Here is a 71928-nt window from a genome sequence, read left to right as displayed (position 1 = left end):
TAAAAAAGAGCAATGTTAGAAAGAAAAGAAAGACTTCGAACAGTTTAGTTCATTGTGCTTCTTTTTACCACAATCTATTCTAGAAAATATGCACTTATTGTATCTGTAAACCCTGAAGAGACATTATATTAAGGTTATTTTCAAAAATATTTTCTACATCAATATTATATCCCAGCATGCTGCAGAATGTTTTATACCTTCTATTCTTAGGATTTGTTCAAAAGTCTATCAAATTTATGTAAGAGTGTAATTGCTGTCTACACACATTCAAAATTAGTTAACCTTTTCTATTATCAATTGCATTGTAGCAAAGTTTATTTTCCATATGCTCTTGTCTTTTCTTTCATCTGGCACAAATATTCTGGAAAAAAATAATTTTGGTAGTGAATACATAAAAGGTATATGAAGTGGAGTCATAATTTTAGACCATCTTCACTATTTAATTGTGCATTTCAATCAACATTGCTGAGTTTCTACCTAAATTGTAAATCCTGAGCAGAAAAGACTGAATATTAAATGGTACATACTTAGTACTTAGTACTTAGTAACAACACAAATGTTTTAATTTGATTCTAAAATTATTTATCAATCACTCAATATGCACATAACTCTTTAAATAGTTATGATACTGGTGTGAACTAGGAATATCACAACTGATGAGGAGACATGGAATTGACCACCACAGACACCCAAAAGGAGAAAATATTTTTAAAGACATGTTAAAAAACAGAGAACATAGGAGCAATAAGACAGTAAGATGAACAAATGATTCTACATAAAAGCCTGATGGATGATAAACACAGCACTGACTCAGAAAAACAAAAACAAAAACAAAAAAACATCAATCACTAATGCCCTGTCTTAGTTAGGGTTTCTATTGCCATGATGACACACCATGAGCAAAAATAAGTTGGGGAGGAAAGGGTTTATCTGGCTCACACTTCCAGATTTCTCTTCATTATCAAAGGTAGTCGGGACAGGAATTCAAACAGGACAGGAATCTGATGCAGAGGTCATGGAGGAGTGCTGCTTGTTGGCTTGCTCCTCCTGGCTTTCTCAGTCTGCTTTCTTATAGAAGCCCAAGGATTGTACCACCTACAATGGGCTGCTACCACCATCAATTGCTAATTAAGAAAATGCCTTTCAGCTGGATGTTATGGAGGCATCATCCCCATTGAGATTCTCTTCTTTCAGATAACTCTAGTTTTCATGTCAAGTTGACATAAAAATAGCCAGCATATATCCATACACCCACGACTTAATTGTCTAAATCATCCCCCTCCTATCAGGGCAATTGTCACCTTCTTGAATCTTGTTAAGACTAGGGAAAGTGCCTGAATGATATGATGGTACTATATTGCTTTTCCTTCCAAACCTTTAGTTTCTAACATTAGTGATCCAGTCTTGATTCTCAAATTGGGGTGGTACAGGAAATCTAGTCATTACTCATTAAAATATGTTAAGAAACTATTCATGTTTACAAGAAAAGAAAAAAACTCTTACTGGAAGAGTTATAGAGATCTTCATGAGGAAATCAAAATATATAATAAAATAGAAAAAAATAGAAGGCATAGGATCTATAGTAGAAAGAGAATAGTAAATGGACAAAGACATTACTAAGAATATGTTTGCTCTATATACTATTTTGATTAATACTGAGGTTTAATTTCATGCTTAGGAAATGTTAGCATCTTTGTAAAATTAAGGTCATAAGTGAAGGTCAGTTCAGCTGATTAAAAAAAAAAAGTCTGCACTACTTTTGAATGTTAACATAAGATATTGGAAGAGAGAAATCAGACCAAAGTAAATGTTTTAGGGTCTCAGACATGGAATGAAAACTTCTTTGTGCCTAGTGTTAGGTAAATGGTTGAGCTGCATAGTGATGGATACTGATATAGTGAAGTCAAGTAAGGATCTTTGATATTTTGCCATTGGACAGATGATCAAAATGATTGTTAGGAGTATAAATAATGCAGAAAATAATGAAATATAAGGAGACATATGATTCGAGTCTTAACTCATGAAGTAAAAAATAAATCACAGAGTAAATAAATTGTTATTTTTAATACACAGATATAAAAGACAAAATTTGGCATATTTCCTTTGCAACTGTATTAGTTACTTTCCCATTGCTGATATAAAAAATGATGATCAAGACAATTTATATAAGGAAGAATTTATTTGGATTATGGTTACAGAAGGACAAGAGTTCATCTAGGCCAAGAGACATGGCAGCAAGTGACAGACATGGCCACAGCAACAAGAAGCTAGGGCATATATTCAACTGCAAGCATGAAGCAGAGAGAGTGAACTGAAAGTAGCATATGGTATATACTGTCTAAGCCTCACCCTAATGGCATACTTCCTTCAATAAAACTGTACCTGCTTATCCCCCCAAACACCACCAACTGGAGATCAAGTATTCAAATGCCTGAGCCTTTGAGAGACATTTCTCATTAAAACCACCACAGCCAGCCAATCACAAATCTAGTGTTTTCTATTCTCAACATAGCAAACATTGTGATTGTCTCAAACCATAATTCATATTTCTAAACTACTATGTTGAATATTCTCTACCTCTCCCTGAATACACAGCATAGAACTCTGTGTAAGAAGATCTGGCTTCTGTTATCAGTCTGACATCCCTAACAACTCCTCTGCTTCCTAGTCTACCTGCAAGAGCCCTCATGATGTTTACAAGGGTACAGATGTGTACCATCTATCTCTTTCTTTTAACAGAGATCTTTCCCTTAGTTTCCTGTGCCTTCACGCTGTCTCATTCTCTATGATGGAGTGAGTCCTGAGTTGATTACCCTATGTAAAATTTTATGCCACTACTGACCAACACTGTCTCTAGAACCCCCATTTTAATAATCAATTTTGACATTCGTTACTTTTCAGTACTTTAAATTTTACTATGTTGTGGATTGTTCTCATACTCCCAGTAGAGTGGGAGATGTCATATCACACATAACTCTTGCCTGTTAAGTTCATTGCTGTGTCACAAGGGCAAAAAATAGAACTTATTAGATGAAAGAAGCACTCCATAAATATCTTTACATTAGCAAATTAACCTTGAATATATTGGGGAAAGTGGTTGTGGTGGTTATGGTAACAGTTAAATTGATGAGAGGCAGAGGGTGAGCATTCATGTGGATGATTGTCTTGATGAGTTAATTGAAGTACCACTCCTTGTGGGTGGCAGGATTTCTCAGATGTATAAGAAAAGAAAGTGAACCAAACACAATCTCTCATTATTACCTGCTGTCAGACTGTGAACACAACCTCTCTGAACTCCTTATTGACTTGACTTCCTTGCAATGACATAAGCCAAAATGAATCCTTAATTCCTAACCAGAGTAATTTACAATAGCAACTGAAGGTAACTATATTAGTTGGTAAATCAGAGACGATGTCTTTCCAGAACATAAAAAATAGAAAAGGTGACTTTAGTACTGATATAATTAGAAAAGAACAAGACATTGAAGATGAGATGATATCCTTGGTTAAAATTAAAAATTAGACTGCCAATAATGACATATGGGACACATAGATTTTAGAAAAAGAAACAGGATTAGTTGAGCTAATGGAGTTGAAATGCATTAGGTATTTGTGCATGAAGAGTAAACAAGACAAAATTTGTTTGTGAGGAATTTGAGAAATCCACCCAAGACATTAAGCTGTGCCAAAAAGAGAAATCCTTGGGGCTGGTGAAATGACTCGGCAGGTAATGGTGCTTGACACCAAGCCTAATTACCTGATTTTGATTCCCAGAATCTGCATGGTGGTGGGAGAGAATCAACCCCCACAAGTGTCCTCTGACCTCCACTTGTGCACTGTGGCAGAGGCATGCATGCGCATGTGTGAACACACACACACACACACACACACACACACACACACATTCAATTGAAAGCCTGACATAAGTAATTATGTTTTTCTCAAAGATTTGATGTTATATCATAAAGGACTATGAATTTCATCAGATGACTATGTTTATATTGGCAGTTTTCATACCAGCCTTCTACTGTGCATCTACTTTCCCTGGCACCACCACAACCTTCTTCAAGTCTCATGGCACTCCTGCATGAATAAAAGAGACAACTTATTTTACTTTGCAATTTGATTAACTTGATTCTCATTATGACAAGCTAGCTCCTCATTTTGTTTGTTGCTGTACAAAATGCTGATTAGGTCCACTCTCAAATGAGTGCTCTGTATTAAATATGTTGCTTGTATTATTGAACAATTTCAAAATCCAATTAAAAAGAAAACAAACAATTAAGAAGAAAACACGTTTTTGCCACATGCCAGTCTCATTATTAGGGCAACACATTTACCCCTAATTAAGATGGTGTTTGGAGAGCTAGGTAAACTAACAGTTACTATTTCTTACCTGAGCTTACAATTCTCAATATCACCTAAGAATACCTACATGCCAAAGTTTCCCTGTTCCTATCTTGCCTTATCTTATTAGCAACATATTTATAGCATCATAAGCATAAGTTGTCTGAGACACAAAAGATGATCTATATTTTCATCCTGTTCACAAATCTATATGATCAATTATTTAAAATAAGTATAAATTTTCTCATGTTTAAAAAAAAATCATTCTCAAACGAATGAACTAGGCACAATGCAGTGAAGGATATCTTCCTAGGTACTGGATATTAATTTAATGTCTATCCATGACAAGTGCAGGCTGAGCCATATCATCCTTCAAACACTATACTATTCTACCCAGCATTCATGCTGGATAAACACACAAACCTGCACATGTTCACCAGAACTCACTTAAAGAGTACTGCTTTCACCCTCAAAAAGGCTGTGTTGATTACAACATTGGTTAATTGAAGCTTACTATTTTCACAACTTCAAATAGGGAGGAGTATGGATTTAAAAAATGTGCCGCCAAATTAGAAGCATGTTGAATATTGAAATCACATGTTGAAGCCATATCACTATCCCTTTCAAGGTCACAAAGGACCATATACTTTAATATTTTCTGAAATAAGTCTTTAGGAATGAGTCATTACTCACCTAACTGTTTTCACTCCTGACTGATTTTCACTGTGATATACATTTCTTTTATTCTCTTGATGACTGAAATGGTGTTTTACTTTTATTAAACTCCATTAATCCTTTTAAGGAAAGAAACTATATCATAGTTTAAGAATTATGTATTAAACACAAAAATAATAATATAATCTTAGGATAAAATTATGGGAAGTGACATAAAGTTTTCATCTGACACTCACACATATACTCTTTCCAGTCCCTCCGAGTCACTCTGATGTCTTCCTAAGTATTTTCCTTTTAGTATATCTAGCAAACTACTCTAAAACATGTGAAATATTTAGCTTCTGTAGAAGTCTCTTAAATTTTTCATTCACTTGTCTGCATGTGGACAATGGTGTTAAAAGTAAAGATTGAGTGCTTTCTGGCCCACTTCCCTAACCCATGCACACTAGTACCTTCATGTTTCATTCAGCAAACATGTTCACTAATACTAATTACTGGAGAGCCAAGCAGTTTTGGTAGAATGCCCTTATCCAAACTGTGTTCACTTCAATGAGAAAGATCAGAAAAATTGCAGATTACTGTACTGATCTTTCACAAAGGTTGTCATAAAAATCAAAGTAGATAGTGCAGTATCCCTTGGTACATGCTTGAACTCAGCTTGCAAGGAGAAAACAGTTCTGCATACTGTTCTTTTTGTTTATTAGGAGCCACAGCAGAGGAAGACCATGTCTCCAAGACTGAGCAGCAAGAAGGTTTCAGGAAGTTCACACACTACTAGAGTAACAGACACAGCTATTATCCTAACATAAAGACCTCTTCTCTTCAGTCTAATATAGTTGAGTTCCTGTGCTTCACAGGTACAGGTACTGCTCACATGGAGTTATTCACCCTCTTTTCTTATGGTTTCATGTTCACCTTTCATCATTTTCCATCATGAGCTCTGAATTGTTTTATGTCACAACGACACAGCACATTTTTCAGAGTCTCTCTTTTCATTTTTCAGCTTCTTCCCATCCTCCTAAAGTGTTTTCTACTTAGTTTTGCCAAATTGCTAAAAGTTCTGTCCTGCATCCTCTTCCCAACTCTCAAATTTTGTTTTGGGAGTCATATTTACTAATAGGCATTTTAAGACAAATTGTGAAATTTAAATCTACATTCCTTCAGACAAGGCAGATCTTTCCTTCTCAGTCCTAATTTCACGTCTGCCATTCCAAGTGAATATCCCTGAGGCATCAAAATGGATAATCATTTTCTAAACTCCACATTAATCCCTGTGATTTTCCTATGAAAAGGCTTTAATCTCTTTGTACATCTTCATCTTTACTTCACCCATGTTAGTTCAGACTACCTTTACTCGGGCTTGAAATACTGAAATAACATCTTTAATCATCTACCCATTAGTCATCCTTTAAAACCAGTAAGTTATTTTTGTGATTTTATTTTTATTTTTAAAATTGTGTGTGTGTTCGTGTGTGTGTGTGTGTGTGTGTGTGTGTGTGTGTGTGTGTGTAGGTGCCCATGCAGGACAGAAATGGAAGTTGAATGTTATAAAACAGGAATTAGAAACAGTTATGAAGTTATGAGCAACTGGATGTGGGTGCTAGGAATTGAACTTGGGTCCTCTACAAGAGCAGTACATGCTCTTAACTACTTTACCGTTTCCCATGGCCCTGTAAACTTTAGTTTAATAGAACTCAAGGAATTCCCTTCCTTGTAAACATTTATTACTTTCCAATACGTTTCCAGTGAAATTCTAATTGAATAATAGAATCTGTATAAGCACAAGAGACTTATCATGCCTAATCTTTAGAAAAAGTTCTCCTTTTCCTTAGTCATGACAAAAGGCATCAAGCTCTCTGATCACTTTTAGGCTTTCGTTTACCTGGAGCACACTCAGCCATACTCTACTTCTGCTGTGGGTGTCTCACTTCTACCCTTCTTTCAGAGCACATGGCAAGGTGATAAGAAGTATCACCAATAATGTACTTTTTGATTCTTATATTTTAGAATTCATGTTAAATCTTTATATAGATAAGAACTATCTCCCAAATAAACCACAATTTCCAGTGTATTTAAAGACCAATTGCATTCACTTTAAGGATGATTCACATTCTATTTTCAAAATTCATTCTTTAGTTTTAATGTTAAACATAACATGATACTATAACATGGCCCCCCAGTCACCAGTATTATTTTATTCTGCAAGATATTTTAACAATATTGATAAAGAGTGAAGGCTTTATACTCTTTATTTAGAACATTGAAGATAATAAAGTAGACTCCTAGTAATATTTGTTGTATGGATAACCAAATTAAAAAGTTACTCATCAAAAATAATATTTAGGCTGTTGGAAGATAACCCAGGTGTTCAAGCACTGGCTTTGAAGCCTGGCAACCTAATTCTTATTCCCAGGCCCCACATGGTAGAAGAAACAAACCAATTCCTCATGTTGTGTTGTCCTTTGCTCTGCATGCACCCATGCACAAGCCTTCACATAGACACACACATACAGATTTTAATAAAGAAATGTAATTAGAAATAAAATTTTGACCACAGTATACAATAATATTTTATATTAATTGTACTTTCTTGTGTTTTTCAAGCATTTTTTCTTTTCCTGTAAAGTTTTACACTTTTGAAACAATTTGTATTTTGAGTTTATTGTGTGTCATTTTCAAAAGCATATGAACTGAATTTGCAACTTACATGGACTAAACTTTAGCCATTGAGGAAAGACAAAAGAAAAGTGTAGCAATATGCTCTACTATGCCAGAAATTTTTCATGTGTAAGCTGGTGGCAATAACACAGCTTCCACTGAAATCCTAGATTCCAACACAGATGCTGTTAACAAAATCTATACTAAAAAAATGATGACATCAATAAAAACTCAATCATCTCTTTCAGTTTTTGTAAGATACCTGTGATATTCACAGGGCACCTCCCTTCCTCTATTTTTATGAAGTAACGTCTTTTGTTTTTATGTTTTAAATTCACTTACATGGTCATATTTGGTAAGAAGCGGGGTTGTTTATAATGATAATGTATATGGTATGCCTTATTTAAGTTTATATTCCTGTGGAAAAGCTACATGATCAAATACAAGTTGGGAAGAGAATGTTTATTTGGATTACATGTTCAGGTAAAAGTCTGTTGGTAAGGAAAGTCAGGGTAGGAACTCAATCAAGGCAGGAACCTGGAGGCAGAAGCTGTTGCAAGGACTATGGAGAAATACCACTTACTGGCTTTCTTCCCATGGCTTGGTCAGCATGCTTTATTATAGCACCTAGGACCACTAGCCCAGGGGTGGCACTCCACACAGTGAGTTGGCCCTCTCTCAAATAAAGCATAAATCCAAAAATGCACCACAAGAATGTCTACAGGCCAAGTTTGTAGAAGAATTTTGTCCTCAATTGCAGTTCCCTTTTTCTGAATGACTCTAGATTGTGTCAAGTTGACATAAAACTACACAGCACAGTTAACACCTTAGCAATTTAACACTCAAACACATTGCTGTTAGACCACAACTTTTCCTATCTTATTGTCTTCAAGATGTCATATTAATATCAATATAGCAATGTAAAATACACTTTATATTTAAAAAAAAAACAGCCTTTAAAAGTTTCAGTCTCTCATTATCTTCAATAAATGGCACTGGCCAAACTGGGAGGTTACATGTTGAATAATGCAAATGTATCTGTACTTATCATCCTGCACAAAACTAAACTCCAAATGGATCAAGTACCTCAACATAATGCCAGATACACTGAATCTCATAGAATAGAAAGAAAGGGATAATGTTGAGCTCTGTGGTACAGGAAACACCACTCTGAATAGAACAGAGACACTGAGGACAACAATTGATATGAGACCTCATGAAACTGAAAAGATTCTGTATGGTGAAGGACTATTATTCATAAAAGCAGCAGCCTATACACATTGGGAAAATTATTTTATCAACTGTGAATTCAATAGAGGGGAAATATCTAAAATACATGAGGAATTAATAAAATCTCAATATCAAGAAAACTAAAAACCTGATTAAGACTAGGGTGCAAATCTAAATAGAGAATTCTCATAAGATGAAATTTAAATGGCTATGAAACACTTAAAAATGTTCAGCATCCTTAATTATCAAAGAAATGCAAATTAAGACTATTTTGAGATTTCCTCATATACCATTTAAAATGGCTATGATCAATAAAACAAATTACAGCTCATCCTGATGAGGATGTGGAGTAAGGGCAACATTCACCCATTGCTGTTGGGAGTGACAACTTACAGCCACTATGAAAAATCATTATAGCAGTTCCTTAGGAAGCTAGGAATAGAACTACCTCAAGATTCAACTATATCACCCATGGGCATACACTCAAAGACTCTATAATCTACTGCAGAGACGCTTGCCCAACCATGTTCATTGCTGCTCTATTTATAATTGAAAGAAATTTAGAGCAGCCTAGATGTTTATAAATGGATGAATGGATGAAGAAAATGAAATAGATTTGCACAATAGAATATTACTTAGCTATTAAATTATGAAATCAAGAAATTCACAGATGAATGAATGGAGCTGGAAAAAATCATCCTGAGCTAGATAACTCAAATCCCAAATGACAGATATAGTATATGTTTGCTTATATGTGGGTATTAACAACAAGTCTTCAATAAGTAGTCTACAGTCTGTGTATCAATAGAGCTTGGGTATAGAGTAGTGCACCAGGGTGGGGAATCTCCCTAGGACGGAATCAAAGATGGGATAGTTATGGATAGAGGGCGGGGGTCTGAAATAGAATCAAAATTGAACAGGGAGAGAAGAGTGGGTTAAGAAAGGGAGTATGGGGAGGAAACTAAAACTAAGGACCATTTGAACATTCTTATAAAAACCTAACATAGGAGATGGCTCTCTATCTTTCTATCTTTCTTCCTTTCTTTCTTTCTTTCTCTCTCTCAATATATATACATACGTATATATGTATATAATATGTATGCACACACACATATGCATATATAGTATGTTTGTATATATGTTTATATGATATAGCTATATATACACATATACACACATATATAGATATGATATGTATCATATCTATTTCTATAAAATATATATGGAATAACCACATAGCAAGGGAAACAGAACCCAAAATATACATCCCTTGCCACCAAATGAAACCTCTAGTTCTGAGAATGAGTTTTATCTAATAAAGTCCAAAGGAGTACCGTGGAAACCCCCTAAAACCCAGGCTATTGACAGGGCTATTGGTTGCACTACACAAGCTGATGGTAAGGCACTGTTGTTGAAGACATCACCTACATGACTTATTGAATGTGGGTAAGTGAAGCTGATGCCTACCTAGAGCTTTCACCTATTGAGAGTGTTCATGGTACTGGAAGGTACTCTGCACACTACCAGAGATGAAAGGGAAACACAACCCCTGCTGCAATCCTTTTGATCTCAAATGGTGACCTGCCTGAAAGATACATTGGTGTAGTAGGAATCTTAGAGAGTCATATTAATAAAGTCAAACTTGAGGCCAGTTATTGGGGTGAACACTGGAAGATCAGAGAGACAGAACAAGCCACAGCTAACCTCACCTGGCCAACTTCTCAGGTGATCCTATTTCCTCAGACTGAAAGCTTCTATGTCCTCATCCCAATGGCTCTCAGCTGAACTGTGCTGCTAGAAGCCTGAAAGCTTATCCAGCCAAATCCTTAACCAACCAAATACTTAACCAGCCAAATGCTTAATCAGCCAAATGCTTCTAGTTCCTGGTCCTCATGACTTATATACCTTTCTGCCTTCTACCATCACTCCCTGGGATTAAAGGCATGTGTCACCATGCCTGGCTCTTTCCAATGTGGCCTTGAACTCACAGAGATCCCAGATGGATTTCTCCCTCTGGAATGCTAGGATTAAAGGCGTGAGTGCCACCATTTTCTAGCCTCTGTATCTAGTGGCTGTCTGTTCTCTGACCCCAGATAAATTTATTAGGGTACACAATATTTTGGGGAACACAATACCACCACACATTGGTGCAATAGTGGCACAAGGTCTGTGAGAGTGACCAACCATCTCATTGAAATTAAGGCCATTGCATGAGATGAAACCTACACCCAACACTACTTAGGTTGCCGCAAACCTGACAAGATAGACCATAAACCTAGGAGAAAACCAAGTACTACTGCTGTGCTAAATGAAAATAGCATTAAAGTGACTTTTAACAACATCTTGCTGTATTCAGAGATGGCTGTCTTGCTCATCCATCTCCAGAGATGCAGGATATGGGAATAAACACAGAGAACCACCACTGGACAGTGCTTGAAGAGCGAGAAATATTTGAACACTCAGTCCTAAATGGGATGTCTCCATCAATTCCTTCCCTCTGGGCTCATGGATCTGTGGGGAAGAAGAGGAATAAAGATTGTACTGCCAATGGAGATGTAAGACACCAAAGAAACAAATCTAGATACAACAGGCCTGGCGCACATATGAGATCACAGAGATTTTGGCAGCTTGCATTATGTTAAAGTGTGTGTAATATTTAACAGGTTAATATTTGTAAATGTAAAACTCAAAGTCATGATTATTTTCTATATTCACAATAGTGGAGACCAGAGTAAAGATCACTGCTATTATACTCAATATTCTATCACTCCAGCTTTTTCTTAGTCCCCTCACTATAGCTTCTCCTGATCTCCACTTTGTCTCCAGTCTCTGACTCTTCTGCAGTCTTGATAAAAGGAGAGGGCTATAATACCCAAATGTCGGCTTTCTCTTTGACTTATTTCCTTTCCAAAAAGTAAACATTTGTCATGTAACTAAATTTTGTACATGATTATTTTTTAAATGTGTATTTAATGCTTAGTGGCTAAAATTGAATTGATTAGTGTATTTTTAAAAAATTATGAGTTTTAAGTGATATTAGTGAAATGTTCAGTTTATCAACCATATATGTCATTGTGTGGTAATAACATGGTCTTACTTCCAGAGAAGACTATTTTGGAAATATCTATATTAGTTACAACCAAGCATGTCTTAACTCAAATGTCAATTTAAAGCAACTGACTATATTAATTCTTTTACTCAATGATCATCCCCCCCTCCATTAAAGCCATTTTAATTTATTTAACTCTACAAATTTTCCAATCCTGTAGGCTGGACTGTAAGTCATGAAATAATTTTTGTCTTCTACCTTTCCAAAAAATAGTAAATACATCAAATACTCAATTGGTGTATAATAAGTAGTTTCTCAACAAGATCCATATACACACTTTTTTCTCCAAAGAAATTTTAGTGTTAGGGTACATGAGAAATCACGCGCAATCTCCTTATCTTGTACTGATGAAGGAATCTATAAGTCTTAGGCACAGGTTTCAGATAGCATTTTTTAATTTTTGAAATACAGTAAAACCAGGCATCTGAAATGCAGCCTGTCATACATCAGTAAATGGAAGCTTTTTTTTTTTTTTTTTTTTTTCTCATCACTTGCATCAGCAGGAGCACACTCTTCTTTATTTACCATGGAACATACAAAAGTAAGGCTCTCACACTATAACCCACACTTCAGTTTAATCAGAAAACATTTATATTGTAAGTAAATGCTAGAGCTCTGACTAAAGGTCAGCCAATGAATATTCAGGGGTGGTGGCTTCATGAGATCACGGAGAAATGACGTCCTATTTAGTGTGCTGACACAAAGAAAGCAAGCTTTTTCTCTCAAAATAAGAGACAATGTGCATTTTAAGTGTTTGGGTATACCAACAATTAATAAGATGATTTTTAACCAAAAAAAATCATCTTATTAATTCTATTAATCACTCTATATAATTCCCATAAACACAATATAAATCCACATAATTTCAACAAATTTGTTTCTAATGTCTTTTAACATGTTTGTCTCTGTTATTTCACATTTTCATCAGAAACAACACAAGGAGGCTTTGCCTTCATATTCATATCAAGACAAGTCAAGCTGTATATTTTTAACAATAAGCATACCAATACATTGATTTAAATATGATAGAGTATGAATTTGTAAGTAGAAAATAGATATGATAATAAAATCATAGTATTTGTTCTTTGTGAGTTTGAATTATTAAAACTTGAATAGTTTTTTTGTGAGGAAATATTCATTCCTAAAAATTGTTGAAGGATACAAGGACATTATGTGTGGAATCACCACATCATTTATCGTATCATGGGAAATTAATAAATACATAATTTAAATAGTTAATAAAATCTTAATTTTGTTTTCTAGGATGTAACATTTCCTAAATCTTTGTATTCATTTATATTAAAATAATTAACAATTAAAATATTAACAAATTTTTGTTATATATTTACGGCTCTTCTTTTCTTTTTCATGAGAAGAGAAGATTTAGAGAAATATTACACCACCTGGGATATTTGTTTCCAAAATATACCAGAATGTTTTAGCCATCCTCCACTGTTCCTTATGACTTACTTTACAAAATGAGTCTACTGTAGTACAATGTATTAGACAAACACTGAGTTATAAACCCAAAGCTCAAAGATATTGTACCTATATGCCTGAAATGTTGTGAGATTCAGATATTAATATTTATCAGCAATGTATCTCTCAGAAAATTGGTATAGATTTATTGTAGCCAGAAATGAACATGGGGTATTTATCATCATCAACCTATTATGCTTCATGAAGTTTGAAAGATCAGGGTGTATAAATTTTAAGAAGTTAGACTGAGTTCATAAACAACTCAGAAGGAAGAGGAACCAGTGCTATCATTTGATCAAGCAATGCTGGTTACAATTTCAGTTTCTACAAAGAAATATTTAGCAACTAAAACCAAAAGTAACCAGGTATAGTTCTTTCAGCACTTGATACTAAGCACCCAATGTTTTGTAATCATCAAGCAACAACAAGAAAAAAGCTTACCAATGCAACATTTTAAAACTAAACCATAGATCATGTCATTTTTAAAATTTGGAAGATGAGTTTAATGATATGGCTTGGATTTGGGAGGAGTTAAATGTGGGTGGGAATGAATACATTCAAAATATACTATATGAATGTTTAGAATTCTCAAAGAATTAATAAAAATATATTACAATACCTTTTGTAATTAATTAGCATTGAAGATCAGAATCAATAAAATATGACATTATTATTTATCCTAAACCATTAAAAGAGTCAATGGGTAGCAAAACTGAAACTGAAACACATGGTAAATTTAAACAAGCTATTTTTGTAAATGCTTACATACCCCACCAACAGCAAAAATATGTGTGGTGCTCTATGCTGGATGTATTCCTTGCTATTTCCAACAAATTATAATCTGTCAACCAAGTAGCAGGTAGCAGTTGGCCATTTTTCTCAGATAGGATTTTGCATTATTCATTCTGCAAGACTCAATTATACCTAGCTCAAAAGTTCAGCTCTTTTAAACTTAAAAAACCAAAGAGTTCTCATGCTCTGTTCTCTCATTAATATATATCAAAACCTGGTTCGTTCGTCCAAGTCATCACTTTTTCTTTTTATTTATTCTTCCCTTATACAATACAGCCTGACCTCAGCCTCCCATTCCTCTACTCCTCCCAGTTTCCCCTCCCCTTCCCCTCTCCCCCAGCTATACTGCTCCTCCATTTCCCTTCAGAAATGAGCAGACCACCAAGAGATATCAACTGAACATGGCATAACAGGAAGCAATAAGGTTAAGCATAAACCCTTCTATCAAGGCTGGAAGAAGCAATCCAGTAAGAGGACTCCTCCAAGCATGACTAATTTCACAGTCATAGTGCTCAATTAGAATGAATCAGATAAGATCACATAGGAAGACTTCAAAGGAATGATTGTTAATATGTTCAAAGAAATCAACAGATGAAAATGATCTGAACATACACAAACATCTAATTGATATAAAACGTTCAAATGGAATATAAATGGGGAATTTTTAAATTTAAGAACTTTTTTGTTCATTTTACATACCAACCACATATCCCCCTCTCACCCCTCCTCACACTCCCCCCTCATCATCCCCTTTGCCCACCTCGGCCCCCTCCTCCAAAAGGGTGAGGGCTCCCATGGGGAGTCAGCAAGGCCTGGCACTTTCATTCCAGGCAGGACCAGGACCAAGGCCCTCCCACTCTATCAAGACTGAGCAAGGTGTCAAAAGGGGAATTTTTTTAAATTAAAGAAAAAAAACCCCTAAAATACTAGAAAAGGAAATTTAAGCAACTCAAATAAAATGCTCTCAACAATGGAGTGTATCAAGTGGCTGAAATAATGGCGGAGTCTTGGAGACATGGCAGAGAAATTAGAACACTCAGTCATCAAAAAGCATAGATATATCTCATTTAAAGTTTAACGTTTCATTGAAAATTTTATATATGATTATAAAATTTACATAATTTCAGCTATCGCTTTTCCCATATCTCTTTTTATGTCTTTCTCCCCATGCCCCTCAGACTTGAGTTTCCCCTTTATTTGGGTGCCTTAGGACTGACCACTTGAGACTGGGTAACCATCAGTGGTCTTGATTCTGTAGAAGACTGCTTCTCCTTCAGCAGCCATTTATTGCCTATAGCTCTTCAACAAGGACTGGGGTGCTGAAAAATTTCCCCAATTTAAGTTAGCATATCAAATGATTTTGCGTTTACACAGCCTGAGATTTCATGGGTATACATTGTCTGTCATATGTAGAAGACATTATCTCATAGAAGATAACCCAGTTCTCTAAATTTTAGTCTTTCTAAACCCTGTTCTTTTGTGAACCATAGGTATAGATCCTATAGTGTTGTTAAAGTAACTGTTGGGGATGGGGTCCCCTTTGTTTATTGTTCTTTATGTTTTGAACAATTTTGGATTTCTGTATGTTTTTCACCTTCTGAGAAAGAAACTTCTTTGGTAAGGGTGCACTTACCTGCCTGTATAAGGACAAGGAGGTAGAATATAGTTAGAAATTATACAAAGGATAGTAGTAAGTTCTCCTGGGGAACCTAGAACTCACAGCCATGGGTAGATGAATTGACTTCTCTCGGGTGAGCATTAAGTAAACTTAAACAGTCGTTTGATATTCCCAAGATGTGAGTGCCGCCATTGCTCCTTTGGAGATATCTAATTACTAATTATTTTTCTCCTTAGGCAGCTTCCATAGCACCATCCAATTATATGAGAAGCAGTCTTCAGGAAAGAGTGTTCCAGGTTAGCTCCAGTTCCATCTCTCCAAATCCTGTGTTAAAAGTGAGTAGTGTCTTCAAAAATATGGTCTTTCCTTGTAGTTTTGTGAGAAAACCAGGGGCAGTGGCAGCACCAGATATTGATTTGAGGGTTTCTTAGAGGGACTAGGAATTGGACAGATACTCTGGTTGGCAGACAGATAGGAAGAGGAGTCATATCTACAGGAGAAGGTGAACATCCAGGAAGACTAGCATTGTTCACCGCTCTGGACCTGAGACAAAAGCCTAACCTCTTAAATCAAAAATCTTTTTTTCCCCCTCATACCAGTGGTATCCCTGCTGAAGGACTCATTCCAAAAGTTCAAGGCAGGATCAGGATTGTCATACAACAGCTTGTATCTGTGAGACCAAAAATCTTGTGCCCTCTACATCTCTTCTTTCTAATTTTTTAACCACCCAAAAAGGGAAAGAAAAAGTGGCAAAAGAGAGGACAGAATAAAATGCATTGCCCACATGGCTGTTCTAATTAATATAGGCATGCACAAGAGAAGCATAAGAATAGTTAATAGAGGACGACCAAGGAAAGGGGGAAGCCATCTTAACCATGATGGCTTTTCAGCTCTGACACAGGGCTTGGAAGAATTAAGCTGAAGTGAACCCAGAAGCCTCTTCTTTGGAGATTTTTATTCATAGAAACCAAAAGTGTTATGGAGGCTGCCTAAAGAGAAAATCAATTAATAGTCCTACGCAGATACAGTGCCTGTGAACCATAGCGATGACCACCATGACAAGATATCTCCAAGGGATGAATAGTGGCACTTCCATCTTTGGGATAACCAAGAACTGTCTAATAGGACTTAAGGCTCATTCATTAGAAGACAATTCATGACTGATACTGTAAGTAAAACCACCCACCCATAGCTTTGAGGATCTGGACACCCCAGGAGAACTTACTACTATCATTTGCCTAAACTAGTATAATTTCTAACTGCATTCTACCTACTTATCCTTATACAAACAGATGAGTATACTTGTCACCCTTACCAAAGAAGTTTCCTTTTTCAGCATAAAGAAATCATGCATAAATCAATAGTTATTCAAAACACAGAGAACTACAAATGATAGGGCTCCCACCCCTAATTGATACTTCAACAATAGTATAGGCCCTATACCTGAAGTTCATGGAACTTTGCAAAAAGGATCATAGAAAGATTGTAAAATCCAGAGTACTGGATGGCTGCTATGAGAGAATGTCTTCTGTATATGTCAGGGAATCTACACCCATGAAATATCAATAATATATTTGCTTAAACATAAACTTCACAGGTACATTACCATTTGATGTGCTATCTTGGTTATGGAAAATGTTGCAGCTCCTCAACCCTAAATGAACAGCTACAGATAATGACTATTGAGAGATGGATCATTATTTCCCAGAATCAAGTGATCTGATAGGTTTTCCAATCTCAAATGAATATCCTAAAATATACACATACAAGCGACATTAAGTGGTCTCAGCAGGCTGTATTGTATGCACGTATGTAGATATATTTAATTTAATAATAAACAAAAGGGGGCATTAATTTGGGAGGATTTCAGGAGATGGGGAAGTCAGTGGAGAAAAGGATATAGAAATGATACAAATACAATACACATGTAGAATATTCTCAAAAAATAATTATACAAAATGTTTTTAAACTGAAACAGAAGAAAAAGGTCAGGGTAATTGGAAATAATGTATTTCAAGCTCTCAAAGACAACTCCATATCCAGTCAAACTATCACAAGTGAATATTAAGAAAACAATATTCTCTGTGGTAAAATGGAGGCTTACAGCACACATTTCCACCAAGCCAGCTCTAAAGAAGCACTTGACAGACTTGCTAAGAATGAAGAAACAGGTAATTATATGATGCAAATCTAAAATGTAATCATGAAAAGCAGGTCAGCCATTAAAATGGAAATAAACAAAAAAGGGACAAAGAATTAAACAAAGAGTTCTTTTTTAAAATGTAAACAGGAGAAAAAAATCTACTAACTAAGTTAACCAAATTACAGGTACGAGCCAAATTATTGGAAACAGAGATAAAACGAGTCACAGAAAGATATCCGTGAAATTAAAAACAATATTTTTGCACCTCTCGATAATTGTTATAATAAAATTGGAGAAACAAGAGAAATTTCTAGAAGTACATGGCCTACGAAAATTAAAACAAAACCAGATATTCACTTTTAGAATCAAACTATATAACCTCTCATCATATGCAAAAAAAATCACCTTCAGTTTTAATAAACACTCTATGACAAGTTCTGAAATATTAAAACCATGAGAAAGAAACAAGGTAAACACTTCTGGATAGAAGCATAGATGAGGATGCTCTGAATAGGACTCTAGCTGTTCAGTGACAACTAACAGTTGAGACTTCCTAAATTAAAAAGCCGTATAGCAAAGGAAACAAACAGTTAATACCACACAAAGACAGAGCTTGCAGAACGGATCAAAATCTTTGCTAGTTAAACATCTGACAGACAATTAACATCTAGAATATAAATAAAAGAAAAAAACTTAAACAAGAGTGTTTTATATCCCCTTCCTTAGTAGGCCCTCCCCGTGGCGCTTTAGAAACTTCCCGATCTTGGTGGCTATTCCAAATGAAACACACACATCAAAAGTTTCAGAGCTGACATTCACAGATGATAGAGAACCAAAGAAGTGGTGGCACTTGCCTGTGTCTGGGATACCTCACTCAGGGTTTTTTTTTTTTTCCCTAACTTTCTTCAATGTACTTACAATGTTCACAATTCAACTTTAAACAAAAATAGGTTGAATAAAATTGCATCATAAATATGTATTGTGTTTTCATTATCTATCCATTAGCTTATGGATATCTAGAATGTATCCAATAGTTATTGGGGTATTATGAATAGAGATGTAATGAACATTTATGAAAAAGTAACTCTTTAGTAGGATATAAATTCCTTAGGGCATATCTCCAGAAATGGGGCACCTGGGTTATATTGGAGACCTAGTTTACGTTTTGAGGAACATCTACACTAGTTTCTAAAGTGCTGCTCCAGCTCACACTCTCATCCTAAGTGAAAAGTGTACCCTTTCCCCACATCCATGACAACACTGTTTTTATAATCTCAGCCATTATAACTAAAGTAAGATGAAATCTTCATAGAGTTTTAATTTGGATTTCCATGATGGCTAGGAATTTTGAACACTTGTAAATATATTTATTAGCTATTTATGTTTTGCATTTGAAAGCACATTGCTATTCAGTCCCTAGGTTATTCTTGAGCTGAGTTGTGTGTCTGATTATTTAGTTTGCATTGAGTTCTTTGTATATACCAGACTTTAAGCCTATTTCAGATATATAGCTATCAAAAAGTTTTTTTACCATTCTGAGGCTGGCTTTTTATTCAGTTGATGGTGTTTTTGCTGACCAGAAACTTTTTTTTTAGAGATTCATGTAATAACATTTTCTTAGATAAGGACTGAGAATTTATATACAATGTGATAAGAGATGAGAGGAATACTTTGCTTTTATCATATATAATATAAGCATTTCTATTTTCAAACTTGAGCTATAGAAAATCAAATAGTAAATACAGCTTTATAGCAGCCCATGATTAGCATTTAGAAATGATACCTTGTTTCAAACAAAAGTTATTTTTCTTTTAAATTAAGTGTATATGTTTGTGTGTGTCTATGTTTGTGTATTTTTATGTGACTGCAGGTTCATAAGAAAGCAAGAGACATTGGATTCCCTGAATTAGGAGTAGAGACACACAACATTCATGCAGGGAACCAAACTCTACTCCTTTGCAAGAGAGAAATACTTACTTTAAACTGCTGAGACACATCTTTAGTGTTACATACCTAACAACGACCATACAGGGAATGAAATATAATTGAACAGTGTTATACTAATCTTACTACCTATAAAGATTTGTTTTATACAGGTTCTCACTACATAGTCCAGGGTGGCCTTGAACTTAATGGGATCCTGCTATCTCTGCCTCTCAAGTTCTGGAATTACAGGCACATACTACCATGAGATCTAAAACTCAATAACAACAACTACCAACGGACTATCTGTCAAACCCCAAATCTACAGAAGTATTTACTCGTTTGTAAATTTAATTTGTGTTCTCTGATGGAAAATCATCTTGTTTGATTTGTTTTTATATCCACACTAGGAATCTGTAACTTTTCTTCTAAAAATTAAAAATTAATCTCTTATAAGCTATATTCTTTGATTTTCTTGTCAGCCTGCTCTAAGGACAGCTACCCGTTCAACATGCTTGCTTGCTGTTCAGCTCATACCAAATGGTTGTCTAACCCAAATATCAGTGCAGGAAACTAAACTGATAATTTTAGGGAAAGTATATTGAACATCCAAGACAACAGGGTGATTGAAAAGATGATCACATATTCTGAGCACCCCAGTCTGGTGTGATGGGAGGTCAGCTGATAACTAGATGTGTAGGATTACCAGGCATCATGGGGCCCAAGAAATTGTTTCTGCCTGCCACTGCCACAAATACAATAGGAATGACATCTTCTTAATATTCTGCTTTAATCCTCAAGGTTTCATCAGGTTCTCTGTGGGCAATTGTTACTCAAGGTTCACATGGGGTCCCAAAATTTCTGCAAACCTCATTGTATTTTTCATAGTGACCAAGACAAGAAGTTGAACTCATCAATACTGTGACCATACAATGACTTATTTCAGAAGCAACTCTCTCTGCAACCCACTCAAAGTTTATCTTTATCATCTGGAGTCCCTCCAGTGTCACTGTTTTGAGGTCATGATAGGACTGTCATTCTGCTGTCTCAGATCTGATAAGTAGAATATCAAGGAATCATTATCAGTAGGTTCAACAACAACAATCTCTTTGTTAGTAGTTACATCAACACCAAATTTAATCTTCATATCAGCCAGTGTACAGTTCTGGAGCAGTCAGGAGTTCTCCGATATTTCAAAAGTACTGGACAACATGACTCATACTCCGAGACCACTGTGGATCATTACTGGCATCTTCCTTAAAGAGTGTCTCTACTTTCAGTGAGTAAAACTTGCATCCTTCCTTTCCAGAAGGATTTCTTTTAAGAACCAGTTGAATTCTTTGGCACACCTGTTCAATTGGCATCATTTCACACTGGGGTGCAATGAAAGCTGGCTCTCCACACTTCCTGGTGAAAACAGTTTTGATACATGCTCCTTGTAACAACTGAAAGATACAGCTGGTAGATTTATTGGAGTTGGCAGATTTGCCTTTCAGGTGGTTCCTTCTACATGCATTTCCTGCGATAATTCTGCCCTGGGACTGCAAGAGGATTCTTCCTGGATAATCTAATGATTCATGTACTTTTTTTGTCTTGCCCTCAGAGTTGTCTACTGATGTTCCACAACTCATCTGTAGTGTTGTCCCGAGTGGGCAGAGAGTGTAAATACAGCAGGAAAGAAAGGCTGCTACTCTTGACTACAGAAGCTGTTGAATTTGAGAGTGCTAATCTGTCAGTTCATCTTATTCTATGTGATGTTAGATTCCTAGTCAGAAAATCCTTACCTGTGGTGAAAGTTCAGGTGACTTTAGTTTTTCTTCTGGAAAATGAGTCTCATGTAAAATGACCTTGATTCACTTGGAGTGGAGTTTTATGTAGAGTGAGAGATAAAGATCTAGTTTCATTGTTCTTCATGTTAGGTATCCAGTCTTGCCAGCACTAATTGTTGAAGATGCTATCTGTTCTCCAATGTGTCTTTTTAGAAAATCTGGCTGCTATAGGATGTGGGCTTCCATGTGAGTCTTTAATTCTATTCCATTGATCAATGTGTCTGTTTCATTTTCAGTACCATGTGTTTTTATTGCTTATTATAATTAGAAATCAGAGATGATTGTAACTCAAGCAATTTATTTAATGTGGGATTGTTTTGACTATCTAGAGTTCTTTGTGCTGTAGTTCTCTTTTGTAAATCCTAATTTTCATTTCTGTGTTTCACTTCTAACTCAAGGAGAAGTTGGGAAATTAGGAAGGGATATTAAATGTGACATGCTTCACTATACAGATGATATAGGTAAAACAAAAGTATAGCAGAAGAATATTAGATGTGGAAAAATGTAAGCAAGGAGGGACATTGTTAGATGGGAGTGGTAGGTCAGGTGATGAGAAATAGGGTTAACATAAAGAATGAATATATAAGAAAGCCATATGGCAACCTACTAATAAATATAATTATGAAAGACAATAGAACAAATGTGATGTAAAAAAATAAATGGGGAGTAGTCATATAGAGGATTATAGTTTGAAGCTAGGTCATGTGGATGATGGGATGGGGGAACAAAATGGGTAAGAAGTGTTTTACTAAAGATTAAGGATGTATGAAAATACACTATGGAAAACCACTAGTTAGTGAACTAATTTCAAGTTTGTTTGTTTTTTTTAAAGGGAATCAAAATACATGTAGACAGCATGGTTGAAAAGAATTGCTTCCAGAAGACACGGTGATTAAAGAAAAACCACAGTGGCATGCATGAGATGCAAGTTTTTACAACAGAGTTCAGGATTCAGAAAATTAAATTTCCCTAAATTTTATTTATAATGTGCTATATTTATGGTGTTTCAAGACATTGTCCTAATTCTAGATAAAACAGCAATATTTTAATTCACTAAAAATTCTGATAAGAACTCTTGTCACCAAGAGAAGGAAATTGATTTGATCGGCTTATTTATTATTCCTCATGGAAATTCTATTTCTTCTAGTTAACACATGAATCACAGGGAAAGAATATGCCATTTACTGGCTATGTCTAAATTTGCAAAGTTATCAGCTGAAGCTAACATTAAGTGATGGGCATCCTTAATTTAATTGTGATCTTTCCTGCCACTTGATAAATGATAAAAGGAGGCAAGAAGCAAAAATCAGTAGCATCAGAGTTTATTATTAGGTTAATGAAATGTCCCTTTTTATTGACAATTTTTAGAGCATCTCTTCCACTTTGTCAAAACCCTAATTCTTATTCTCAGAGAGTTCTACATGAAGAGAGTTTTCTGTAACACACAATAGCTATTCAAGAAGAAAAAGAAATCACGAAACTTTGATCTCCAAATATCCATGGGAACATCTAGTCCAGTACCATTAGTTTGCAGTTGATGAGATTAAACTCAGTTAGAAAGGAAGAGACTTCTCCAAATATTGCCTCTCTGTTCCTCATTTCATCAGGTTAATGGGATTTATACATTGATTACATATACACAATCCACAGACTTGGAGAAACTAGGTAACAAGGAGGACCCTAGAGGGACAGGCATGAATCACCGTAGGAAGGGGAAATAGATATGATCTCCTATATAAATGGACGGGGGAAGGGATGGGCATGGGAACATGAGGGAAGTAGATGGTCAAATGGGAGAAGGATGGAAAGGGAGAACAATGAAAGATATATCTTGATAGAAGGAGCCATTGTGGGGTTAGGGAGAAATGTGGTGCTAGAGAAATCCCCATAGATGACCCCAGCTAAGACTGCTAGCAATATTGGAGAGGGTGCCTGAACTGGCCTTCTCCTGTAATCATGTTGGTGACTTTAATTGTCATCATAGAACTTTTTTTTTTTTTTTGGTTTTTCGAGACAGGGTTTCTCTGTGTAGCTTTGCACCTTTCCTGGGACTCACTTGGTAGCCCAGGCTGGCCTCGAACTCACAGAGATCCACCTGGCTCTGCTTCCCGAGTGCTGGGATTAAAGGCATGCGCCACCACCGCCCGGCTGTCATCATAGAACTTTTATCCTGTAACTGATAGAAGCAAATGCAGAGATCAACATACAGTCATATATTATATATCTTAATAAAATTTGCCTGAAGATCAAAGGACAGAACAAACCACTAGATTAAACATAGAAACCAAGCAGTGGTGGCACACACCTTTATTTCTAGCACTTGAGAGGCAGACATCCATCTGGATCTCTGTGAGTTCAAAGTCACCCTGAACTACATGAGATTGACTCAGTCTAGGAGAAAAACAGAGCCAGGCAGTGGTGGCACACACTTTTAATCCAAGCACTTGAGATCTCATGCTTTTGCTTGGGAAACACGCATGCCTTTAATCCCAGAACTAAGAAGGACGTAGTACGGCAGGGCAGAGAAAGGTATATTAGGCCTGAGGAGACAGGAACTAAAGCCTTTTCAGGTTGAGGAGTCCTAGAGGTAAGACGTGGCAGTGGTTTCTTCCGTTGTCTCTCTGAGTTTTCAGCATTTACCCCAATATCTGGCTCCAAGTTTTTTATTGAAAGACCAATTAGAGTTCATGTCACATCCACAGCCAAGTATTAGGCTGAGCTTCTGGAGTCCAGATGGAGAGAGGGAGGAGGGATTTTATGAGTAAGGTGAGGAGGTCAAGATCATGACAGGGAAACCCACAGAGACAGTTGACCCAAGCCAGTGGGAGCACAAGGACTCTGGGCTGACAGCTGGGGAGCCTTCATGGGACCTAATAGGACCTTTGAATGTGGGTGACAATTGTATGATTTGGTCTGTTTGTGGGGCCCCAGGCAGTATGATCAAGATTTATTCCTAGAGCCCATTCCCTATGATGGGATACCTTGCTCAGCCTTGATGCAGTGGGGAGGGGCTTGGTCCTGCTTCAACTTGATATGCCAGGCTTTTTTGACTCCCCATGGGAGGTTTTACCCTCTGTGAGGAGTGAATGCAGGGTGGGGTACAGGGAGCAGAAGAGTAGGGGGAGGGGGAACTGTGGTTAGTACATAAAATGAAAAAATAAATAAATAAAAAATAAACAAAAAAAAACCCCCCACACTTCATTGATAATAAAGGGACAATTCCAAATTTTATGAGTTTGTTGTAAATAATGGACCTTTTTGGGGTAAAATTTCGAGAAGATTAGTCTATGGTAGCTTTCTACACTTAGGAAATAAGTGGTTATAAAATGCATAAATAAATTTCACTGAAAAAATTGATACAATTCATTTCACTTTATCCTACCTGCATTCAAAGGTGAATCAAAAGCAAGTGGATTATACAATGCAAACAAGCTTAATCAATTGCAAAAGAATATCTTGATCTTATAAAATCTCACAGAGATTATACGATGTACCAGCAGCAGCAGATTAATGAACCAAGGAGGAAATAAAGGAGAAAAAAAGAGATAAAAATGGCAACAAAAATCTCAAGAAATGGACAAAAACACATTTTGATGTTAAAAGCAATCCTGAGAGGAAACTTTACAACACAAAGTACCTGCATTTAAAAAGTTGGAGGAAACATAAGTAGATGAACTAAAGATAATCTTCCAGAGTTTGGAAACATGAGAACAAACCAAATCTGAAAACAGAAGATGGAAAGAACTTTTAAAAAGAAAGAAAAATGAAATCAAAACAAAAATTCAAATAATACAAAGATTCAATGATCCTAGAAGATAATTCTTTCAAAAGAGAGAAAAGATTGGCAAATTCATAGTTGAATTACCCCCAAGAAAGGAAAGGAACACCTAAACTAATAAAATGAGAAATGAATAAATAACCATTGCAATACACACCATGAAATTCAGAAAATCATAAAGTAAACTTTAAAAACTTCAAGTATATTAAAATGAAAAATCCAAAGGGAATAGTTCAGTTTCTAGATATGTCTCAAGCACTGAAGTTAAGTCAAGGAAAGGTCTTAAGTAGACCCTTAAGAACTAAGGAGATTAAAACAGTAATTAAGAACTTCTAACTAAATTAGTGCAAACATTCTCAACAAAATAATTACAAATCTTAGAGAATACAGGTATTCTTCAAAAAGTTGTCCATCATGATCAAGTTGGCTTTATTCTGGAGATCCAAGAACATTTCAACACATGTAAGCCCATAAAAGTAATATATAATGTAAATGGACTCAAAATATAAATCAAATAATCATCACAATAGATGCTGAAAAAAAAAAACTTTGACAAAAATCTAACAAGTCTTCATGACAAAAGTCCTATAGAGAATAGGACTTGAAGGAACATACGTTATTGTAATACAGGCTATACATAAGAAATCCTGCACCAACATTATCCTAAATAAAAAAAAACCTTGAAGCAATTCCTTTAAAATCAGGAATATGACAGGGCTGTTCACTTTGCCTATTCTTTCTCAATAGAAAATATGAAGCCCTAGTTGGAGCAGTAAGACAAGAGAAGGGAATCAAACAAATACAAGTAAAAAAGAAGTCAAATTATTGCAATTTGTAGATATTTTAATATTATACATAAGAGATTCCAAAGACTCCATCAAAAAATTAGACATGATCAAAATTTTCAACAAATGACAAGATACAAGATTAACTTTTAGAAAGGATTAGTTTTTCCATACAGCAGTAACAAACTGGCTTACAAAAATCCTGGAAACATTTCTAGTCAACAGACTCACCAGACATAGAATAGAATATTTCAACGACAGGGTAAAAGGTCATTTCATGGAAAACCTTTAAACCCTAATGAAAGAATGCCAGGAAAGGCAATTTCTACAAGTCGGGCAGCCATGAGGTTAGCTGGGTTGTCCTCCATTCTGAGTCTGAAAGTTCAAATTTCTTTACTTTTTCTCCCTTTCTTTCCTCCCTCCCTCCCTCCCTCCCTCCCTCCCTCCTTCCCTCACTCACTCACTCACTTTCTCACTCCCTCCTTTCCTTCCTTCCTTCCTTCCTTCATCTATCTATCTATCTATCTATCTATCTATCTATCTATCTCTATCTATCTATCTATCTATCTATCTATCTATCTATCTATCTATCTACCTAACTATCTAACTATCTATCTATCTATCTTGTTTCTTTCCACCAAATAAACTTTGACACTTTGGGATTCCTTACCTTTCCATAAACATTCCCTCCTCATCACTTGTCTGCTCAACATTCATCCTTCATGTCAGCATAAACGGCATGCTCCCGCACCACTTTTCCCCAGCACTCTCCTCCTCCTTCATGCAACTGCTGACATTACAACTTGCCTGTCCTAGATTATTGTTTTTAAACTTTAACAAAATTGTCATCAGTTCCCTTTGAGTCTGTTCTTAAATTCCTTTATTAATAAGACTTCATTAACAATTCCTTTATTAATAAGACATAAACACATCCTTGATTTCTTCGGTTTCAGCAAGGACAAATATGGGACACACATCCAAATTCTGTTAACATATTTGGTGACACCTTGGGATATTACAGAAGTATTTCTGAAGACAAAACAGACAACTACTTTTATCTTTCTTGCCTTGGAATTATGACCCGCTTGCAGGGAACTGCCTACCTGAAAGAAATAACCTTTCTTTTTTTATTAAGAAATTTTTTATTCATTTTACATACCAATCACAGATTTCCCCTCTTCCCTCCTCCAGCCCCTTCAGCCTCCTCCCAGAAAAAAAAAAAACACCCCTCATTCCCTCCTACAAGAAAGTAAGGCCTTCCATTGGGAGTCAGCAGAGCCTGGTACATTCAGTAGAGGCATGTCCAAGCCCTTCCCTCTGCCTAAAGGCTGTGTGAGGTGTCCTCCCACAGGCTTTAAAGGGCCAGTTCATGCCTAGTCCAGTCCCATGGAGGCTCCACAGGTGTTGGTCTAAATTTCATGAGTTCCCTCTAGTTTGGTTTGGTTGTCTCTGTAGGTTTCACCATCATGATCTTGATGCCCCTTGCTCATAGAATCCCTCTTCTCTCTCTTCCAATGGACTTCTGGATTAGACTTAAAAAAAAAAAAAGAAAAAAAACACTGATAACAGCTTATGTTGGAGGGCATATGGAGCAAGGGGAACACTTCTCCACTATTGGTGGGAGTCCAAACTTCTATAGTCACTTTGGAAATCAGTACAGTAGTTTCTCAGAAAATTGGGAATTTGTCTACCTCAAGATCCAGCTATACCACTTTTGGGCATATACCCAAGGAATGTTCAATCATACCATAAGGACACATATTCAACTATGTTCACAGCAGCATTATTAATAATAGCCAGAACCTGGAAACAACTTAGATGCCCCTCAATTGAAGAATGGATTAAGAAAATGTTGTGTATATACACAATGGAGAACTACTCAGCAGTAAAAAACAATAACCATCATGAAATTTACAGGCAAATGGGTGAAACTATAAAACATCATCCTGAGTGAGGTAACAGACTCAGAAGGTATAAACATGGTATGTACTCGCTCATAAGTGGATACTAGATGTAAAGCATAGCTCCAGAGAAACTAGATAACAAGGAGGACCCTAATAGAGATGCATGGATCTCCCTGGGAAGGACAAATAGATGAGATCTCCTGAGTAAATTAAGGGTAATGAGGGGCAATAGAGGGTAGGGGATGGGGGAATGAGAACATAAGGGAAGGGGAAGGTTGAGCTGGAAGAGAAATGGAGTGGGAGAGCAATGAAAGAGATACCATGACAGAGGGAGACATCATGGGGATAGGAAGAAACCTGGTGCTAGGGAAGTTCCCAGGAATCCACAAGGATGACCCCAGCAATTGTGGAGAGGGTGCCTGAACTGTCTTACCTCAGTAATTAGATCAGTTAATACCCTAACTGTCATCATAGAGCCTTTCTCCAGTAACTGATAGAAGCAGATGCAGAGATCCACAGCCAAACACCAGGCCAAGATTCAGGAGCCTCTTTCTTAAAATGCCTCCCTTTCTTGGATTCTTTTTTTGTTTATCTCTTGCTGACTGATCCATGAGATAAAGAGCTAAATGATGCTATAATGAACTCTCTGCTATCTCTGGGAAAAGTATTCTCCCTTATTTCCATTCCCACTGGAGTTCCTTCAGAAAAAAGCCGGTGGGGGGGGGGGTACTGGATCAGATTTGGGGGAAGGGAGGGAAACAGAGAGGTTTGGGGTGATTTGGTCCTAGACCACATTGGATCCAGTCAGTTGCTTTTCTGAGTGGTTAAAAGCAGCACCCATGGCTACCAAGGTTTGAAATCATTGTTAACTATATGTAATGAGTTGGTTTTTATGGGACTTAAGTTTCTGAGAACATGGAGAATCTGTGGATTTGTCTGATCACAGTCCACACCAAATCTTACCAATGTCATTCTCCTTCCCAATTCCTCCATATACTCCCAGAGCAATAGCACCACCTATGGGTACTGGGTACCACAATATATTCATCCTATTTATTTCATGAGCTTCTTTTGCAGCAACAGCCCAGACCTTGGAGATGTGGTGGGAGAGCTAAATGAGATCCTCACTCCATCACTTAGTGTTCACAGTCACAGTTTGTGATAAGATAATTGGGATTCCCTTCCCTGCTTTGAGACCACGGAATTCCTTCTGTTTCTTTGCTTTGATATATTGGAACAACTTAACTGAGGAAAATGTCTTCTGCTATATCCATGCTAAGTTAACTGTGTGCTGCGTTGTTGTTGTAAACAACATTTAATCTATGAGATGAGCAGATCACACGGGGACTCACTTTCTTACAGGGAATGGGCTTACTTTATCATGAAGTTCAACACACCACAGGCGGAAAGTAACCATGTGACTTTGTCATCATTTGTCTGGTCATTTCATCAAAACAGAAGCAACTGTATAAATTGGTTGCCATCTAAACTAGTGATGCCCACAATATGGCCATAGACTTGGTCACCATCTTCGTTAATGACATCATCAAGATGACAATAACCATGTAAACTCACTGCAATCTTTGCTAAGGCAACCATAAGACTTAAACATAAATTATATTACCTACAAAACATCCCAGTCATACTGAATCTTCAAGGGTCACAAAAGATGAAAAGGTGGGGATTTCTTGCACCAGAAGCATTAAGTCATAAGTCCTAATTCTCTTCCCCAATCCCACCCCCGTCCTTTTTTCCCCACCTCTCTGGATACATAATGTGATCTTGGAAATGGAAGATCCAAATGAACTTTACTACTATGTGATAAGGCTGATGCATTTCTCATATCAAACTAAGGGTATAATATCAGACCTCCATGATAAACTTTGCTTTATTGTGAATTCATTGTTTTGAATGATACATTTATTGGCTTCTAAAGGGACTTGCAGTTTCATGTGCCTCCAGCACAAGTAAAGAAGGAAGCTGACAATTTGAGATGGCGAGACCTGAGAAATTCAGGTGAATTTGCAGCAACAGCGTCCTATACTTCAAAAGCACAGATATTAACCTGGAGCCAAAGGATAGACTGCCAGGTGGTAAACAAGCTAATGCCAATAAGCATCTGCAACACACGAGATGGGATCAACTCGCAGAGTGGTGGGGGGCCAGGCAGAGATGTGGGCTCTGCTGTCCGCTCTTTCTAGAAGGATCTATGTGTCCATTTCTCAACAACTGAAGAGGAATTGCTCCATACTTGTATGCTTCCATTTCTATTCCATCATGCTCTGGGGACCCCTGCTTTTGTTTCAGTTTCTAGTTGTGGAGATAAAGACAGGCTAAAGACACCATGGCTTTCAGAGTTCCTTTGTAAGTTTTATTGTGCTTTCTGTGTTCATTTTTCTGTAAATATAAGAACTTAATTTCCCAGTTTGGCTGTCTTAATCCAAGAATCCCATCTGGTAACCTTATTTACATGAGAAATATACCCTGTATTTATCCTGTCTGCTTCATATCTAGACTATGAAATATATTGTGGAATGATAATAGATTTTAGGAAAAGGCTCCAAGGGAATGATTATATATTGGAAGATGTTGGAAGTTCAACCCACAGGGTCCAAAACTCTCGAGCTATATAATCATTAGAATTTGGCCAATTTCACTGATATGTGAATTTCAATGTTTACTACAGAGACTTTCTTTTTGAAAGTGAGTCAGGAACAGGAATAATAAGATAAACCAGGTTAGATACAGGAAAATTCATTTAAGTTACAGTATATTAGTCATCTAGAGTCAAATTGGTCAGAGCAGATATACTAATAGATTCACTTTCATAGTTGCTAATGAAGCAGAACAAGACACAGGGAACTCAGGTCTCTGTGGGTAAGATCAACTAGTGTCACGGACCTCTCCTTTCTTCATGGTCCATTTCCAGGGAAGGAGGAAGAAATGAGAGACAAATATGAGAGGATGCTCTGGAAGAGAAGACAAAGGAAATTTGTCTACATGTTCCTTTGTTTTACAGGACAACACGACATTCCTAGCCTGAATCAGTTCAACTAGGATCTCAAAACAAAACAACAACAATAAAAAAAAATTCCAGATGCTTTTCTGCACTCAAATGTAGCCTAAAATTAGACCAGAAGACAAAACATAGCCTGTTCTTGGGAATATCAGAGTATCACATTAGTCTACAGCTTGATCTCTTTATAAGAGGGAAGGTTCTTGTCGAATTTTTCAGGTCACCTGCCTCCACTTGCAGGCAATTGCAAACTAGTTTTAAGTACAGGCTTCAGAGGGTTATCCTTCAAAATCAACTGTTCTGTTTCTTATGGAATTCTCAGGGAACAGACACTGTCTCTTGTTAATCCCCAGATGACAAGACATCTGCACAAGTATTCGGGGAATGAGGATAGGTAGGTGCTTTCATTCCAGCCTGTCAACACTGGATTCAACAGCAAGTCTCCTGTCCCATGTATACTACTTGGATTTTCCCTCTCTTTTAGTCATTTAAGAAAAAAAAACCTGTTCTCTTCAGTGGTACAGAGTAGCAAGTAACTCTTGTGTGTACATTACACTGGCAAACTGCCATCTGCTTTTTGAGCTTACTGAGAAGCAGCTCTGGAGATGGGATTTGGTTCTCTTACTTTAGGCCAGCATGTTTGCCTCACAGTGTCCTCAAATGCCCTCTTCCCGAGTGAGGAGAGCCCCCTGACTCTGTGCCAGGGAAAAGGAGAACAACCATATTGTCTAAAAGTAGAGGCATTGTACATTTGGTCATTGAGATGCTCATCCATGGAGAAGATTGAGAGGACCCTCTGACTAAAACAGATTTCAGAAACTCACCAAACAGTAACTTCTGTATGACAATTTTAAGAGGAGTCCCTAGGTTGATTTCTGCTGAGTTGAATAAACAGCAGTTTAAATGTGTTTTGTTTTGTAATTGCTGTTTCTCTCTATTTACAAATCTGCTTCTTACATTCATTCAAAAGTGAGAGTATGGCTATGGCAGTGGATTTTTTTGCACTGTATAATGCAAAATAAAACAAGATTTACTTTTTAAAAAATAATGTTTAATTGTAACTTACAAAGCTCCACCATTTATTATGTACCTATCTGTACTTTGGATTGAACTTTTTTTTTAATAACATGGTATTGTACAGTATTATCCTTCAAGCTAAACAAGGGCCATCTTCATGCTATTAGCTGTGTCTGCTTACAAATGCCTACCACAGCTGGGCTTGCTGACTCTTGACAGTCCCTCATAAAAAGAATGGTTTACAGGGTCATTGGACCCTAACCTGAGTATCCAGCCACTTATGTATCATTTTGCTTTAACCACATATGGCCTTGTGATCTTGGGGAGGAGCTGAATACATATTCTGGAGAAGAGTAGGAAGAGCAGTCTCTGTGAGGAAGCCACTATTCATTCTGCAGGAGGACTTTCCAATGCAGCTGCCTTTGAATCATCTATGTTCCTTTCCATAACACCTTGTCCATGACCTACAAGTAAGCTAAATAAAATCCTTGATTCCCCAGATGTAACTTTGGTGGAATCAAACTTTGGTTTGTCATGGGACTTTATGAGGAGAGGGGCAGTCATTGCTCACTTTCCCATTGGGAAAAAATTATCACAACAGATGGTAATATTTTAAATGTTATTATGGCCAATATTATTAGCAGAAGTGAACTAGGATTTAGTGAAATAAATGTTAGAAGGATGGAAGAATGGACATTTTTGTAGTTAAGAAGGATTTATGTATCAAGAATGAGGTGGCTGTCTGATTTTTCAGAATGAGAAGGAAAGGTGGATGTAATAAACAAGGTACTAAGGTCTGAGGAGTCATGAAAGGAATGTAAATAGTGAAAGTAGAGATGATATGTACGTTTTATAATTTTAAGGTCAATGTTCAACACACTGATATTAAATCTCTACTAAAAACAACTGAGTTATTGATTTGCTCTTGATATCAGTTACAAGAACTGGATTAAAGAACAAAGTGGATGTGAAGTCAAGTCTTATTTGAAAGTGCTTGGTTATGGTCCAAGCTTTGTTTAAATATGACACAGTAGTTAAAAACATCACTCTGATGTGACTGACCTTCTGGACATTTAATAGCCATTCTTGAGGGCCTATACTAATGTGGTTAGAATAAATATATGCTTAATATGTTCTCCATGCTATCTAAAGCCAATGAGTACCCAATGATAGATACCTCTCAAAAGGTCCCCTAGCTGTGAAAAGTCACCTGTCCTCCTGTTCAAAGTGGAGCTGGAGAACCCACTGGGTATACTTGAACTGGTGTATATTTTACAAAGTAAAATGATGGCAAATGAGTAAAAATTTCCTCAGTTTTTCTAAGGGAAATGATGGACAAGCCCAGCATTCAGCTTATTCTAAGAATATGAAATAACTAGCAAAAAGAAGACCACAGGAGCCACAGGTTCTTTTGATGCTCAAGAGAGCCCTGAGGAATAGATGCTCTACCAACCTTTACAGTATAATAGTAAATAATTAGTTTTGGTCATCTGCATTCTATTAAACCCTCAACAGGAAAGTTCAGTCAAAAATTAAATAGTTGTTATGTTTCTTTAACTATCTATAGAATCATATCCCACAGACAATGGAAATATTATTAAGGCAGTTATTTCTCACTAATAATTTTTTTTCATGATGAGGCAAATGTTGCACAGATATAGGACATCACGACTTTGGCTTGGTTCAATATCACAGTGCTTGCCTGAATCAAAAAAAAAAAAAAAACCACAGATTTGCCAATGTTTTACCCTTAAACATGAATAAGGGTTAAATTCCTTTTCTCTTTCCCTCTTTAGACCCCATCTAGAAGAGACAGACCCACACTTTAACTTTATCAACTTAACCAGATGTAAAAGTGCCTGAAAGTACACTTTGTAAACATATATAGTGCCCAACTGCCTTCCACACAGTTATCCTTAAACATATAGATAAATGTAGCTTACACCCCTCTTAAAGAAGCTTCTTTGTTTGGTAGTAGATGGAGGTTACTACAGAGAATCACAACTGGTCAAAAGTGCAGAGAATTAGTGATTATGGGGTGTCTGTTCCCAAAAAGGATATCTGTAACACAATCCACACACTCAAGTCTCAGACAAAATCTTGGAGAAGTAGACTTAAAGTTCATAAGAACAAGATGACTAAGAGGACTTCCAACAAATCATATCTTATAAAAATGATAGGTATGTTCACTCCCATGAATGTTCAACAATATGTTTTCCTGGAAAAGATCTGTACAAGTCAACATTCAACTTTATAGAGAGGAAATCCCTGTCCCTAGGCAAAAAGATACAGGTAGTCTCCTGTTGCATTGCTGAAGGAGATAGAATCAGTTCATTCAGAGCAAATCCCATTTTCCAGTTATCTATAGCAAAGTTGTAAGCTGTTTAGTCAAGTACATATGGATTGCACTAATTAGAATTAGTATATATAGTGAGAGAGGACATGAATTTGAAAAAGAAGTGTGGTTGTGAGAGTGGGAACATGGAAGGACATGGAGGAGTGAGGAAGGGGTGTTTATAGTGAAAATATACTTTATAAATTTTTAAAGAAATATTTTCAAAATTTTTGAGACTATAATATAGTTACATCATTTCCCCTATTGACTTCCTTCCCTCAGACCCTCCCATCTATCACTCTCCTTATTAACTAAAAGAGTGGAGGCATGCAGACATGACAAAAATCTACATTTCAGAGGCAAAATGGTACATTGTCTGCAAATGAGCAATATCCCAAATCTAATGATTCATTCAAGAGTTCTCTGCTTCCTAGCATGAGGCTAGAACTCAGGAATTTGCATCATTAAATTAATTTTTTTCTATCTTCAAATAATTTTATATAGCATGATATTAGTTAGTCACAAGTTACCATTTTCTTAAATTAATTATAAAATTAAAAAATTAAAAAAAGGTTAACACAATGAACATTCTTAAATATGAATAATATTTTTGGTTCTGTATCATAAAAGGGTTGCAGATAAGGTACAGAATTTAGGCATAGGAGACCTTTTCTTTATTGTTGATACACTCACATATCCTTTAAGAATTAACACAACACTTCTAAAAGTGAATAAAACAGAATCATATCTCAACCATTAACCCATTTATGTTTGTCTTAGAGAGGAAAAAGAGCCATGGAAGTGTTTATAAACAATAAAGTGAGCATTTGAGCTGCTGTGATTTAAATGGCACAAGGTCCTTTGTTAGGTTTCCTATTAGACGTTTACATCTCATTTGTCTTAGAATGTTAAAATAATTTATAATAATAAAAAAGTGATCTTACTTTAAGATGTCATGAGAACTGAATATCTTTCATAATTTCTTTCAGTTATAAGATATATCAGAATCTAATTTTATTAGCTTTTATACTAAAGTATGATAAATTTCATAATTCATAAAACATTGAGCTGACTACAGAAAAATTCTTCTTGTCTATATTCGAACAGTATGATATGCCCTCTCATTTTTTCTACAGAAAGATTAGAGTCCAGATATGAATTGGTTTATTTTATGACTAAATGACCTTTCCTAATAAACAAATGAATGAGGGACAATAAAATACCCCAAATACTTTCCAACATTTCTACACATATATTTATTATTTTCTATTAAAATGAATCTCTGTTCAATTTACCAACAGTTTATTAGTAAATGTCAGTGAACTGTAATGATTTTGTTGTGAATATATCTGAATAAAAGCATTTAACAATAAAAAGTTTGGAAATTAGAGATAATATAAATAATTGCTTTGTTAATAAATATTTTTCTTGAATTCTTAAGTTTTTCTAATTTTTTCATTTTTTTAAATTTTATAATTAATTTAATTTTACATGTCAGCCACGGATTCCCCTGTCCTCTCCACCACTGGCCTCCCCCAATTCCACCCCTCATTCCAACCTCCTCCAAGGCAAGGACTCCCCTGGGGATTCAGCTCAGCCTGGTGTTAAGTATTTTAGATATCTTTATAAAATATACAGTTCAAACTTTACATTTAATTATTTTCAAACATGAAAAGAAACATTCCTATTTGAAAGTAACAAAGATTACCACACAGAAATCATTTGTTGGTATATCTCTTTAGTTCCAACCTAACGCAACATAAACTTCCTCTTTTTAGTGGTTTGAAATAAAATGTCTACCATAGCATCAGAAGTTTGAATACTTGGTCCCCAGTTTATGGAACTGCTTGGGTAGGTTTAGGAGGTATGACCTTACTGGAGGAACTATGTCACTGAGGTGAGCATTGACTAATCAGTTTGGATCTCTGTTTTCTACTTGTCATTCTAGATGTAACTATTACTGTTCCAGCTGCCATGCCTACTTGCTGCCACACTTCCGAGCAATGACACTTCTGGACTTCTATCCCTTGGATCTAAAAGCACAAATAAACCCTTCTTTCCATTAATTGTATTGTTTTATCATCATAATAAAAAATAACTAATATTGAAGTTGGAACTGAGAAAGGGGGCCTTGACTATTGATCATCCTTCTCTTTATTCCAGTGAAAATCTGACCTCTCCTTAATGAAGTAAATATCCTAAACAATTGTAGTATATTTTCCATCAAAAGCCTTGGGGATAACATTAACTTTGACAGTGTCTTTTCCCCTTGCAACTGTACATGTTGTTTTGTTTTGTTTTCTGTCCCATTTGCTCTTACTCGTTGTAAATCTGCCAAAGTATTACTAATAACCCTTGAGTCTATATTAGGCTATTTTCATATCTCCTTAACCAAATAAATTATTCCAATATTTGTAATATTATCTTCAGATAAATTCTTACAGCAAAGGCAAATGATAGCTACATTCTTTAATAAAATATCACAAGAACAGACTCTAGTCTAGTTGCTAATATTATTCCCCTCTGAAACCTCTTGTGCTGGGCCTGCACAATCTACAGGTCTCTTGTGGATTTCCAAGCCTCCACCCTGGAAAATTGAGCACTATACATACTTCAGTGGCCATTATCCTGACCTTGGATCTTCTCAAGCCTTTTGGAGCATCCACTCTCAATATTACACACTTGTTCTTCACCATCCAGGGACATTAGATTGGACTCTCATGTTTTATCTGATCTGAAGGTTGTTCAGTATCAACCCACTGGGGACCTGAAGCTGTACATCAGTAACCATCATTCTCAGTTGTCTTCATGACCAGTGTCAGTACCAGGGCCATTTAATTCCTCACCATTATCTATTTCTTCAAGATCAACGATATTATGCACTCAAAAATGACTGTGTATTGCAATACTTTTCTGCTGTGGTTTAAGGATTTGGACTTGTATGCATCAGAAAAAGAGACACTGAAACATCTTCTCAATAGCATCACCATCCCTGAGAGTACCATGAACAGTGGGTAGTCCAGAGTGTCTGTCCACCTAAGCTTCCAACTTAGGAAAAACAGCAACAATAACCAAAGCTGATGAAAATGTTCAAGGAGTAAGGGTCTATCTCAAGCTGGCAGCTGAAATTAGCTGTGTTATCCACTCATGAGTTATGTGGTCATTGAATTTTTCTTCCTATTTTCAGAGAGACACTGAGGTCAAGCAATATGTGACATCTAGGCTCTGAAAGATAATTGTATGAGACTTCAGAAGTGAAGTGTGGTTTGGTTTAGAACCCCAAGGTGTTTGAGATGTCAGAACTATGAGATACCTGACAAGGAAATCTTCATACAGGGAGTCCTAAAGAGAGAAGTATGTCACAGGAATCAAAGCTAGAAAGGCAGAGCCATTGAAAGACTTTACCTCTATTTTTTCACTATGCTTCCATCACTCCATTTGTGGAATGAGAAGGTATACTCTGTGCCATAGAACATTTGAATATATTTGTATAATTTGCATAGCCAGAAGAAATTTGTTCTAAGCTTATTGATCAAACCATTGAGGGTACCAGACTATAGCTGAAAAGAATAACTGTATGGAGGCTGCAGCCCCAACTATAAGATAAACCATAAAAATTTGAGATTCCAATCTTACCATGGTTTAACTCCCTCCTGAGAAAGCAAGTACCTGTGCTAAAAGAGGAAAGTTGACTTGAAAAAAAGAAAGATAAAATGAACTAGCAAATTCAAGATGCACAAATCCTATTGAAGAAAAAAAAACATAAAAGGCAAAAACAATGTATCTACTCTCAAATAATATAAATCCTGTACTAATGACCACTAATGAAAATGATCTGGAACAATTTTCAGACCAAGGATTCATAGGAATTAGTATAAACATGGTCAAAAAAGACAAATAGAAGAGTGAAATAAGGTAGTCAATCAAAGAAACGAAAGTAGTGTTCAAGTTGCTAAAAAACAAAACAAACAAACAAAAAAAACCCTAAATTGAAACACTATTGGAAATGAAAATCTCAATAATTAAAGTGAAATAATGAGTGGGAAGGCACAGCAACAGATTAGATCACAGTGAAAACTGTCAGTGATTGAAAACAAAATAGGAGAAGTGGTCAATGAGAAATTTAAAACAAAACAAACAAATAAATGAAGAAAAAATCATGGTGGTCATCATACTCCAAAAAAAGGACATACATTTATGAATATATGGGCAGCACAAATTGGACTTAACTTTTCTAGTTGAAAACAAAATAAGGTAGTCAGGAAAGAGGTTGGATCTGGAAGGACTTTGGAGATAGGGGTGAATATGTTTAAAATACATTGTATGAATCTCAAAAAATATTTAAAAAGAAAATGCAAACATTTAAGAAGGAAGAATGAATTTGGAAAGTAGCCAACACCTTTCTTGTGGATAATTACAAAAGTCTGCAATTGAAAATTAATTTTTTGTTTCTAGGCACAGGAAGTTTGTTCAATTATTTAGAACCAGACAGATAGTATTATTGAAAACAGGCCTGTGCAAGGACTGCAAAGGCAGACTTTATTGGGCTCACTTGTTTTGCTAGGACAAACCATCTGAGAATTTTGTTTTTAATTACTTCGTGATAAAAGTTCTAGGGATGCATGAGACATGTCTCACCACATAAAGGCAATATACAATAAGCCATTAGCCAGCATCATACTAAACAGAAAAAAAAAAACCCTAAGCATTTCCAATACAACCAGGAATAAGACAATGATGTATACTCTTTCTATTCCTGTGCAATATAGTTTAACTATATTCCTGTGCAATAAAGTCTAACTGAAATAGTAAGACAACAAATAAGGTACACAAGATATACAAGTAGGAAATAAATAAGTCAAAGTATCCTTATTTGCAGATGGTATAATTGAGTACATAAAAGACTCTAAAGCCTCCACAAGAAAACCTCTAAAGTTGATAAACACCTTCAGTACATTAGCAGTATAAAAATTAATACAAGGAGGGAAACACAAGAACATTGTCATTCACAATAGTCTCAAAATTATCTTGCAATACATCTAACCATAAAGACAAAGACTTATACAATTAAAACCTTATGATGCTGAAGAAATTGTAGGAGATCAGAAGATGGAAAAATTCCCATGCTCATGGACTGGCAGGGTTCATACTGTGAAAATGGATATTCTATAAAAGCAATTTACTGATTAAATAAAATCCCCATCAAAATTCCAATACAATTCTCTACAGAAGTTGACAAATTAGCATTGAAATTCATATGGAAACAGGAAAGATTCAGAATAGCCAAAACAATGCTGATCAATAAAAACACTGCTGGAAGTACTATCATTTGAAATTTCAAGTTATACTACCATAAAAGCAGCATGGTACTGACATTAAAATAGACACATTAATCAATGGAGTAAATTTGAAGACATTCATATGATCACACACGCTTTTAGCCACCTGACTTTTGGCAAAGATACCAAATATATACATTAGAGACAAGATGTCTTCAACAAATGGTGTTGATAAAATTGGATAGCTACACGTAGAATACTGAAACTAGAACTTTGTTTTTCACCACCCAAAAAAATCTTAATGATAAATCAACCATGGACCTTGAGATATGAAACACACAAATTATAAAACTGCAGATAATAAATGACCATGGGGTGCCTGGCTTTAGCCATTATATTTACAATGTAATGATACACCTAAGCATCATAGAATAGGAGCCAGAAAGAGCTTAAAGGCCACTGAACAAAAATACTTACTGCAAGATGCTGTCTGATGTGACAAGTATTCTGGACAAATAAACTCAAACAATATGGGTGAGTGAACAAGATCCGCATAATGACAACACCAATTGAAATGCCTATGTGGATATCATAAGACCTCACCCATAGATAAAGGACTACAGACAGTCAACAGCTGTTGAGAGAAGGTGAATCACTTTTCTACAACAATAAGACCCCTATTAGGGAATTTAATTTAAAATTCTTGGTTCTAAAATACATGTGCAAAAATGAGTAACACTAAATGTACTTGGTATTACCCTTATGTATTTGAATTACCCTTATGTGTATATATATATATATATATATATATATATATATATATATATGTGTGTGTGTGTGTGTGTGTGTGTGTGTGTGTGTATGTATGTATGTATGTATTTATGCACACATATGTGATTTTAAAATATTTTCCACATGTATATGGAAAGGATATACAGACATATTAATTATTTAATATTAAACAAAGTTATCATGAAAGGTGACACAATGCCTTTTCCAGACACCATAGGCTACTCAGGCAGGGAGAACATACTAGTGTTCACTCTAAAAGAAAAGGGCTCTCTTTCCTTCCCATAGTAGCCATCAACCATTAATAACTCCAAATCCAGGGCAGCCTCTCCATAACCCATATTGGAAACTTTTTACTGACTTGATCTTGCACAGATCTTGTGTCAATAACCACAATCAATTTATTTTTAATTTTTTTATCTCCTCTTTTCTCTCTACCATTTTCTTTGGAAGCCATTAAAGACCTTTGCATTTTTATATTTATTTGTCACATCCTTGCTGTGTTTTTCTTTTCTTTCCCAGGCCAGTTCCCTTGATTGATCCCCTCAGGCACCATCAACTCCTTCTGTAATTAAGGAATCACTTGGCTCTTACTTAGAGGCATTAAAGAAGTCATCATATAGATATCTGGCTTCATGTACTTTTTCACTAATGCTTGCATTATTTGATGACATTAATAATCTTAGGAATGTCTCTAACATCTCATTTTTCTTAAGAACCTGAATGTAACTCATAAAATATTTTCATAGTTTTAAATATTATGGTCTTTGAATTAAAATATATATCAGATCTGTCATCCAAATATATTTTATATGACTTTTATTCTTAAAGCTAAGTTGTATGTTGAAAATAAAATGTTTAAAATCATTTTGCCTAGAATTGTGTATTGCTAAATCAATGACACTATCTGCCAAGGTGATCAGAAATATCTAGTTTAAATTTCATGTGTCTGATTAATTTATTTAACCATCTGTCTACCACCTTTACCAATAAAGAAAAAAAAAACTCTAAAATAAATCTTGCAAATATTAGTGAATCACCTAAAAAAAGTAGACTTAGAGTGGAACAGTATTTTACTGCTTTAAAAAAACATATTTTAGGCTTTGCTCTCTTCAAATCATGAGGACAGAAACTGATCGGAACTCCTAAGCAGATCATTAGCTGGAAAAGCAGCACAAGAGTCCCTTGGTTTACAGCTTAGCTACACAAAACAAATCTCCACACCTAATCATATCCTCCTGAACCTCAAATAGCCCGGCAAGCCTATTAGACACAAAGCAGAGCAAATTCCCTCTCCTTGTGCAATGTTAGTTGTTTTGGCAAGTTTTCGTTAATATACTCAATATGCTTTCTTAGAAAATTATTTTTAGCATAGTAATGAAGTTACAGAAGTTACCTGTTACATAAAATTTGCATCAAAAAGATTATCCAGTGAATCTTACTTAGGAGATTTCAATTACACAGAAAATAATTTTAAGATTTTATTTTGCATTTAACTTAAAATCAAATGAAGCATCGTACAAGTTTATAAAAATCCATCATAGGATTAAAACAGTTTCCATTTTACTGATTTTTTTTTGTATTTCTTATTTATCAGTGCTATCATATGATACCACATCCTGATTTTTACATTTTTGCTTTCACAAAAAAAAGAGAGAGAATTATTTTAAAGAATTAATTTGAAGACAGCTTTGTAATGGGTGCTTAGTGTTTCAATATTCTAACTAGTCATGGTAGTATTTCCAACATTTAAATTTTGTTCACCAAATGGCACAGCATTTTCTTGGTTGACCTGAGTGCTACTGGCCTTGGACTATGTGGCTGCTCTACTTGTCCTTCGTCTGATGTCTCTAGTGTGTCTGTATTTACACTGTCAAAGCTGTGTGCCGAGATGATGGTGATGGTTTATTGACAGGATTTATAATCTCCTATGAGAAACAGCTTTGGGTACATCTGTGAGGGAATTTCCACAGAAGACTAACCAAGTGGAGAAAACAAGCCTCCAATGATAGGCACCTTCCAACAGGTGGCCCAGATACAAAGAACTATGAGAGAAAACCGTCTGTGCTGGCCTGTCTTTGTTTCTTCTCCCTTAGCAGATGTTCTGCCGTTGATGCTGTTGCTGGCCTCCACTACTAACATTAGATTCCAGCTTTCTTGGTCGTCAAATGTGGACTCAAACACCATTCACTCTCCAGGAATCTTCCAGACTAAAGCTCTGGATTGGAACTGCTGAGTGTCCAGCCTCATTAACAGCTCCTGGATTCTCAGCATTTCCAAGATGCACGATACCACTGTGCTACATAACCCCTATGACACAAGACAAGTTATCCTACACTATTGTTTTGGGAAGAGTGGATACTAAGAAATAAATTGGGTTTCTCTACAATGCCAATGTTGACGAGCAAACCCTAGGACCTAAAAAGTGAATGCGTTTGAAGACATGACTTTAAGAGAATTAAGAGTACATAAAGTCAAGCAAGCCCAGGGCTTTGAGAAGAAAGGGAGGATCCAAAGAGACAACATAGAGACAGAGACCAACCTGTTAACCAGGGATGCACTGGCATGGTGAGATGTCCATGTGACATAGACACGTGGTCTGCATCAGGCCAGGGAGAGAATTCTCAGGAAAAGCACAGCCCACCAATTCCTTGCTCTTTGAACTAGCAGCTGGGCACAACTAAATGTGCCTCCATCACTCTGCAGTGTCTCACTCTGAAGCATCAGCAGTAGAAATAAGGAAGTAAAGTAACGTAAATATATTTCTCTGCAAATATTCTTTGTGAGTCCTTTGAGGAAATTCTGTCATATGTTTTCCAAACTTCACCACAACCTCTATTTTCCCCCATAGATCATTCTGTAGACCTTGTGTTTCACGGCAATCTTTCTAAATGCTGCCAATTCACTCAAGCTCCTTTCATAAATACTCCATAAACTCAAGGGTTTAAGTGACAGTGATTTGCTTCTCACAGTTCTGGACCCTACGAATCCCAGTGAGTTGTGGGCACAGTGCATCTTTGCTCAGCATTTTTTCTGACCTGCAGCTTGCTGTCTTCTTGCTGTGTACTGTATACTCACTTAGTTGAAAGCACACAGTTCAGGATCATTATTGTGTACTGCCTCATTTGTTTCTTCATTATCTATATTTCAGTTTCCTTCATAAGAATTTAGCACCATGACTCGGGTTCACACATTAACTGTGCTTTTCTTTGGTTTTCATAATTACTGCTTCAGGCTGGCTAGAGAACACTAACACTTCCTTCCCAGATGATCTCCTATTCAGTTGCTCCAAAGGAAAATTCTCATCACCTGTGAGATTTCACACATCTCTTTGCATCATCTTGACATAAACTATGACAGAATCCTGATTTATCAGGAAGACCCAGAAGGAAGCAAAGGACACTAGTTAACATTTCACATAATTACATTTCAAAGAAAAAGGAAGCTGATATTTGTCTGATAATTGTGTTCAGAATATCAAAATCCTTGCAGTTGGGAAAATTCACTCCTCTCCCTCTGTTCTTTAGGAAGAGTGTGGCATTAATTTCCTACTGCTCTGATATTTACCATAAATAATCCTAACAATATCCCCCATTTTTGGAATGATCTTAAAACAGCAAACATTTATTATCAATAAGCTCAGTATTTAGAAACAGCATATCGAGTGCAATGGTTTCAGCATTTCTTAGTCTTCATTCTTCATCTGGTCAAAGCTGCAGATTGGAAGTTTGTGGAGGGATGGTAAACCTGACTCTGAATCCACTTACATGGCTTTAGGATATTTTGCAACATATTGGGTCATTCTATTTTTTTCTATTTTACATTAATTAATTAATTAATTAATTAATTAATTAATTATTTCAAGACAGGGTTTCCTTGTGTAGTCCTATCTGTTCTAGAACTTGCTCTATTGACCAGGCTGGTCTCAAACTCAGAGATTCCCCTGCCTCTAGCTCCTGCTTGCTGGGATTAAAGGCATGTGCCACCATCACCTAGGCCATTCTAAATACACCTTGTTTCCCCATGATGTAGATCTAGTACATGACATACAAGCCAGTCCTGGGATTCTGATCCAGCAGAGATGAAAAGTCATTGATTTAAATAACACACCTTTAGGAGTTACATATCATCACTTTTGGCATATTCATTTCATAACAGAGTCCAGGCTTGGAGGAGACTGGTTGTCCACAGGTTATACACAAGGAGGCTGGGATTAATGGGCCGTCTTGTAGTCTTTATCATGGGTGACTGTGAAATAACTTACCCTGACTGCTGACATGTTATCCTTGGTCTTTGGCTTATGCTTTGTTTTTGAACATAACCTGTTGTTTGGGATCTTCATTCCATGATTTATATAGTTTAAATAATCTGAAAAATAAAATTACTATGAAAACAATTTGCTTATACATGGTTAGAAAATAGAGTAAATGATAAGCAGACACAAGCACTGTGCTGTTTGTCTGATGACACTCAATGTTTACATGGTTAATTTAAGGCAGGAGGGCTTTCATATTTTAAAATACAGAGCAGAAAATGAACAATAAATATATGGGTCAGATAATTCATGTTATGCTCCTTGAGACAATTAAAATAATAAAGAAGGGCAATTGACTATCTCTGAGGAGAGCACCGCCTGTGACTTAGAATGATTGGAACTGCAGTGTGTCCAGCTCAGTTATCACAGAATTCAGTTCATTCTGTAGTCTCTGGAATGCCTCATCATACATGAAACTGCTCAGCTACCCTTTTATGTTTTTGCCCATTCCCTCAAAAACAATTTTCCAGCAAATCTGTTTTTCTTCTTCCAAATTATGTGACAAACCTGCCTATTTTTGTCAATCAGCTCTGTCCCTTCAGTTTTCTTTCCCAGACCTATGCAAATGCCTATTGTTGCTTACTGTTTTCTCCTATCCTATTTTGTCTTCAATTAGGAATCCAGAATTGTCCTTTTAAGTGGAATTACGCAGGAAAATCTATTGAGGGTTTACAATTGCATTCAGGTTAATCATCAAGCATCAGCCTGTGGCCTGTAGTGCTCTAGAAGATATTTGCATGGTATTTTGGACACTTTTTCCCTGAAATTCCCACTCTCTCAAATGTAGTGTGTGTGTGTGTGTGTGTGTGTGTGTGTGTGTGTGTGTGTGTGTGTGTGTTCTGTATACTTTTACACACACACACACTTTTCTCTCTGACAAAGCTTATATTGCTACTCTTTTTAAAAAAATGTGTTCATATTTATACTTCAAGTTTCAATTTAAATACAATGTCCTCAGATAAGGTTTTTCTGAAGTTTTCTTGATGTAATGAAGAAAATTCTCTTTCTTCAACCAATATTTCCAACCAATCATTTTGTAACATGCTGTTTTCTTTCACAGTGACTCCACTCTGCTGCCTTTCCTACCATTATTAATTCTATAATCTTCCATTTCCAATCACCCCATAGTCTCCATCATTACCACACTGCCTTGTGTAATTTTGAATAAACATGTGAATTAATAAATACAAATTTAAACTTCACTACAAAGAATTGTTCCAGTTGAGTAATAAGTGAAGCAAATACACAGCAGCACAGTCCAGAGCCCAGCCATAGGGCCAGATCCATGGCTTTTCTGTGGCTACTTTAAAAATCAAAATCTGTCTGTGTTTCATTCTAGTTTTTTCCCAACTATCACTATCATACCAAACGCAGTTTTTCAACATAGAAAGTAGCACTCAAAATGTCCAAATTATTTTATCTATTTGAAATGTTTTATTACAAGTCAAACATTTTATAAATGAGTTAGAACAAAAGTAAAATAGAAATTTAGTTTAGAGATGAAACTCTTTCCTGTGGTATGGAAGTTAGATTTTATCCTGGGAATATTTTTAGCATCTTGAGCTAATGTAACACTTGAGCTGCTAAAAAACAACATGGACAACAAGGAGGCCAGCCAATGAAAGCCAACAAAAGGTAACACAAAAGTCTACCATCTATGATAGCCCTGAAAGGCTTTAATTTAATGGTCTTTAATTCTTCATAGTAGGCCCCAAATCACACGCTTTCCACATGTTAGGAACAGCACTCCCAGCAGGAGGAGTAAAGGGAGACTTTGTTGGTGCTTTTTGGCATCTTAGTGGACAACACTCTCAAACAACTACTGCCAGACTTAAAGAAAATGACTTTCACAGTTAATACATTGGAATTGTCAAAGACCAACATATTTAAAGCAGAAAACTCCCAAATCAGAAACACGAAGTGATTTAATTCCTTATAGTAAATTTGTGTTAACCTTTTTTTTAAAAAAAAAATGATTTTATTTAAGAACATGAGTATGTTTTGTATTTTCTAAGTCTATACCTTACAATATTAAAACTTCACATGGATGTTTGCTTATTTTTCTATTAGTCAGACACATAATTATTGAATTTTTCAATTATAACTTCAAATATCTAATTTATCTTTTGTATCTCCACAAATATTGCTAATGACATGACAGTAGGCCTGCCCCTCTCTAATGATTTCCATTTTACTCGATATAAGATATAATCATCAGCCGGGCAGTGGTGGCGCACGCCTTTAATCCCAGCACTCGGGAGGCAGAGCCAGGCGGATCTCTGTGAGTTCGAGGCCAGCCTGGGCTACCAAGTGAGTCCCAGGAAAGGCGCAAAGCTACACAGAGAAACCCTGTCTCGAAAAACAAAAACAAAAACAAAAACAAAAAAAAAAAAAAAAAACAAAGATATAATCATCATACCATACTTTAGTTTATTCAGTAAAAACATGGCCTTTTTGTCAGTCAGTCAATGCCATGGATACCTTTTATTGTCTTTTATACATCTCACACTATGTTAAGCTCCCTGTGAATTCCAGTCGGGAAGTTTTTATCTATCTATCTATTTATTTATTTATTTATTTATTTATTTGTTTGTTTGTTTGTTTGTTTATTTGTTTATTGGCCTCCTAGAAGTAAATCAAGCAAGGAGAAATCAGAGTACCTCAAGGTCTCACAATCTTTGCTCATCTGGGCCTGAAGCCTTTAGTTTCCTTTAGACATAGTGTCTCTTTCTGAGTTCTGTCCACAGATGACATAGATCAAAGGAATGCTCTTATCTTTGTGATTCTAAAAATTTCTTTGAGACAATGGAAGGTCTGCCAGGGCTGCATTGAGAAGACATATATGGTGACCCAGATGCAGAGAACAGTCTTTGCTGCCTGTGGATGGAGGCTTCCACAAGACTGCTTTGTATGAAAAAAAATGGCTAGAGATTAGAAAAGTATTAGCTGAAATATATGGCAACAAATAGAACTCTAGTTAAAAAATGAACTAATGGATGTAGGTTCTATGATGACTATTAGAATAGTCACTAATCTAATTGTTAGGGAAGGTAAGTTCAGGCACCCTCTCCATTATTGCTAGGAGTCTTAGCTGGTGTCATCCTTGTGGATTCCTGGGGATTTTTCTAGCACCAGGTTTCTCCCTAATCCCCTTATGGTTCCCTCTACCAAGATAAATCTTTCATTGCTCTCTCTTTCCATCCCTCCTCTACTTGGCCATCTCAGTCCCTCCTTTACACATCTCTCATCCCTACCTTCTACTCTTCCCTCCCAGTTTACCCAGGATATCTTAACTATTTTCCCTTCCTGGGGTCCTCCATTTGTGTCCCTCTTAGGGTCCTCCTTTTTACCTAGCTTCTCTGGGGTTGTGGATTGTAGCCTGGTTATCCCTTGCTTTGCATCTAATATCCATTTAAGAGTGAGTACTTACTGTGTTGGTCTTTCTGGGTCTGGTTTACATCAGGATGATTCTTTCTAGTTCCATCAATTTGCCTGCAAATTTCATGATGTCATGGTTTTTACAGATGTAGTGACCCACAACCAAGAACTGAGCTGAACTCCTAGACTTCTGTTGAAGAAAGGGAAGAGGGAACACAGGAGCAAGTGAGGCCAACATCATGATGTGGAAAACCAGAGACAGTTGACCCAAGCTGGTAGAGTTCATGGACTCTGGCCTGTCACCTGGGAAACATGCATGCGACTGAACTAGGCCTTCTGACTGTGGGGGACAGTTATGTGGATAAATCTGGGGAGCCCCTGGCAGTGGGACCAGGACTATACCTTGCTCAGCCTTGACACAGGTAAAGGGCTTGGTTTTGCCTCAACTTAGCATGCCAGACTTTGTTGACTCCCCAAGGGAGGCCTTACCCTCTCTGAGAAGTGGATGGGGAATGAGATGGGGAGAGATGGGGATGGGAGAAGGGGAGTAAGGGAGAACTGGGGTTGGTATGTAAAATAAAAACATTTAAATAAGTAAAAAAGTGAACCAATGCGACTCTAATGTTGACCTATGTAAATTATGCGTAATGAATGAAGTATGATCCACAAATAATAAAATAGGACTTCTCTACTACTAATAACACAGATATCAGCATGGTAAGATGCCTTAGTGGGTAAAACCACCTGCCATAAAAACCTGAAAACCTGAGTTAAGCCCTGTAACCTACATAGTAGAATGAGTGTAGAGATCTGATTGTTGCTGAAAGTTGTCCTTGAGCTTGAGATATAAGCCATGGTATGTGCATATGTTAGCACACACACACACACACACACACACACACACACACACACACACACACCACTCGTTCTCCCTGACTCTCACTCTAAATAAATAAATAAAAATTTAGAAATAAAGGATACCATAATGTTTATGAAGAATGCTGATATATGTAGCATATATTATTTAAATGAGGCATTTGAGATCAGTTCATGAATATGTCTCATCATCTCAGCAGTGTACATGAGCAGGATAGATTCCTATGCTACATGATCTAAAATGCTTCAGTGCTCTGAGGTTCTGTTAAATCCATTTTTAGGTAAAGAGACTTCCTTTCATCAGTGTCAGAAATTAGTGAAAAGACTTGGCTTATTTTAAAAAAGAATCATTGAAGAAAGTTCTCTAGTTTTAGCTTCATTTCTCTTAGAGGCTTATTAAAGACAGCAGCAGAAGTATTTGTTTACAACTGAAACACTGATAGCATTATGAAACACACTCCAGAGGATACAATCAGTCCAGAAACATCTTGCACAACAAATCTCCAAGGGACTCTCTGACAGTGTTGTGAGTTTTCTTGATTTCTCTGCTGCCTAGAAATATAAGGTAATGTGTTGAAAAGGCATCCCCTGACTTACATGGAATCCTAAGTAAACTTCCCAAGCTTAAGAATATGCTGATCACACCTACACTGTGGTCCTTCTATAAGGAACTTCCAATAGGAAGGATTAAGTCACTTGAATATTCTTTTGAAATGAGTTTCTTAGTGGCACAAATAATGAGAATTAGTTATTTAAAAATGGTGTTACAAACAAAATTGTTCCTAGATTTGCAAGGGAAATTGATGAAGTTTAACATAAAGTTAAAATATCAGATTTTCTTTTTCTAGTGGTGTTATTCACAGGACAACACAACATGAGTGCTTTGACAAGATCTGAACAAGGAAAATACCAACAGACATTCTAACATGTAAGGGAGGAATCTTAGATGGTTCTACTCTTAAATAAAATCTAGAGGAAATCAAGGGAGTCTCAGAACAGGAGAAAATATTCTTCCCTGGGAAAGAGTCCCCCTACTGATTGTCTGATATCAGGTGATCAGCTCTGAAATCTCACACACACAAGAAACATTCAAACTTAGTAAATTGTATTTATATACTTAAGAGTTTGTGTGTGTGTGTGTGTGTGTGTGTGTGTATGTGTGTGTATGTGTGTGTGTGTGCTTAACAACAATTAAAGCAAAAAGAGAAGCATGGAGTTGGAGGAAGGGAGAGGAGTAATGGTATAATTATGTTTTAATTTCCAAATTGTTTGAATGAGAATAATAAATACTTTCATTGTACTGTCAAGTTAGACAACATCTGCTACATAAGATATTTGTCTTTGCAAACTTTGGATAATTTCATTAGGATGAATTTACTACAGTTAAAATGAAGAACAACTAATATGATTGGTACTTATAAAATATTAAGCTTCTTTGTTTTGTGATAATGAGTATCAAACCCAGAGCTTCACATTTAAGAAGAAAGTCTCTTAACTCTAATCTCCATCCTGAGCTTCACATTTGAATTAAAATCTAAGAACTTTTCATTTTAGAAGGCTGGGCATTTCATTTTGGCTAGACTTTGGCTTCACCTTGAGTCTTACTTAGAGAAAGTGTATGAACAGTTCTTAAAGATCAGTTCTTATATTTTCATTTTAAAAATTCTAATATTAAACATTATATAAAAATGATCATAGTATTGTGTATGTTTAGTCACACTTTTTGAATAAGTTCATTCCATGATGTCATTGTTTTTTACAGCAGAATAACACTCCACTGTGTAATTGTACCACATTTTCTTTATCCATTCTTTGCGTGAGGGTCATCTAGGTTGTTTCCAGGTTCTGGTGATTATGAACAACACTGCTATGAACATAGTTGAACAAGTATCCTTGTGGTATGATTGTATATCCTTTGCATATATGCCCAAGATTGGTATCACTGGGTCTTGAGGTAGATTCATTGCCAATTTTCTAAGAAACTACCATATTGATCTCCAAAGTAGATGTACATGTTTGTACTTACACCAGCGGTGGAGGAGTGTTCCCCTTACTCCATATCCTCTCCAACATAAGCTGTCATTATTTTTTTTTTATTTTAACCATTCTGACAGGAATAAAATTGTATCTCAGAGTCATTTTGATTTACATTGACCTGATGGCTAAGGATGTTGAACAACTCTTTAAGAATATCTCAGTCATTTGAGATTCTTCTGTTGAGAATTCTGTTTAGATCAGCACTCCATTTTTTAATTGGATTATTTGGTATTTTGATGTCTAGTTTTTTGAGTTCTTAATATATTTTGGAGATCAGCCTTATGTCAGATGCAGGGTTCGTGAAAATCATTTCCCCGTTATGTAGGCTGCTATTGTGTCTTATTTACATTGTCCTTTGCCTTATAAAGGCTTTTCCATTTCATGAGGTCCTGTGCATTAATTGTCGATCTCAGTGTCTTGCTCCTGATGTTCTATTCAGGACGTTGTCTGCTGTGCCAATGAATTTAAGTCTACGTCACACTTTCTCAATGACATCATAAAATTTTCAGGCAAATGGATGGAACTAGAAAAAAATCATCCTGAGTGACATAACCTAGAAAGAAAAACATGCTATGTACTCACTCATAGGTAGTTAAAGTTGTAAAGTAAAGAATAATCATGCTAAAATCCACAACCCCAGAGAAGCTAAGAAGCAAAAAGTGCCCAAAGTGGTACACATGGATTTCCTTAAGAAAGGGAAATAGAAGACATCTTCTGGGTAAACTGGTGTGGGACAGAGGGGGAGAATGATGGAAGAGATGTTGTGATGGGGGAGGGCATTTTAGGGTTATTGAGAAACTTGGTGCCAAGAAAACTCCCAGGAATCCACAAGGATGACCACAGCTAAGACTCCTAACAATAGTGAAGAGGGTGCCTAAACTGGCCATGTCCTGTAATCAGATTTGTGACTACCCTGATTGTCAAAAGAGAGCCTTCATCTAGTAACTAATGTGAATAGATGCAGAGATCCACAGCTATGCACTAGGCTGAGCTCTGGGAATTCTGTTTAAGAGAGGGAGGAAGGACTATATGAGCCAGGGAGAACCCTAAAACAACAAAGGGAAGCCATAGAAACAATGAGCCTAGGCTCACAGAAACTCACACACTCTGGACTAACAGCTAGGGAGCTTGCATGGGACCAACCTAGGCCCTCTACGTATGTGTGACAGTTGTGTAGCTTGCTCTATTTGTGAGACTCATGGCAGTGGGATCAAGGTCTGTCCTTAACACATGCTGGCCTTTGAGAACCTATTCTTCATACTGGGTTACTTCACACAGCCTCCATACAAAAGGGAGGAGCTTAGTCCTACCTCAACTTGAAATGCCATGCTTTGTTAATAACCATGTGAGGTCTGCTTATTTCTGAACAGAAACAAAAGAGGAGTGATTTGGGGCAGAAAGCAGAGAGGAGGCAAAAAGAGGGAACAGAAGAAGAGGAGAGATGGAAACTGTGCTAAAAAAATGAAAAACTAATTAATAAAAGGAATGTAAAAAATATTAAAAAAGTTACAGAGATATTCACAGTAATAATATATTGTATGTTCAATTCTAATATTATTTCTGTGCTCTCATTAAACGCTCTTGAAAAGTCAGTTCACTATATAAAGTACAGAAAAAAGAAATTTACTTTGAATAAAATCATCTGATCCATTCACAGAAATGCTAGTCTGTGTCCTAACCCTTCATTTTGTTCTTCAAAGTTCCCTTACTCTTTGTTTCTGAAATTGAGTCTCTTTAATTTAGAATTAATGAAATAATGCTTCTAGAAAGTTAGCAAAAATACTTATCGCCATTTACATCATTATTATAGATTTCAGAAGTCCTTCTAAAACCATTTGAAGCTCCCTAGCCCTTTGAATTAATATAGATTAGAAGAATTTGATCTTTCAAATGAAATAATTAGTTCATTACATCTTATAATTAATGTAAAATATTTATTTCTTTTCCTTTTGTTTTATCAAACCATGGTAATTTTTCCAAATAAATGGAATAAATTTATCTTATGTATCATACTTTAAGAAGCAATATTTCACCCCTAACAAATATTTCCAATCACCCTAAATTTATCAGACAACCATTCTTTTTGAGCAGTATGTTTTGGTGACATATAAAATACCATTCATTTATTCATTCATTCATTCATTTATTCATTCATTCATATATTCATTCATTTAACTGTTCTTTTTCACATTCAATATACACTGAGGATTTCTATATTTTTTCTTAGGTTAATATCATCATCCAGAAATATTTTCTACATTTCTACTTTACTTTGAAGGTAACAAAAATGATTACAGTGTATATGTATATAACTTGACAAATGGAACATGGGTAATAGGACAACATGGATATTGTTTTAAATTATTGGCAGAAACTTTTATGAGATGTGAACCTAAAGAGATCCCTAAAGGGGACTACAACTTGTTAAGTGAGCTAAGAACAATTGTTTTGATTTCTTTGCTTTTTTTTGGGGGGGGGAACAGTAGAACAAAGTAACTATTTCAGTGTATAGGTTAGCAATAGCATGGTTCAGTATACTTAAAGAATGGAGATATTAGTGGAGTTGGGCAATATACTAAGCCATCCAATCCTGTGTCTGAACTATAGGTTAGATTGGAGAAAAGAAAATAATGGCTGTCTTATTCTTTCCAGTGGTGCTCAAGTATTCTACCACTGAGGTACACTCCCTGCCCAGTTTGACCATGTTTGTCATGTTAAGATGTTCAGTGTATACATAGTAGCCATATCATAAAACTATTTTTCTTATTTTACATATTTACACTCTAATCACAATTTTACAGATTTTCATAACAGAGTCTTTTGCTAGTAGTGGTATTTTGGACTAAAATAACTAATGGATTAATAGAAATAATAAATATTTGATATTCCATTAAAATTTTGAAGACAATGAGAAATGGACATACAAGTAGAACTGAAGATGGGTCAATTCTTCATGAAATACTCTAACAAGTCAATTTCATACTTATCTTTTCTTTTCTTTTCTCGTTGAACTACTTTAGTATCATAAATCAGGGTTCTAGAAACTCCAAAAACATCATAGTACTGACTTGAAGATAGTAGATGGAAGTTAATGCTACTTAAGTGGCTAGAATGTAGACAAGGACATAGAACAAGTTGGAATCCTTGAAAGGATGGCTGTCAAATATCCATGTGCAAATTCCAACTAAGCTTGCCTGACTTTAATTGTCCTATATGAATCTATACATTCATGGCTTATGACTTATTATAACTAATTATTGGTAGAAATCATTAATTAGAATTTACATGAGACTTGTGTTGTGAAGTGCCTGTACTGATAAACATTAATACACTTTAAGGGAAAATACAGAATGTAGGCATTACTATTTAAATCTCCTACAGAAACTAATGTCTAATTAAACTGATTGATTATGAAAAAGAAAAATCTATATTGGTAAAAAATTGCTGTTGATGGATACAGAGAAGGACCTTTATTGATTAATTTGATTTTGATTAGAAGTCATGAGCATCAATTCAAATAATAGTAAAGCAAGAACTGATAAACACAATTCATAGAATATTTCCCAGTGATATGTATCACTGATGTTCACAGAAATCTCATAATTGTACTTGGAATCAATGTTTCAATTAAATGCTGGAAATGTTTTGTTTCCCTTGGATATATTTTTCTGGAAAGAAAGCTATGTCTCAATTTAAAACAGAAACAATTGGACAAGATAAGTAAGAATTATGTTTAAAAATTGAATGTCACAAATTTATAATGATAACAGAAACTAAAATATTGAGCAATTAGATAAAATCATTTTGTCATCTATGAAATGCTATATATCAATCAACTGTTAGTAAAATCTGTGTGTTCTTAAAGAAATACTTTCAACTGACATAAAATTATTTTTTCATTTATTCTTTTATTAATTTCACACAAAACATTTTGAATCTATTCTTTTCTATCCCCCAAATTCACTCAAAATTTTCCCCAACTCCTTATGGTCCCAAATCCATGTTCTCTTTGTTCAAATGATAAAAATTAAACAAAAACAACATCAAAGTCCAAATTATGTTGACTTGCTACTACTCCTGCCCTGGAGTGTGGTCATACTGTCATTCCAATTAAAGAAAACTGATTTTCCTCTTCTTTCAGCAGCTATCAATTGCATACAGCTTCTCAGTAGGGGTGGAAAATCACACCTACTTCTTCTCCAATAGAATTCAAAATACCCTGTAATGTTTGGAGGGTCAATGGGACCCCTATTGACCAACTACACAAATGATGTAACTCATTCATAATACTAGCATTATTATTTAATACCATTTCTACTTGGGGTATTTTCCTTCTCCAGTGCCAAAATAGAAACAAAGCAAAATGAAACAAAACAAAACAAAACAAAAATGCTGGGTGGCAGTGGTGCATGCCTTTAATCCCAGCACTCAGGAGGCAGAGCCAGATGGATCTCTGTGAGTTCGAGGCCAACCTGGTCTACAGAGGGAGATCCAGGACAGAGAGAAACCCTGTCTCAAAGAAAACCAAAAACCAAAAACCAAAACAAAACAAACCTGAGAAAAGCATACTGGAAATTTCATTTTATTGTCAGCAACATTATCAATTGGCAGTTCTTGTCCTGGGTTTCTGATTCTGTCATTCTCTATTTTGATTTATTATATGAATGCTTAATAACTAAGGAAGTGAAATTATATATAGTACTCTTAGCAGTGATTCCAATTCAAATGCCTTAACAGAGCCTAAATTTGATTTCTACACTACTTTCTATTGATTATACTGTCTCTTTATGTAGTAGCAGTAGCTTGCAATTTTACCATTAATATGAAATAATGTTTTACCATTCTTATATTCTCAAAATGTTCTCATTTTAAAAGCAAAACTATAAAATCTTGAATAGTATTCTGTAATCAAAGGTCTAAATCCTGATTATCTTTATAGTACTGTCTATAGTTTAGATGTACCTTCTATAAACTTTTATTGATCTTAAGGAAAATTACATTTGATGCACTTAGCCCCCAATATCTAAGTTTCACAATGTATTTGCAGCAAAATTCTTTCACCGCTGCTTCTTTTATCAGTCAATCTAAATCATATATATCCATTTTATCATAAATAATTTAAGAAGACTCTAGGATACTTTATTTTTAAATAGATGAGAACCACTGAAATTCAACAGTGACATTGAAATTGACTTCATAAAGAAATGTTTTTTTTATTATTATGTATGTTTATATGCTTTAAATGTATTTTGAAGAAATAACTTTGTCTATGCCTTAGGATGTGTCTCTCTGTCTTTTGTTACATGCAATGTATTTATATTTTCAAGTGTGACTATTTGAGAATTAATTATGTACAGTGTCACTGTACAGTGTCACTGTACAGTGTCAGAACCCTTAAGTCTTTTAAGTATTTTGTTGTTTTACATGGGGTTTTAGAAACAGTGATAAATTAATATCATTAAATGATGTGGCATTGCAAACAGAATCTTTATGTTAGTGTTTTATTCAATGGCCTTTATATTATTATGTTGCTGTATTTACAGGGAATAGCATATTTTCCCATTTTAACTTTCAGCTAGAAATGATGAAACTATGGTAAAGTAAACCACAAATCATCTTTATGTTTTTCTGCCATGAAAATTCTAATTGGAAAATAAATTTGGTATTTATTTCTAAATATGTCCGGAAAGATGGCTCAAAGAGCCATCATAACAATATTATGATCATCCATATTTTTTAAACTGAAGCTGATCTATTAAAATTTTATTTTAAACTCAGAATGTAAGGATTGTGAGAATCAAAAGGCAAATAAAAATGCTTTATTCTAAACAATAGAATTTCCACACAAAGTTACATTTCTATGAAAACTGAAAATGCCATGAATTCTTAGAGGATGGACAGTTGTAAGCGCAGGTGATGTGCATGCAAAGTTGCTCATGGTCTGTCCGTTTCTCCAAATGCTTCAGCAAAGACTGCAGGAGGTTTCACTGGAAATGGGCTATCTTTGTGACACTGAATTTTTTCTATGCTTTAAATAGTGCCACTTACTTAATCTTTATGTAAAATAAAATTGTGTGTGTAATATTCACCAAGATTTTATAATACTGCTTTTAAAATGAGAATATTTTGAGCATATAAGGATGGTTAAACATTATTTCAGATGAATGATAAAATTGCAAGCTACTGCTACTACCAAAGAGACAGAGTATAGAGTATAAACAATAGAAAGTCAGTATAGAAATGAAATTAAGTCTCTGCTGAACACTTGAATTGGAACCAATTCTAAGAGTGCTACATATAATGCTGCTGCCTAGATATTAAGCACTCATATAATAAATTGTAGGACAGAAAGAAATGAAATTAGAAACCCAGAGAAAGAACTATCAATGAGTAATCTTCCTGACACCGGAATCAAGTTTTCCAGTGTGCTTGTCTTGGTTTTGTTTCATTTTGTTTTGTTTATATTTTGGCACTGACCTAATTCAGTTAGGATTCTACATGCACACATAATTATGGACATGCTAAAACAAAGCAATATACCTTCTATACTCCCTCCCAAAGTAAGATATTGTATCTCTTCATTATTAAAACTGTGCTTCTACAAGGCCAAAAAAGATAAAATAATAAATAAATAAAAAAATAAAACTGCTTCAGTGCATGTATAAAGCTTACCTCATTGGCCCCATGTGCCTAATTCAGAATGATCAAATTTGCATATTAATCTTTCACATACTACAACTTCCTTTACAGAAAAAAATGAGAAGTTTTAAATGTTGTTAAAGAAATAGTAGTGAAATGCAAGGTTTGTGCTTGTCACGTGAGGTGCTGGTGCTTTTCTGAATCATTCCAATCTTCTCAATTGATGCTCAGAAAACATTTTTCACAAGTCAGGACTTTCCTGACATGTGAGAGGCCAGAGGAAGCATGTGTGATGGACTTCAGCCTAAAGTGTTCCCTGGCTGTAGTTTCTGTTCTTCATCTCTATTATTACTACCTTCAGTATGGACTGCATTGATTCTCACAAAGAATTTTGCTCATCTCTAGGTTTCTTTGCCTCTTCTTTGGATAATTTCTTTTTATTACAGAGAAGATTCCTTTTAGTATCCCAATAATATAATAATACTGTTTGATTTGGCAACAAGTTGACTTCAACAAAGTACAACAATCTCTCATATGTTAATTTGCTTTCCTTTCTGTGTTTTTATCATAACAGACTGCATCTTTACGTTATATGCCAAATAACATGGAGCTCTGCTTAGTTTGTGAGGTTGTGGTTAGTATATGCACACTTGCTGTATAAACCATCTGGGAAATAAAAGTAGTTACTAACAAAATATAGCAATGTTCATTTTTATAATTGTCTGTGTGTTAACTTAGTAGATATATCAGTATCCTCAAACAACTTTGACAATATCTAGTGTCATTTAATTTCAATATGGCAGATTCCTCTTGGAATTTTTGATTAAGTCTATAGTTAGCAAATACCTTTTTGGTATGTTTACTTATGACTGTATAACTTTTTCTTTATATGAAGAATACTTCTCAGGAGATGAGACATTCTTTGTTAAATGTTGTTGGTGTTCCTCTAATACTTTTTTTATTAATCATCCACAAACTCTGGTTTCCATGATTGCTCCTGAGAAATCAGCTATTAATTTCACTGCAGATAATTTGTTGTGATACATCATTTCTCTCTTCCTGTTTTCAGGATTCAGTTTGTGAAGTTGGTGACGATCGCTTTAAGTTTATTTTTTTTTACCAGTCTTTGATAAGCCTCTTAATTGTATGTCTTTAGTATTTCACTTATGTTTTATGTCTTCGTCCAGATTTCTTCCAGCATTCTTTAAAAACTTTTCCTTTACTTCTGGAAGTCTCACCCATATTTTGTTCATCCTGGGTTTACTCAGATATGCCTGCTACCTCAGAACATTGGAGGCAGAGACAGGAACTTCTCTATGAGTTTGAGGCCAACTTGTTCTGTGTGGTAAGTTTCAGTAAAAACAGCTACTGGGGAAAACATATACATATTGCTCCTCATAATTATTTCTCGGGTTTATGTCAACTGTATTAAATTTTATCATATATTTTTTTCTACTCATTAGATAGGGATATTTTGCCTGTCTTACCTTCAAACTCATGGATTCCTTATTCTACCTGTTCAAATCTACTGATAAACTCCTCCAATAAATTCTTTGTTTTAACTCTTCTACTTCTCAGCTATAAAAATATGTTTTGGTGTTTTGTTTTGTTTTTTCACTTTTTGAAACAGATTCATCTTATGGACCCCAGGCAAAACTTGAACTCACTATGAACCCTGGCTGGCCTCAAACTCAGTGTTATCCTCCAACATCAGCCACCTAGATGCTGGTGTTATGAGTATACAGGACATCACCTAGGCAGTATAAAGTTTTTGAACAGATGAGCTCTGAAATTCTGAGTTAATGCTGACGATTTTGCAAATCATACACCAAGACACTACTACAAAAGTTGTTCTTTTATTTTTAGCTACATTTTTTGAGTCTCAGAAGATTTTAACAGCATTAACAACAATCCATTGATTTCAAGTGAGAAAATTATGACTAGGTGTGAATATGGAAATTTTTCAGAAATTTTATTTGCTGCAAACAAAGAAAGAAGAAGAGGATTTTCAGTTCCGAGCAGAAGTGCTTCCTTTTAAGCAAATTTTCAAAGGCACTTTAAGTCATTTTAATGGTTTATAAATATATTTGGGTCATAATGAGTTTTTCAATTCTTTGTGAAGAATACTGTTTAGTTACATAAAGGTTTTACTTAGTAAGAGTAATGTTTGTACTTACTCCAGGCCAGTGTCTATTTACTTTTTCTAAAAATAAGTATTTTCTCTTTGCATATTTAGTAGAATGACTTTTCCATCACTGGGACAAGTACTTAATGCAAGTGGAGTGTATGAAAACATGGAAGCACAAGTATCAGGAATCCTCAGTTCAGCCACACTCTATTCTGACAAATTCACATGACAAATTTAAAAAGGAAATAAAATAAAATAACAAGGGAGAGGGTAACATAATTTACCTATTAGTGAAAAAAAGTGAAATGCAACGTAGATAAGCACCAAGGAGTGAGAACAGAAAGAAAATGTGGTCTGTTACATTGGTTCAGAAAATGAAAAAAAAAAAAATGTCTTCTTGCTGTGTTATCATTCTACTAGAGATCCTGAGAAAGAGGAGGGAAGTGATGTCTAAGGAGCCAGGATTTTTTTTTTATTAAAAAAAAAAATTATTCATTTTATATACCAACCACAGATTTTAAGCAGCATATTCAGTGTTTCACTTTTCCAGGAAAGAGAAGAGTTAAGTTAAACTGTGGCCTAGGTGGGTCACTGTAGCAAATATATATTTTATACTGGGGGTTTCCCAACTGCGGTCTTCACTGAGAGCTCTTATACTGTGGGTGCCAGTATTTGTTTCTGCAAAACTCCACATCCTGATCTCCACATTAAATGTATCCATATGTAACTAATTTTTTAAATCTCTGTGTCCCAACTGCAGCTTTCCCTCCCTCCAATTCTCCCAGTTTTCCTCAACCTTCTCTCTCCCCCAGATCCACTGCTTCTCCATTTCCCTTCAGAAAACAACAGGCTTTCCAGGGAGATCAATTGAAAATGCCATACAAGATATAATAAGATTAGGCTCTATGATGACAATTAGAGTAGACATCAATCTAAACTCAGGGGAAGGATAGTTCAAACACCCTCTCCACCATTGCTCTGAGTCTTAGCTGGGGGCAATCTTGTGAGTTCCTGGGGTTTTCCCTAGCTGCAGCTTTCTCCCCATCCCCTTAATGGTACACTCTGTCAAGATATCTCTTTCATTGTTCTCCCTTCCCGTCTCTCCCCCATGTTCCCACCTCCCATCCCCTTGCATCCACTCCCCTCTGTTCCCAGCTCAGTTTACCCAGGAGATCTTAACCCTTTCCCCTTCCCAGGGCAATTCATGTGTGTTCCTCTTAGTGTCCTGCACTCAGGTTGGTCTCTACTCTAACTGTCATCATAGAACCTACATCCAGTAACTAATGGAAGCAGATGCGGAGACCCACAGCCAAGCACTTGGACAAGAGCCTGGAGTTCAGTTGAAGAGAAGGAGAAAGGGTTGTAAGAGCAAGGGGAGTCAGAATCTTGATGGGAAAACCCACAGAAATAGCTGACCCAAGCTAATGGGAGCTCATGGACTCTGGAATGACAGCTGGGGAGCCTGCATGGGACCGAACTAGGCCCTTTGAATGTGGATGAAAGTTGCGGTGGCTTGATGTATCTTTGGGTTCCCTGGCAATAGGACTAGAACTTATCACGGGTACACAAATTGGCTTTTTAGACCTCATTCTCTATGGTGCGATGCCTTACTCAGCCTTGATGCAAGGGGGGAAGGGGTAGGTCTGTCCCCAACATGGTATGGCAGCCTATGTGGACTACCCAAGGAAGGCCTTACCCTCTATGAGAAGGGGATGGGGGTAGAATGGAGATAGGTGGAGAGGGGAGTGGGAGAAGAGGAGGGAGGGGGAACAGGGGTTGGTATGTAAAAGGACAGAAAAAAAATAATAATAAATTACATAAAACAAAGAAAGAAAAAAGAATAGGCACAAACTCTCATGTTAAGACTGGACAAGGCAACCCAGAAGGAGGAAAAGGGTTCCAAGAGCAGCCAAAAAAGTCAGAGATACCTGCACTCACAGTTAGGAGTCCCACAAGAACACCAAGCTACACAATCATAACATATACTTAGGGGACCTAGTACACAGACTCATGCAGTCTCCTTTATTGTTGCCTCAGTCTTGAGACTGTGAGCCCTTATGATCTCTGCTTAGTTGATTCTATGGGCCATGTTTTTCTGGCACGGCTTCCAACGGTGGGAATGGGACAGCAACCCAGACACAAAACTTTTTATCTACAATATGCCATACCTGCAAGAAGTGTTGGGATAGTGGTGGTGCAGATCTTGTGTAAATGGCCAACCAATGACTGATCTAACTTGAGGCTCACAACACAGAGCCCATGCCTGAAACTTCCTGGAACACCAGAAATTGGAGGCTGGATAGCCCAGTAACGTAGAATAGAAACAAATATAACTCCACTGGCAAAAACAGTCAATAAAATTGTTCTTAATGATATTTTTCCATACTTATTAATTGGTTCCTACTCATAGATTGGTTCCTAGCCCAGTCACCATCGGAGGGGCTTCATCCAGCAACTAATGGTAGCAGATACAGAGAGTCCCAGGCAAACAGTAGATGGAGCTCAGGGAACCCTGCCGAAGAGGGAATGAAGGATTGTTGGATCCAGAGCAGTCAATGACCTGGGCCATGTGGAACTTGAAAAGAACAGATCTCTGAACAACACCATTTACGTAGGATTCTGTCTGATGGTTTACAGGAAGAAGGACTACTGCTGGCTCCTGATTTCTTTAATGATTTAGAAGTATTTCTCAACGAGAGTTCTGACAAGTAGGAATGAATATTTTTCCAAGCTACCATACTGGACACATAAGTTGGGTACACTAATGCATTTTTCCTTAATTAACTTTTAACTTATAAAATGTTCTCTCTAATGTTTCTTGCTTTCAAGATGCAGTAAAGATGGAGTTCCAAAAACTAGGGGAAAAAACTGGAAACTTCTAGCTGATCTTGATAGGAAAAAGCTAAAGATTACATACTCTGCATAGCTTTATTTAGCTGGAACGTACTTTGGATCATCTTACGTTGTCTATTCATAGGCATTGCTGTTTGTTCCTAGAATGCACTGTAAAGTGATTCTGTGGTTTAATTATTCTCTTCTATGTATGTTAGCAACCACTGTGTATGACTTGTTGTGCTACATAGAAAAGTTTTTGGTGACCTTTTAACTCATCCACAGCAACATGATGCCCTCTGTAGAAGTCAGTGGTGTTTATGAATTGGCTGATTATTTTTCACAGCTGAGATATGGTTTATGAGATATGCAATTTTGTCGAATAGAGATTTTCTGTAGTGAAAATATTATAGTGTTGTTAGGGTTCTTATAAATGCTCTACACTGATATTTTTCTATATATCAAAATTAAATTTCCAGTATCAAATGTAGCTATTTGATCTTTATATGCTATACCACTGAAGTACTATAGGTTATGAAGTATCACCTGTCTGGTGATATCAAAATAACGAAGAAGCAAATGAGTTATTATGTTGGTATGGAGAGTTATTCAAGTTATCATTGTGAAATTTCAGCTTAACAAATTGGAATATGGAATGAGAAATATTTCTATGCCTAGAGTTTAAACTCATGATGATAACATAAAAATATAGGAATTATCAGTGATTCAGTAAAACAAAATTAATGTGAGGATATCCCATCAATAACACAACCCAGTTTGGTTAATTTCTGGTTAGGAACAATAATACTCAGAATATATATTCATAATGTTGTGCATGTAAACTGTGCTATCACGTTGGTAGAATCAGTATGAACTATTTTTATTTTCATCATTTAATCAAGTTAATGCTTCTTTAATTACTTTCTTTATTCATTTCCCACTGTTGTATTATTTTTAGATGATAGGCTTTGTGGTACAATAGTGATATATTGGGGACAGTTGTGATTGAACATCATCCAGGTATATGAGACTGGTGATACTTTGAGTCTTTTCTTAGGAGAAGGTGAGAACCTACAATAATTGTTTGTATTGCACTAGTTGATAGCTACCTGTTGTTTTTGAAAACGTTGTTCAATGTCTATAAGAAAAATAGTGTGCTACATGTGGTTGTTGAATAGACATAAACTTCAGGAGCTCATAATTCCTTCACCCAACATTGATTCCTACCAACTCTTAGGAGAAAATGGCAAAGGTGTAAAAGTACATAACTGACATCTGTTCTCATCTAAAATATTTAATACAATTTAGTTCACAGAAATCATATACTTTGATTTAATATGTAAAGAGCTAAGATAAAGGCTAGTGTAAAAAGCATAGATTCCATAGCACATATATGTATATTGAACACACAGACCCCTACCCCATAGCTCACTATCCTTTTCCTCATGCCTTTTCATTTTATTCCTTTTTAGTAAACTTTCATATAAAACATTCTTTCATTATTTTTGCTTATATGATATCTTGGAATCATATATGAGAGAAAAATTGTAGATATATACAGTTGAAGATTTGTTTTAATTGTGAAGAATAAAGATATATCATTTGCAATAAAAATGATGGAGCTGCGAATAATTGTATCAAAGAGTCAAGCAAATTTCAGAAAGACAAACATTATATATTTTCTTGAGAATTTTCTTCTCCAGAAGTTTATTTTCATTTCTTCCTTAGATATGTGTTCCTTTTCCATCTGTAACAACTCTTTGTCAATCCCAGGAATATCTAGAACCTCCTCAATTCACCCTCATCTACCACCAACTTCAAATTGTTTCCAATTCAACTACAGTTTTGGTGACTTTTACAACATTCTCATCCTTGGAGAATCCTTTGAAGATATGGACAAACCTCTGATATGTCATTATTTGACTCATTTTAACAAGGGTCTTGCAGTGGTCCACCATATTGTAATCTCATATCTTTCTCTGTTGCGAAAGTAGCCTGAGCAAGTAGTAGGCCTTCAGGGCTGCTGCAAGTCTGTGGTTCATTGTTGACCAAAGCTATACTTGGAGTGAGAAACAGCACTTTGATATTAAGATGGCTTCCTTATAACTGTATAAGGAAGACGTTAAGGAACTGTAGTGATACTAAATAATCATTACAGCTTTTGTACCTCCATTGTTTTCAGTAATTTTTCTTTTAATTTGTAGGTCAGTCACTCAGTATGAACTCCTATTGGCAAGATTAGCAGTGCATTTTTATACTTAGAAGTCATGATAACGAAACAGCTAAGATTAAATGATATACAAGAGGAAATGATAAAGTCATGAAATGTGATAAGCATGAAATGTTAGAGGGCACTGTGATACAACACTTGGGTAAACACTTTTATAAGTATAACTTTGATCAAAAATAATGAAAGTAGACTATGGTAAAACCAGTGACAATGCTCATTGTTGCCATCAAGTACTGCTGAACATACCTTTTATAGAATAAGTGGTGTACGTGTGGCTAGATGTAGAAGAAATAACATTGCATAACTATCTGTATCATTTCTAGTCTGATAAGAAAATGAGATTTAACCTGGGCGGTGGTGGCACACGCCTTTAATCCCAGCACTCAGGGTACAGAGCCAGGTGGATCTCTGTGAGTTCAAGGCCAACCTGGGCTACAGAGTGAGTTCCAGGAAAGGCACAAAGCTACACAGAGAAACCCTGTCTCCAAAAATAAAAAAAGAAAAAAAAAAGGAAAAGAAAAAGGAAAGGAGATTTATGTTCAATTCATCAAAGAAAACATAGTTCTCACTATGATTTGATATACTGCCATTGTAAAAAAATAAAATATTTTTTAAGATGCACTATTTGTACCTTTTCAATACCCTGATATATAAGTTACTATTTTCATTACATTTATCAATTCTAATACCATATGAAGTAAGTTCTTGTCATTCATGTAGTCCAAATAGATCACAATATTTAGTTCACCAATGGCAATAAGAATATGTGAAAAACATCATTTGACTAATTTTGCATTAATCCAATGAGATCTGAAAATGAAAATATACATGCAAATATAAGGAGCAGCTATTTGCAAAATAATTTCAATTACTTAATCAGATTCAGTTTAAGTATCTAGCTACATATATTTTAAATATATCTTTCTCAGACATCATTTTAGATTATAAAATAAAGCAAGAAGAATGTTGTGATTGGTTTAAAATCATCTTAATGTCTCCAGGCATTGTGTTAAAAGATGTTGAATAAAACATACATATATTCTGGGTTAATGTTCTGCAGAACTAACCACCACAAGTGGAAAATGCCTAGAGACAAAACAGAAGCAAACAGATCTAGAATGGTACACAATGCATTTAACAGGGACACAGGCATAAAAAAGGGAAGAAGTGAGACCAATGGGTCCTCAAAATGTTCAGAGAGAATGGGCATATGCAACAATAGAGACAAAAGTGACTTAATCCACACTCCTGTATATCTGGTCTGCATGAGCCCAGTATCAAAGTTTTAGGATGTATTTCTGGTGTTGATAGTACTTGGTTATGGTCATGAAGTTCCATGTGCCACTGTAGTTTCCATTGTTTTAGTCAGGAAAAATGTGTGGGGAAGATAAGTTGTGGTAACTTCAGGACAATTATGGTTGTTATGTATCAAGATGCTGCAATATGGCCAGATTCATCTCAGTGATGTCAACATTAATGAAACAAGAAGATACAGAGGGACACTGAAGAGCAAGAATGGTAAATCACACACCCTCTGAAATGTCAGATCTATCAATGGCAGTTCTTATGTCAAGCACTATAAAATCACTTCATTGGTGATTTGGTGTCCAATTCCCCAAGAAAGTGTCACATGAGAGATAAAATATGAGAAGTGCAGGCCTATGGGTTCAGGGATATGAAAAGCTCTGAAGTTTACACTTAGAAAAACAAAGTGAAAATGTTTGATATGGTAATATAAGAAATCATGGAATTGCTGCCTGATGCTGCCAGCAATTAGCGTTCCTTACAGTAGGTATTAAAAATTACTTTATTCTTCCCTTTTCACTTAGAGGGCTCACCAATGCAGCAATTTACATGAATTACAATAATTGAATGTTCAAAAGAGTGGTAAAATAATAAATATTTTAAAAATCACATTGGAAAGACTACAGATACTTTGACAAACTAGTAATTTGGATGAACAAAGAACTCATTAATAGTAACAAATGAGATACTAAGAATAAAAAGAAAAATTTATAGTGTTAAGAGTGTATAAGAAAGGTCACCAGCACTTTAGTATAAAATGGCAATAATATGTCATAAATTTATTATCCAAAAGGACAATTTTATAGAAAGTTATTAGGAAGTTTTATTTCAGGAGAAATATGACATGTGTAATCACCACAAAAATTTAACAAGAGTGGAATATCTGGCCATGAACACAAATTAAATACAATATGATTTTGTCAGAGACTAACACCAAATTTTCAATTGGAAAAAAGACACATTTATTAAGAAACTTTTCTTGGTATGTAGATGGAACTTTTTCCAGCCCTGCGGTCCAGCAACCACTTCTAAAATAATCACGTAGAGGCTTATTATTAATTACAAACTGTATGACCTAGGGCTTAACTTTCTTTCTAGCTGGCTCTTTCATCTTAAATTAACCAATTCCTATTAAACTATATGTTGCCATGTGGCCATGGCATTATCAGTCTACTGGCATCTTGTTGCTCATTTGGTGGCAGGCTGGCATCTCTCCTGACTCTGCCCTTCTTCTCTCTGTATCACTGTTTGGCTTTCCCTCCTGGCTGTAAGTTCTCTTGCCATAGGCCAAAACAGCTTTATTTATTATCCAGTGAGAGCCACATATATTCAAAGCCACATAACACTTCCCCTTCTCTGTCTAATCAAAAAGGGAAGTTTTAACTTTAACATAGTAAAATTATATATAACAAAAACAGTTATCACTCAAGAATTAGTTATAATATCTAGTCTATTTGGCAAAATTAAAGAAAACATTCTCTCATCCATCCTATTTTTGTAAGCCTTAAGTTTCATATCTAATTTACCTTTTATCATGATTAAGGAAAACTATAATTATAACTATCTAGTCTTTAACTCCATCAAAGACTCGAGAAGAATATAATATTACCTGAGTAAATAGGAAGTGCATTGTAAGCAACTTCCAAAATTCTAGAAATGACAGAGACACCTGGCTGCCTGGACAGTCATTCAAATTTCCTCTGCAACATTGGGGCATCTATCTTCAGCCTACAGGCCTACAGTGCCTGGCATAGCTTTCAGTGAAGTAGTAAATTTTAATGGCTGTTCCATCCATTCTGGCAAAGTTTGTCAGTCGCTTCTCCCCATGTCCTATAGAATGTCTGGCAGTTTCTTCTGTGAAGCAAGAATCTGAAGGACCATCTCACCTTGCAAAGTTCAGTGGTCACATTCCTAATGGACTTGCATGTCCAGTTTATACAGCAGCCTGTCAAGCAGTTGAGGCAAAGGCAATTTTTCTTTTGTCCAGTGTCTAACTTTTGCCACAAAGAAAGCAAACTCCATAATGAACTTCTTTGTTGTCCATCCTCCTCTTTGAAGTAATTGGTGCTGTCAGGAGCAGACGTGTCTCACTGTCCAGAAAATTCTAAGTTTTTAAAACATTTTAAATGCCATATTCTGTAGGTCGTTGAAGTGTTTGATGATTACCTACCTAACTGAAATATATTTATGTATACCTAAAACCTTAACTAACATGACTATAAGTTTGATTATCATAGATGACTAATTACGGGAAAGAGAAATGGCTCAGCAGTTAATAGCACTGACTGATGATCCAAAGGACCCAGGTTCAATCACCAGGCAATCAGGTGTCTGATCACCCTAGAATAAAAAAATTTGATGACCAATTATTAATCCGTATTTCTTAATTATACATTAAAATTTTAAATGAATTGTATAAACATAGTACCTTAAACAAAAGTAGAAATATACATACAGTATAACAAAATTCACTTTAAATTTATATCAATAAACTAAAATCTATAGCAATATAAAATATTTCAAATGAGTTGTGTTTTAATGGTAGATTTAATAACATACCCTTTTATCCTATCATATCATTATCCTACATTCCTATATCATTGGTAAAGTAATATTAGAAAGTCTATCTTAAATGTATCTTATGAAGCTGAACTAATTTTGATTTTCCAGTCTCTTGGCTCCCCAAAAGCAGAAAAAATAAAGTAGCCCATGTCCTCTATACCAGTAGTTCTCAACCTTCTTAATGCTGTGGCTCTTTTTTTTTTTTTTTTTTTTTTTTGATTTTTCGAGACAGGGTTTCTCTGTGTAGCTTTGCGCCTTTCTTGAAACTCACTTGGTAGCCCAGGCTGGCCTCGAACTCACAGAGATCTGCCTGGCTCTGCCTCCCGAGTGCTGGGATTAAAGGCGTGCGCCACCACCGCCCGGCCTATGCTGTGGCTCTTTAATAAAGTTCCTTGTGTTGTTGTGACCCCCAACCTTAAAATTAGTTTTGTTGATACTTCATAATTATAGTTTTGCTACTATTATGAAGGAGGATGTAAATATTTTTGGAGATGGAGGTTTGCCAAAGGGTTGTGACCCATAGATTGGGAACTACCTCTTTGTGTAGCTCTATCCTCAATGATTTAATTTGATTCTCTAAGTCTTATCTGTTATAGATTCCAACCAATAGCACTGTGGGCTATGGACTAAGATTTTAATAATTGGGTCTTTAGAGGAGATTCAAGAGCTTATAGTAATAGAATATACAAAAGAAACTTCAAATATAAAAACTACATTTCACAGTGTTATTGAGCACCACAATTAAGATTGTATGTCACAATGTTGATTGTGATTTTTCTTTGATGGATAATTTTATGTGTCATTTGGTTGAGACTTAGAATGTTGTTTTTGGTATTTTACTATTTTGGGACACCCAACACCCAGCTCCCAAAATAATCAGACATGGAAGCTTATTCTTAATTATGAATGCCAGGCCTTAACTTGGTTTAGTTTCTAGCTAGCTTTTCTTAACTTAAATTATCCCACCTACCTTTTAGCCTCTTGGTTTTTCCCATTTTCTTACTTTTGTGAATCTTATTTTTATTCCATGTCTTGCTGTGTATCTGAGTGGCTGGCCATTGGTGTCTTCCTCCTTCTCTCATGTTCTTAGATTTTTTTTCCTTCCAGATTTCTCCTTCTACATATTCTCTCTGCCTGCCAGCCCTGCCTATCCTTTGTCCTGCCTTGCTATTTGCCATTCAATTCTTTATTAGACTAGTCAGGTGTGTTGGACAGGCACAGTAACACAGCTTCACAGAGTTAAATAAGTGCAACATAAACAAAAGTAACACACCTTAAAATAATATTCCCAAAAATTTCCCCTTTTTTTTGTCTAAATCCAGCTATACCACTCTTGGGCATATACCCAAGGAATGCTCAACCACACCACAAGAGCACTTGTTCAGCTATGTTCATATCAGCATTGTTTGTAATAGCCAGAACATGGAAACAACCTAGATGCCCTTCAACGGAAGAATGGATAAACAAAATGTGGTACATATACACAATGGAATACTACTCAGCAGAGAAAAACAATGACATCATGAGGTTTGCAGACAAATGGATGGATCTAGAAAAAATCATCCTGAGTGAGGTATCCCAGACTCAGAAAGACAAACATGGTATGTACTCACTCATAACAGGATACTAGATGTGGAACAAGGATGACTGGACTGCTACTCACATCACCAGGCAGGCTGCCTGGAAAACTGGACCCCAAGAAAGACACAGGGATCGCCCAATGACAGAGAAATGGATTGAGATCTACATGAAGAGCCTGGACATGAGTGGGGGTAGTGAAGGGCGAGGGTCGAGGGAAAGAGAGCTTGGGTGAGTGGGAGATCCCAGCTGGATCAACAACAGAGAGGGAGAACAAAGAATAGGAGACCATGGTAAATGAAGACCACATGAGAATAGGAAGAAGCAAAGTGCTAGAGAGGCCCACAGAAATCCACAAAGATACCCCCACAACAGACTGCTGGCAATGGTCGAGAGACAGTCCGAACTGACCTACTCTGGTGATGGGATGGCCAAACACCCTAATTGTCGTGCTAGAAACCTCATCCAACTACTGAGGGATCTGGATGCAGAGACCCATGACTAGGCCCCAGGTGGATCTCTGGGAGTCCAATTAGCGAGAATGAGGAGGGTTTATATGAGCGAGAATTGTTGTGACTAAGGTCGGATTAAGCACAGAGACAAATAGCCGAACGAACGGAAACACATGAAATATGAACCAATGGCTGAGGGGTCACCAACTGGATCAGGCCCTCTGAGTGGGTGAGACAGTTGATTGGCCTGATCTGTTTGGGAGGCATCCAGGCAGTGGGACCGGGTCCTGTGCTCATTGCATGAGTTGGCTGTTTGAAACCTGGGGCCTATGCAGGGTCCCTTGGCTCGGCCTGGGAGGAGGGGACTGGACCTGCCTGGACTGAGTCCACCAGGTTGATCTCAGTCTGTGGGGATGGCTTTGCCCTGGAGGAGATTGGAATCGGGGGCGGGCTGGGGGGGAGGGTGAGGGGGGCGGGAGGGGGGAGAACAAGGGAATCTGTGGCTGATATGTGGAACTGAATTGTATTGCAAAATAAAAATTAAAAAGAAAAAAAAAAGAAAAAAAAGAAAAAAAAATGAAAGAGTTTTAACTTTAACACAGTAAAACTGCATACCACAACAAAAAAATATCAAGTAGGAATTACATTTACAATATTCTATCCATTTGTAGCTATCCTTTTCAGAGAAAATAATGCATTATCTATCCTATGTCCATCTTAAAGCTTTTCATAGAGACCAGATACAATGGAGTGTATGTCTGTGAAAACTTTTCCAGGAATACCTTGAAATTTAAATTGGTGGACTTTCATAAACCAATTACTCTCTTGGATATGGACAGGCATCTGCCAGTGAATTCCACAGAACAGAAGACAGAGAAGAAGATGGGGTA

The 71928-nt window shown here is 35.9% G+C and overlaps 1 pseudogene; it reads right to left on the bottom strand.

Annotated features, from left to right (window-relative positions):
* Positions 1 to 20424: 20424 nt before the first annotated feature.
* Positions 20425 to 41047, bottom strand: LOC131906303 (bifunctional phosphoribosylaminoimidazole carboxylase/phosphoribosylaminoimidazole succinocarboxamide synthetase-like; annotated as a pseudogene).
* Between the last annotated feature and the right edge of the window lie 30881 nt (positions 41048 to 71928).

Source organism: Peromyscus eremicus, chromosome 3 (assembly GCF_949786415.1).
Source record: "Peromyscus eremicus chromosome 3, PerEre_H2_v1, whole genome shotgun sequence".
In the NCBI taxonomy this organism is placed as follows: domain Eukaryota; kingdom Metazoa; phylum Chordata; class Mammalia; order Rodentia; family Cricetidae; genus Peromyscus; species Peromyscus eremicus.
This window is presented reverse-complemented; position numbering and strand designations above follow the sequence as displayed.